This window comes from Juglans microcarpa x Juglans regia, chromosome 8S (genome assembly GCF_004785595.1).
Source record: "Juglans microcarpa x Juglans regia isolate MS1-56 chromosome 8S, Jm3101_v1.0, whole genome shotgun sequence".
In the NCBI taxonomy this organism is placed as follows: domain Eukaryota; kingdom Viridiplantae; phylum Streptophyta; class Magnoliopsida; order Fagales; family Juglandaceae; genus Juglans; species Juglans microcarpa x Juglans regia.
In genome coordinates, this window is record NC_054609.1 from 8,877,071 (window position 1) to 8,948,164 (window position 71,094).

The 71,094-nt window shown below is 39.5% G+C and overlaps 4 protein-coding genes and 1 long non-coding RNA gene across 8 annotated transcripts; 1 reads left to right on the forward strand and 4 right to left on the reverse strand.

Annotated features, from left to right (window-relative positions):
• Nucleotides 1-27,243: 27,243 nt before the first annotated feature.
• On the reverse strand, nt 27,244-30,866 carry LOC121244658 (glycerophosphodiester phosphodiesterase GDPDL3-like). Its single transcript, XM_041142822.1, has 9 exons — nt 30,686-30,866; nt 30,035-30,331; nt 29,776-29,891; nt 29,079-29,578; nt 28,965-29,005; nt 28,615-28,860; nt 28,184-28,326; nt 27,593-28,067; nt 27,244-27,503 (listed from the first exon to the last, which is right to left on the reverse strand). Exons 1-9 carry the CDS (start codon nt 30,822-30,824, stop codon nt 27,412-27,414), a joined length of 2,049 nt encoding a protein of 682 aa, XP_040998756.1. The 5' UTR covers nt 30,825-30,866; the 3' UTR covers nt 27,244-27,411.
• An 8,645-nt stretch (nt 30,867-39,511) lies between these two features.
• LOC121244623 (gibberellin-regulated protein 2-like) lies at nt 39,512-41,366 on the reverse strand. Its single transcript, XM_041142781.1, has 3 exons — nt 41,077-41,366; nt 40,443-40,491; nt 39,512-39,918 (listed from the first exon to the last, which is right to left on the reverse strand). The coding sequence occupies exons 1-3, from the start codon at nt 41,140-41,142 to the stop codon at nt 39,737-39,739; spliced, it is 297 nt and encodes a 98-aa protein (XP_040998715.1). The 5' UTR covers nt 41,143-41,366; the 3' UTR covers nt 39,512-39,736.
• An 885-nt stretch (nt 41,367-42,251) lies between these two features.
• LOC121244727 lies at nt 42,252-45,266 on the reverse strand. Of its 2 annotated transcripts, none has more exons than XM_041142925.1 (3): nt 45,076-45,266; nt 44,876-44,946; nt 42,252-42,992 (listed from the first exon to the last, which is right to left on the reverse strand). In XM_041142925.1, exons 2-3 carry the CDS (start codon nt 44,942-44,944, stop codon nt 42,447-42,449), a joined length of 615 nt encoding a protein of 204 aa, XP_040998859.1. In that variant the 5' UTR covers nt 44,945-44,946; nt 45,076-45,266; the 3' UTR covers nt 42,252-42,446. The 2 variants fall into 2 exon arrangements, with proteins under 2 accessions (XP_040998859.1, XP_040998858.1); XM_041142924.1 differs by having other exon boundaries at nt 42,252-43,028.
• Nucleotides 45,267-54,361: 9,095 nt separating this feature from the next.
• On the forward strand, nt 54,362-55,947 carry LOC121243947. Its single transcript, XR_005936348.1, has 3 exons — nt 54,362-54,496; nt 54,589-54,768; nt 54,954-55,947. It is a non-coding gene; the product is annotated as an uncharacterized LOC121243947 (long non-coding RNA).
• Nucleotides 55,948-57,001: 1,054 nt separating this feature from the next.
• LOC121244084 (histidinol-phosphate aminotransferase, chloroplastic) lies at nt 57,002-66,620 on the reverse strand. Of its 3 annotated transcripts, none has more exons than XM_041142126.1 (10): nt 66,381-66,620; nt 66,026-66,289; nt 63,432-63,515; nt 63,039-63,193; nt 62,770-62,867; nt 62,040-62,148; nt 59,941-60,098; nt 58,194-58,336; nt 57,925-58,065; nt 57,002-57,302 (listed from the first exon to the last, which is right to left on the reverse strand). In XM_041142126.1, the coding sequence occupies exons 2-10, from the start codon at nt 66,281-66,283 to the stop codon at nt 57,171-57,173; spliced, it is 1,278 nt and encodes a 425-aa protein (XP_040998060.1). In that variant the 5' UTR covers nt 66,284-66,289; nt 66,381-66,620; the 3' UTR covers nt 57,002-57,170. The 3 variants fall into 3 exon arrangements, with proteins under 3 accessions (XP_040998060.1, XP_040998061.1, XP_040998062.1); XM_041142127.1 differs by having other exon boundaries at nt 66,404-66,594; XM_041142128.1 differs by lacking the exons at nt 66,026-66,289; nt 66,381-66,620 and having other exon boundaries at nt 63,039-63,204.
• Nucleotides 66,621-71,094: the final 4,474 nt, after the last annotated feature.

Below are 71,094 nucleotides of genomic sequence, written 5' to 3' on the forward strand. Positions count from 1 at the left end.
CGGCACGAGACCATCTCATCCGATCCCGTTGTCGCCCAGCGACAACCCAAGGGACGTCACTCAGTATATTCTGCTCCCGAGTGACCAGAGGAGCTCCACCAAGATAATACACCATCTTGGCTTGGGGTCGTGATACACACGCACCCAAAATCCTTTAACACATGAAAACTCAGTTTTCATGAAACACATGAACATGAATGCAAGTACAAGAAAACCCAGTTTCCTTTACAAACATGATCATGCGTGCAATATGCCATGTACATGAACAACACCATACCATCAACCAACATTTCACAATACCAACCAAACACACAACTCCATCCACAATCAATCCGACCCTCGAACTCCTCGGACTCAGTCCGGCATATCCAACCAGATCACAATAATATGAGTTAGTGTAAAAATATATTTAAATCACGATAGTTCTTTGGAAAAATACTTACAGTGCTATATAGTAATTTCCGAAGGATCATGGACCTGCAAGAAGTGGTGGCTCAACAACGAAACAGTGTAAAATACACTGTGGCCGTGGGTCTCAAAAACTCACTTTTCAACGGAGAAAATTCAAGACCCGAAATTGATAGGGTAGGGCTTAGAGAGGTCGGTGAAGCTAGTGGTGGTGGTGGTTTGGGTGGCGGCGCAAAGGGTGGTTGAAGACTAAAAATACCCAAATTGGAAATGAGGTTGGTTGTGCTTCACCGGTGACGGATCAGAGCTGGGGTTGGGTCCATTGGGTAGCTAGGAGGTCGAGGATGAAGTGGTGAAGAAATGGTGGCCGGAGGTGGTGCGACGGCGGCGCTGGAGCTCAAGATGCGCCGCGGCTTGTAGGGGCTCGTGGGGGCAAACGGCGGCGAGATAGGGCCTGGGTTTGGTGGGGGATGATGGTCGGCGGGAGGGGAAGCTGGAGGGGTGGGCGGTGCCGACCACGGCGGCGCGGCGGCGGCTGGGCTGGGGTGAGAGGGGAGTGAGGCCGCGCAGGAAGAGAAACGAAAAGAGAAGAAAAATAAAAGAAAGAGAGGAAAGAGAAAATGGAGGGAAAGAAATGAAGTTCAGTCCTCACATCTTGGGTCACAAAAATGATCCAACGAAAATGATTTTAAAACAACAAATCCATTAAAATAAATTAAACGTAATGATACAATGAAAATAAAATAATTAAATCTCACAATCAATCAATTTAAAAAGAACAATTTAAATACATCACAATAATAAATATTAAGAAAACATAATAAATTAATTTTCACAATTTAAAGATCATAAAATAAACCATTTAAAATATCCGATAATTTTAAAAGAAGAGAATAAATTTTTGAATTAATAAAAATAATCCTTCAATAAAAATACACTAAAATACGGGATATTACATAGAGTCACGGACCCAAGGCATGTGCCAACCCGGGTCAGTGTCAGGGAATCTGACTTGCAACGGCACGTCCCACAAACTAAGGACGGCTTGCCCATGATCTGGCATCTTCTAGCATGGTAGGGAAGTGGCAGCTAGACAGACGTAGGACAACTGGCACGACACGATCTCCAGCGAGGTCGCAGACTGACACCCACTGAGGTAATAGAGAATGAGTGGTAGCAGGCCTGACGTCTAATACACCACGATTTCCTTCAACAGAAGAGCCCAAATCAGGTATAAATAACGGAGAACCCTCCTATGGGAGACTCTCGACTCAATCTGCATAACAATTCAACCTTGTTCTATATTTCTTTCTTCTTCACCAGAGAACTATCCACTGACTTAGGCATCGGAGTGACCTCGGAGGCCACGGGAGCCTCTCTTTCTTCTTAGTTGCAGGCACCAAGGAGCTTGGGCTTTGTGGAACTGTTCGGTCTGCGAAACCTGACATCAACAGTGGTGCCGTCTGTGGGATAGATTTTTCCATAAAAAGGTGTACTTCGTATGCCGGCAGTGACGCGATCCTAGGCTACGAGAAGGGAAGATCGCGAGGAAGAAACGATGGAAGCACGACTCGCAAGCATGGTGGAGACCATCAGGAAACTGACAAAGGAAGCCGAGACGCTCCGCCAGGAGAACATAGCCCTCAAGTTCGCAAATGAGGACCTGGTGGGACAGGCGGAGCCAAGTGGCAACGAGCAGGAGGGTTCACAAAAGGTTCTGGCAAACACTATGGTGGAAGAAGAAAGGCGCGAAATGTGCCTCAAAATCTGAGAGCTGGGGGACAAATGTGCAGAAATGGAGAAGAAGATAGACACCCCGTCAACTGTAGACCCTGCTAGTCAGCTCTGACCTCCCATACAGTGAAGGAATCTTGGCTCCGCCCTTTCCTCCCAAGTTCAAAGTTTCCCAGATGGTAGTGTACGACGGGTCTAAAGACCCGTTGGAGCACCTGGAAACATTCAAGGCCCACATAACCTTAAATGGCTTCCTGGGAGAGGTCGTCTGTCGGGCCTTCCCACTAACTTTGAAAGGAGCGGCCCGAAGCTGGTTTGGGGGGTTGTCATTAGGAATGATAGGAGCTCGCTCATCTCTTCATGACACAATTCCCAGCCAGCCATAAAAGGAGGCGCCCCGCGGCTTACCTCCTAACGGTCAAGCTGTAACGCTCCAAACCCGGGTGGCTTGGAGAATTACTACATGTCACTTATAAACATGTTTCCCAACACAACTAAAATAAATCTCCAAAAAAAAAACTTTATTAGTAAAACTCAATCTCATGTCTTCTAAATAAACACCTTGAAATCTCCACAAAGTCATTACTGCAACAAAAAATAAATAAACTAAGGAGTTCACAATCTCCCGGTAGTCATAACAAATCAAATTGATAATTTCATAAGTCTTACTAAACCCAAGATATAATTAAATCTAAGAGACATTAAATCTAAAGGACATCATAATTCATTCTTTTAACATTCTCTCCTCAGCTAAATCAAGCTCACCAATCTAATCCAGGTCCTCAGTTGGACTCTCCACATCATCTGAAAATATTATGAAGATAGGGGGGGTGAGTTATCAACAACTCAAGCCTAGTGTATCACCTTGGGGAGCTCCAGTCCTCTTTGTGAAGAAGAAGGATGGATCGATGAGAATGTGTATTGACTATAGTGAACTTAATCGGGTGACCATAAAGAATAAGTACCCGTTACACCATATAGAGGATTTGTTTGATCAGCTCCAGGGTGCTCAGGTATTTTCAAAGATTGATTTTCGATCGGGTTACCATCAATTTAAGATCGGGGCAGAAGACGTAGCTAAGACGGCTTTCAAGACCCGTTATGGCCATTATGAGTTTTTGGTTATACCTTTTGGCCTGACTAACGCCCCAGCAGTATTCATGGATTTGATGAATAGGGTGTTCCATGAATTTTTGGATAAGTTTGTAATTGTTTTTATTGATGATATACTGGTATACTCCAAAAGCAAGATTGAGCATGAGGAACATTTGAAGTTGGTACTTGAGACACTCAGAGATAAAAAGTTGTTTGCTAAATTGAAGAAGTGTAAATTTTGGCTTAATTCAATTGCATTTCTAAGGCATGTAGTTTTGAAAGATGGCATTTTAGTGGATGCAGGAAAAGTGGTGGCAGTGGTTAATTGGCCGACACCGAAGAATATTCATAAGGTTAGAAGTTTCTTCGGATTGGTGGGTTATTACCGTCGAATCATTAATGGTTTCTCCAAGATAGCAGTTCCTCTCATAGCACTCACCAAGAAAAATAATAAGGTTGAATGGACAACAAAGTGTAAAGAAAGCTTCCAGGAGTTGAAACAGAGATTAGTGACAGGTTCGGTGTTAACGGTCCCCACTGCTAGAGGTGGATTTGTAGTTTATAGCGATGCATCAAGGCTTGGATTTGGGTGCGTACTGATGCAACATGGGAAGGTTATAGCATATGCCTCACACCAACTGAAAGAGTACGAGCAGAATTATCCCACACATGATCTGAAACTTGCGGCAGTCATTTTTGCACTTAAGATTTGGAGACTCTATCTGTATGGGGAAAAGTGCGTAATTTATACGGATCACAAGAGTTTGAAATATTTCTTCACCCAAAAGGAATTAAATTTGAGGCAGAAGAGATGGCTTGAGTTAATCAAGGATGATGATTGCACCATCAATTATCACCCGGGAAAAGCTAATGTTGTAGCCGATGCCTTAAGTAGGAAGTCAATGGGACCAGTAGTTGCAGCCCGTACCACTCAGTTAATGTACCTAGAAAAAGCCGGTATTGAGGTTATCATTAATAATATAAGTACTTTCTTGGCCAGTTTAATAGTTCAAGCAGCCTCAATCGATAGAATCAAAGCTGCTCAGAAAGTGGATTTAGAGTTGGTGAATCTAGTGGAAGAAGTCGAGAATGGGGGCAAACCTGACTTTAGCGTTTCCGAGGATGGAGTTTTAAGGTTTAGAGGTAGATTGTGTGTGCCAGCTAATGAAAAACTGAAAAGAGTAATTCTTGAATAAGCACACCGTTCCTTATACATAGTTCACCCGGGGAGTACCAAAATGTATCGTGACTTGAGAGAATCTTTTTGGTGGGAGGGTATGAAAAGAGAAATTGCTAAATTTGTGAAACAATGCCTAACTTGCCAACAGGTGAAGGCGAAGCATCAAAGACCAGCAGGATTATTACAACCACTCCAGATTCTAAAGTGGAAGTGGGAGCATATCTCCATAGACTTTGTGACAGGTGTAACACCCCGTATTTTAGTGTATTTTTACTGAATGATTATTTTTATTTATTCAAAAATTTATTCTCTTGTTTTAAAATTGTTGGATTTTTAGTTGGTTTATTTTTATGATTTTTAATTTTGTGAAAATTAATTTGAGATGTTTTCTTGATATTTATCTATTGTTGTACATTTAAATTGTTCTTCTTTTTACATTAATTGATTGTGAGATTTAATTATTTTATTTTCATTGTATCATTACGTTTAATTTATTTTAATGGATTTGCTGTTTTAAAATCATTTTCGTTGGATCATTTTCTGTGACTCAAGATGTGAGAATTGGACCTCATTTCTTTCCCTTCATTTTTCTTTTTCCCTTTTTCTTTTCTTTCCTTTCTTTTTTTTTCTTTTTCTTTCCCCCAGCTCTCCCCCCCCCCCCCCCGCGCGCGCGCGCGCGCGCGACAGGCTTCCCTTCCCTTCACCGTGCGTCCGTGTTGCCTCACCCAACCCACCGCCGTCGCACCACCGTGAGCGACACCGCCTCTCCCATCAGCTTCCCCACTAGCCGGCAACCACCTCCCTCCAGTCTCAGCCCCTATCGCGCCGCCGTTAGCCTCCACGAGCCCTTCCAAGCCGATGGGCATCTTGAGCTCCAGCGCCGCCGTCGCGCCACCACCGGCCACCATCTCTTCACCACTTCATCATCGACCTCCTAGCAACCTAATGCACCCAACCCCAGCTCCGATCCGTCACTAGTGAAGCCTATCTATCTCCATCTCCGATTTCGACTTCTTTGGCCTAAAACCACCCTTTGCGCCGCCACCCACGGCAAACCACCACCATCATTGGCTTCACCGACCTCTTTAGGCCATACCCTATCAATTTCGGGTCTTAGTTTGTCTCCGTTGAAAAGTGAGTTTTTGAGACCCACGGCCACAGTGTATTTTATACTGTTACGTTGCTGAGTCACCACTTCTTGCACCTCCGAAATCCTTCGAAAATCATATTATAGCGCTGTAAGTATTTTTTCAAAGAACTATCGTGATTTAAATATATTTTTGCACTAACCCATATAATTGTGATTTGGTTGGACATGTCGGACTGAGTCCGAGGAGTTCGGGGGTCGGATTGATTGTGGACAGAGTTGTGTATTTGGTTGATACTGTGAAATGTTGGTTGTTGGTATGGTGTTGTTCATGTACATGGCATATTGCAAGCATGATCATGTTTGTAAAGGAAACTGGGTTTTCGTGTACATGCATTCATGTTCATGTGTTTTATGAAAACTGAGTTTTCATATGTTAAAGGATTTTGGGGTGCGTGTGTATCACGACCCCAAGCCGAGATGGGGTATTATCTCGGTGGTGCTCCTCTGGTCACTCGGGAGCGGAATATACTGAGTGACGTCCCCTGGATTGTCGTTGGGTGACAACGGGATCGGACAAGATGGTCTCGTGCCGACTCCGTGGCCCCTCTGCTGGTGGGGGCTAGAGGATACTTGGCCACGAACGCGCTGGGCGCGGAACTGGGCATCGTTCGTTGCGTAGTGGGTGCTTGGCCACGAATGCACTGGGTACGGAACTGAGCATCGCTATGAAGTCAGGACATGCGGATGATCCCTAGGGGAGATCATGGTGCATTGGTTAATGGAATAATGAGTTGTTTTCTGGGAAAATAGTGTGTGTTGATTAAAAAGTTTTTATGTGATTCATTTTCTGGGAAAATGAGATTTTATTGATTTGGGTCATTTTCTGGGAAAATGACGGAGTATTCTTTTTGGGCCAAAATGGGATTTTGGCGTGTGTTGAAAATATCTATTTTCAGGGAAAATAGTATTTTTGAGAATAATGCATATTTCATCATATACATGCATGTTGGTCGCATTAATGTATTTTCATCTCGTAGTTGTTTGGTTTATACTTACCTGCGGTACCATTTTGTGGTAACGCAGATTTCGATGCAGATGAGGCTGAGGGTGAGCCTGATGATTCGGCTCTGCCCGAGGAGTGATATGGGATCACTCGTTTTGGTTTGAGACTTGTAAAATATTTATTTTGGATGACTGTATAAATTTTTAAACATTTTACTGACTGTTTAAATTGTATTAACAATTCTGGTTCTTTGTTGTATTAATTATCCGTTGCGTTGTTTTTGTATACTGTTGCATGTACACACACACTTGGCACTAACGTTGGGATGTGTGACCCTGTTGTCATCATCCCGGAGTCTCGATTCCCGTGTCTCCTTACATGGGGGTCGTGGGCGCCACAACAGGCCTGCCAAGGACATTGAGTGGACAAGATGCTATATGGGTAATCGTTGATCGCTTGACGAAAACTGCTCATTTTGTGCCTATTAAAGTTTCTTATAAACTGGACAAACTAGCTGAATTGTATGTGCAGGAGATAGTGAGGTTGCATGGGAGACCCTCATTTCACTTCCAAGTTCTGGCGAAGCCTACAGGAGGAATGGGTACTAAGTTAAGTTCCAGTACTGCATTTCACCCTCAGACGGATGGAACAGTCAAAAAGAACTATTCAAATCTTGGAAGACATGTTGAGGGCATGTGTGATGGATTTTAAAGGAACTTGGATGCAATATTTACCATTAGTCGAGTTTGCTTATAATAATAGTTTCCAAGTTAGCATTGGAATGGTACCCTAAGAGGTTTTGTATGGCAGAAGGTGTAGATGTCCATTAGGGATGAAGTAGGTGAAACGAAATTTTTCAGACCAGAGATTATTCAGCAGACCACAGAGAAGATAGATATCATTCGGGCTAGAATGAAAGCAGCTCAAAGTCGACAAAAGAGTTATACAAACAAATGTCGCCACCAATTAGAGTTTGAGGTTGGAGATAAAGTATTTTTTAGAATAGCACCGATGAAAGGAGTTATGAGATTTGGAAAGAATGGCAAGTTGAGCCCAAGATATATTGGGCCATTTGAGATTCTTGACCGGATTGGACCAATTGCTTATAGAGTAGCACTTCCACCGGCACTTGCAAGACTGCATAATGTATTTCATATTTCCATGTTGAGGAAATATATTCCCGACCCGACACACATTATTGACTATGAACCACTTCAGATTCAGGAGGATATGAGTTATGCAAAAGAACCAGTTCAGATTTTGGAAAAGAAAGAACAAGTGTTACGGACTCGAACTATCCCTTTGGTTAAAGAGTTGTGGAAGAATCATGCTACTAATGAAGCTTCTTGGGAGTTGGAGGAAGAAATGTGAGATAAGTACCCACAACTTTTCGATGGGAGTTTTGACAATTTTTAACAAATTCTGAGGACGGCATTTTTGTAAGGGAGAGGATGTGAGACCCAGCCCGCAGCCAGGCCCAGGCCCAGTCCGAAGGAAAACACTTCCAGATTTCACGTCGCTCGGGTTCACACCATATTTCTTTTTTCATGCACGTCCATCCCTTCCTCCTCATTAGGTTTTATCTGCTTTCCACTTATAGTTTATGTATATGTTAAGCTTTTCTCAACCCTAGACTAAGTGTCACTCGTTCTCCTCTTCATAGAAAGCCAAACCAACATCCACTCTCCACTGTGAACCTCTGTCTGGACCTCACTATCGTGCCCAGCCAAACGGAGCTGCCACCTAATGCCCCGTAGCCTCTATTGCAAGCCCCGAAATACCCTGTTTTAGTTGTCTAAAACAGAGCATCGTCCAAGCCGCTGCAATCACCCTCCATCGAGAGCTCCACCATGATGTGACCCCACAGAAACTGCTAGCGAGAACTTCCCATCACCCAAATCCACCACACGCCGCCTCAGTCCCCCGGTAAGCTCACACCACCTCCAAATCTTTTTTTTTCTCCCTCTCGGTCTCTCCCTCATTCTCTCACCGTGCGTCCCTCTCTCACTCTCACCTCCAAGCGTAGGTAGCCCCACCGCCATTAGGGGTGTTCATCCGGGGTCCGACCCGGGAACCCTGGTATACCCGAACTGGAACCTGGGTTTCAAACCCGGGCCGGAACCAGGGTGGATCCGGGTTTTTGAAACCCAGAAATCCGAGTTCCAGGTTGTTCTCGGTTTTTTTTTCTTTTTTTTTCTTTTTTTTAACAAAAACCTATATCATTCAGTTTCTTTCAAGATGCATTTTTTTTATTATTCTAAGAGCCTATATTCTATTGTAAATTCTTCAAGAAAAAATGTTCATATTCTTTTATATATAAAACTAATTACCTTTATAACTAAATGCATCTAAAAAAAACATAATGCAATCACTACATATTTCATTATTTAGTATTAATACATTACATTATAAAACAAAAATTACAATATATAAAATTACATATCATAAGTGGATTACATAGAGTCACCAATACATAATATGTCTGCTTCATGCAATCAATGCATTCCTCCACAATTGAGTTTAATTTCTGATGAATTTCCTGTCTTAGAACTGCTACTGTTGGTCCAAGCTTATCAGTAAGATGTACTCAACAAAAAGGTGAAAACTGAAACTCTGTGGCATTAGTTGAATCTGGGACTACATGACCATTCCTTCATTAAAAAAAGTAATTAAAACATCTACCCAAAGGAACGGGAAGTGGGAAACCAAACACAGGTAAATAATTAAAACATGTTTAAAGAGACCAGAGAAAGAGGGAGACAGAGACCTGCAACATTTTGCCTACATTGCTAGCACCAAAAACCTTGTGAGCAATGGCAAACTTGTGAGGGTCATATGAAGGGACAATGCGGACTCCATTTGGGTCTTACACTTGTACAGTTATGTGTGTCCATTACACAACAAACAGCATACTTGGTAACCAGAAAATATGTCCATTACACAACAAATGGACATAATAGTAAAATAACAAAAAAACCCATGTTTACACCCATGTTTAACAACATATACTTTATACCCATATTTAACAAAATAACATAAAAAAAACCCAGATCTATCAAAGATTCTTCCATTCAAACATTTTCATCAAAACATACCCAAATCAATGAAGTAATAAAACGAGAAAACCCTAAAAAAAACTGTTACAGAGAAAGCAAGCCAAGACTAGTTCAACTTGTTGCTCCGACGGCGAGTTTTTTTCCCCCTTTTCATTTTCTGTACCACACTCCATTATAGGACGTTATTCATTTTCTACACAAATGTTACCCAAATCACAGAGAACAAACCTTGGGGTTGAGAGGATGATGGCGAGTCGGCGATGACGACGGGGTTTCTTTGATCGGTAGGGTTTCTTCAATCGGCATTGAGAGAAGACCTTCGAGCCCCGAAAGAAATAGGAAGAAGAAGATGGAATCACCGAAAGAGACCTTCGATTCACTCTCTTCAATGAGTGACGGAGCTTTGCTCAGCAGAGATGCTACAGTTTCAGCGTGAGCGATGAAAGAGAGAGCGAGGGGAATGGAGACGGATGTGAGATATAGAGAGAGAGAGAGAGAGAGAGAGAGAGAGAGAGAGAGAGAGATGGATTGGAGTCTGGGAGAGATGAAGGCTGAAGCGGCTAGGGTTTTGTCTCTTCAAATTTATATAAACCCGAGGTGGTACCAGGTGTTTATTATGGAACCCGAGTTTCATACCTGGGTCCGGACTGGATGAAACCGGTTAATAGAATGCGGGTTTCGGCCCGGATTTTATCCGGACCAAAACCCGGTTATCCGAGTTCTAGATCGGGCAGGAAAAAAATTCAGCCCGGATGAACAATCTTAGCCACCGTACACCTCCGTTGCACTCCAGTCTAGCCACCGTAGCTCCTTTAGCCAACCCGTCACGCCTTGCCTCTCCACGCATACTCTCGGTTTGGTCGTAACCTCTCACCGCTGCACTCCTTTCCTTTTTTTTTTTCTTCATGTTGTGAGTTAAAAAGTTGTATATATATATATATATATATATATGTTTATATATATAGGGAAGTCTGTAACCTAATAGAAATGAAATTATCACTATTATGCCCTTTGATCACGTTTTCAAGTGATGGAAAAATTTCAAAAGCCATTGCATAGTCGGTCAAATAAATAAATAAAATTACATTATTACCTACGAGTTAGAAGTTTCATTATTGTGTTTTAAACCTTTAATATGTATTTGTAAACTCTAAGTTTTCCGTGTTTACAGAAATGATTTTGGTAAGTTCAATTTTTTTTAAGTAAAGCTTCTTTTAAAAGTAAGTGATAACGTTGTAATTTTATCATGACCTAGTTTGTTGAATAGTCTTTATGTATAACTTAAAAAGAAGTTTGGTATAATTATGTTGTGCTGTATTAAATCTGATAGTTTGATTTTTCAGTAGTAAATAAGTTAGGGTTTAATACTTTAGTCAGAGTTTTAGTTGGAATTTTGGGAGGTATTAACATTTTAGGATTTCGTGAATTTAGGTTTCTGAGGAATTTAAAGTAAGTTATTTTAGCATATTAGGCTTAAATATTGGAATATGTGTTCGATTGGAAATTTATAACAGAAACTTTTCGTGTTGTGTTATAGGTGAAAATTAATATTTGTTCGGCATTTTTCAGGAAATTTTTGAAAGGTTACGAAGTCTAGGTAAGCAAGGTTCTTATGCTAGATTTGCATAAAAAGAAATGAACTGAGGTTGGTATGTAAAAATGTGCATTTTGTTTTAAAAAGAAAATGTGAAAAGCAACCTCAGTATATGTTTTGCATTCACTCATGAGATATGTATAAAAGAGAAAAGAAATGCTTTTGACATGAATAGTATAGACATGAGCAATATTTGACATGTTTCTGAAATATGCAAAAGGGCGAATATGATATCTGTGAATTTTTCTACATGTGATATGAAAATGATTTGATTTTATTTTTGATCAAATGAAAATGATATGAATATGTTCAGCACGTGGTTTGATATTATATGGATATGAAAAAAAAAACATTTGGCATACTTATCTGTTTCGATTCTAATTCTGGATATAGTTCTGATATGATGATACTGGTTCACGTGATATGATATGATATGATATGACTGCACCCATTTTGGAAACAAAATGATATTTTATGTGTTCTTTCCTGTGGGCACACTAGGGGCTCCGATATTGAAAAAATGGAAGTTTCACAATATGATACTGTCTGGTTTGGCCACCGGAAATAGTACAACCCTATCACGGGAGTTAAACATGGTATATGATATGTTATAATAAAATGAAGACGTGCAATTATGTTACGCAAAAGCGATTTTGAATATGAAAATGGTATTTGAATATGAAAATAGTATTTGAATATGAAAATATTGAAAAGTCACTCAGAATTTCTTTCTGATAATACGTTTTGAGATGTGTACATGAAAATGAAATGCTTTGCTCCTGCATACTAGATTTTCTAAAAATAGCTTATGTTTACATAATGGTATATGTTTTCTGCTTACTGAATTATGGATAACTCACCCCTTATCTTCATTATTTTTCAGATGACATTGATCACCCAGCTGGGGGTCAAGATTAGAAATTTGAGTTTGGCTAGATGTGGATAGAAGGTCAAGTACCTAAGAGTACCAGTGTTAGTAGAATGATTTAACTTGAGTATTTGAAGTATTTTATGATGTTTGAACCTATTGAGATCTAAATATGTACCGTTTTATTTCATTGAGATTATTGGAAAACTGTGGACCCCTCCCTGGGTTTATGTTATTTTGAAATGATGACTTATGGAGTTTGATTTTTGGTTATTTGGAAAATATGAGATTGTGTACCATTTATGATGTTTTTGGTGTTTCTTATGCTTGGAGAGACAGGTTTGAGAGTGACTGGTAGTAACCCTCCGACCCTTCCGGGTATGGGGCGTTACAAACGGACCGGTCCGGAGGTAGGAGTCTGAACTTCCAGCAAGAAGAAGTCCCAAGAAGATGAGAGGTCAAGGATGGGAGGCGATGAAGCCCCATCGTGAAGGATGGGCCGCTCAGAGAAATTAGCACTATCACAGGAGGGTATGCTCGATGTGGAGCCACATCGTCGGCCCGAAGGACACACGCCCGGAAGGCGTGTTACAAGGAAGTCTTCAGTGCAGAAAGGGATGTAAGTAGACCGCAACAACGTGTTGGAGCCATTGCAAAAACCTTTGACGAAAGAGATGAAGAAGGCATCCTCCTCCCGCATGATGATGCATTGGTGGTAACGATGCAAGTGGCGAACTTTAGGACCTAGAGGATTCTGATCGACAACGACAGTTCAATTGATATCCTATTTTGGGGCGCTTTTATCAAAATGGGCATTAACCCAAATCGTCTGCGCCAGGCCCCAATGCCCTTCAAGGGTTTCACGGGGGAAGTCATTCATCCAATGGGGGTCATTACTCTCTCAATCTTGGCGGGAAGGGCGCCCAAAACCACGACCACTATGACCGATTTCTTGGTTGTCAAGGCCCCATCTTCGTACAATGTCATACTAGACACCCCACCCTAAACAGCTTGAAGGCAATGAAGTCTACCTTTCACCTTAAGGTGAAGTTTCCCACCGACTCGGGAGTCAGCGAAATCCGCAACAAACAGGTCCTGACACGGGAATGCTATGACAAGGAAATGAGACATGAGGCAAGAGTGGTGGCGGCCATTGAAGTACTAGGAAGTCCGTGATGAACAGGCCCTCCGACGGGCTGTGCCCAACAAACCTCTAGAACTCATGATAGTGGACCAGCAGGAGCCCAGAAGGCAAGTCCGGATCGGCACTAGGCTGGACCCGGATATGAGAGCAGTGTTGATATCTCTCCTTATCGAACATCAAGATGTGTTCTCTTGGACCCAAGAAGACATGCCCAGGATTGACAACTCCATTATTGAGCATCGGCTCTGCGTCAACCCGACAGCACGGAAAGTCAAGCAGAAACGACGCAGCTTCAACACTAAAAAGTACGGGGCGATAGCCAAAGAAGTGGATCGACTCCTTGTTGCGGGGTTCATCCGAGAAGTCCAGTACCCGAAATGGCTCTCAATGTAGTTTTGATGAAGAAGCCTAGTGGCAAGTGGCAAATGTGCGTAGACTTGATCGACCTGAACAAGGCCTGCCCAAAAGATAGCTTCCCTCTTCCGTGCATTGACCTGATAGTGGATTCAACAGCGAGACATTCCCTCCTTAGGTTTATGGACGCTTATTCCAGCTACAACTACATAAGGATGAATCCGGATGAAGAAGAAAAAATGGCATTCATTACCAACCGAGGGCTCTACTACTACAAAGCAAAGCCCTTCGGACTAAAAAATACGAGGGCCACCTACCAACGGTTGGTCAACCGAATGTTTAAACAGTAGATTGGCCGCAACATGGAAGTGTACGTGGACAACCTATTAGTAAAGAGCAAAGAAACCCAGAAGCATTTAGCAGACCTACGAGAAGCGCTCTCCGTCCTCCGACAGTACCGGATGAAGCTTAACCCAATGAAATGTGTGTTCGGGGTGGAGACAGGTAAATTTTTGGGATACATGGTCTTGGAGAGAGGGATCGTAGTGAATCCCGAAAAGATAGAAGTAGTAATGACAATGCCTTCCCCGCGTAGTGTCCATGAGGTCCAAAAACTAGCCAGAAGGGTGGCAGCCCTAAACCGGTTCATCGCCCAATCCACCGACCGATGCATACCTTTCTTTAAGGTCCTGAGAAAGACACAAAGCTGGGATGAGGCATGTGAGAAGGCCTTCACCGATCTAAAGTCGTACCACAGCCACCCCCCGTTGCTGAGCTAGACAAGACCAAGAGAGACCTTGATAGTGTACTTGGTTGTGTCCCCACAAGCAATATCGGCGGCGCCGGTTAGTGAAATGGGAGAAGGATAGTGTCCCTTGTATTATATGAGCCGAGCCTTCCGGGGCGCAGAAGCAAGATACCCCTGAACGGAGATGCTGGTATTCACCCTTATTGTTGAGGCCCGGAGACTAAGGTCATACTTCCAAGCACACCCGATCAGAGTGCTTACCGACCACCCCTTCAAGCAGGTACTTCAAAAACCAGACACCTCAGGGTGGCTCGCCAAATGGGCAATCGAGCTCAGCGAGTTCGACATGGAGTACCAGCCCAGAACCGCGACCAAAGGGGGTAAGTATTGGTAGATTTTGTCGTCGAGTTCACCAACTTCCCAGAAGAGATATCAGTCACACCCCAAGGAAAATCCTGGCAGGTCTACTTTGATGGCTCGTCCTGCTGGGCTGGCAGGGGACCAGGGGTGCACATTGTCACCGAGCAAGTAGAGGAGCACGACTACGCAATCAGGATGGCCTTCAAAGTAATGAATAAAGAGGCTAAATATGAGGCGCTCCTAACAGGGATGACGATCGCGCGGTTACTTGAATCACAGGAGATAGAAGTAAGAGCAGATTCCCAGGTCTTGGTCAGCCAAGTTCTAGGAAATTTTGCTACAAAGGGGGGAAAGGTTGAAAAAATACCTCCAATTGGTCTGCAACGAGCAGGATCATTTTTGCTACTTTAACCTACAGCAGGTTCCGAGGACGGAGAATCAGAAGGCAGACCGTCTAGCTAGGGCCATGTCTGGGCAGGAGGAACTTCAACTTCTAGAACACATTGTGACTAGGACGGTCGAAGCCCCATCCATCGGAAAGCAAGTGTCTGTTACAACCCCAACCCCCAACCCCCAAATGGGCGACGGACATCCAGAGGTTCCTACAGGATGGGCAACTACCCAGCAACTCAGAGGAAGCGCGAAAGGTCAAGAACAGGGCAGCCCGATTCACACTACTTGAAGGGGAACTGTACAAAAGGGGTTTCTCCAAGCCGCTCCTTAGATGCATCTCACCAGACGAAACCTAGTATGTATTGGTCGAAATCCACGAAAGAATTTGTGGAAGCCATTCGGGTGGGAGGGCATTAGTTGCAAGAGTAACCCGACCTAAATAGTACTGGCCCCGTTCCCTCAGAGATGAAGAGGAATTCACCAGAAAATGCATAAAGTGTCAGGAACACGGACCTGTCTCCCATTGCCCGGCAGAGGAATTGACCTCAATAATGGCCCCGTAGCTTTTCGCCCAATGGGGGCTGGACCTGATTGGCCCCTTTCTAGTAGCAAGAGGGGGGTAGATTTGTCACGCTTGCGGTTGACTACTTCACCAAATGGCTATAGATGGAAGTGCTAGTAAGCATAACCTCCCAAACCATAACGAAGTTCCTGTCGAAGTTGGTAGTCTATCAATTTGGCATACCACACAGCTTTGTTTCAAACAACAGGAAACAGTTCGATTGCGCACACTACCGAGAATGGTGTACGGAACTCGGGATTAAGGTAAAGTACTCATCGCCGGGCCACCCCAAGGCCAACGGGCAGGCCGAGGCAACCAACAAGACTCTCCTCTCCACCCTCAAGAAAATGATCAGGGCGCACAAAGGAGCGTGGGCTGAAGAGCTCCCGAGCGTGCTATGGGCGTAACGAACTACCATTCGAACCCCCACCGGCAAAACACCATTCGCTCTCACTTATGGGATTGAAGTTTTAATTCCTGTGGAAGTCAGAATGTCCACCTTCCATATCCAACACTTTGACCCAGACACGAACAACGAGAGGATAGCTGAGAACCTGGATGCCCTAGAAGAGAGAAGAGAGGAAGTAGCCATCTGAACGGCGAATAACAAGCAAAAGGCAGAGCAATATTTCAACAAACGAGTCAGGTCACGGTCCTTTAGAGTGGGCGACATGGTGTTACAAGAAGCGGGAGTAACCACCCCGGAAGAAGGAAAGTTGGGGGCACAATAGGAAGGGTCTTATGTGGTCACTACAAGCAACAGACCAGGCTCCTACTGCGTTAAGGATAGCCAAGGGTGCGAACTACCTTAGTCCTGGAACGTTGAACACTTGAAAAAGTTCTATGTATAGAGATGAATGGGAGAGACTTTACCACGCTCCATGTATGGCAACAGCATGTATGAACAATTATGAATGAATGAGAACGTTGGGATGTTTCTTTTATAGATCTCCTATTGTACAAACAAAACTAAGTCGGGTCCCTTGACTCGCAAGGCGATTGGTCCCTTGACCCGTTGTGGGGTCCGTTCCTAGTACCAGGACTCGGAACCGACCCCTGGCCCAACTAAGTCGAGTCCCTACACTCAGAAGAAGACAGGTCCCATGACTCAATAAAAGTCGAGTCCCCACACTCGCAAGAAGACGAGTTCCTTGACTCAATAAATGTCAAGTCTGAACACTCGCAAGAAGACGACCTAGTTTTGACCCCTGCTCAAAAACTGCAAAGGTTGCCCTCAAGCCACAACACCACATGTGTGTAAAGGAATCCCTGGTGGTCAAGTCAGGGTATTCCTCACCTCGTGCTCCAAGTACCATGCGATAGACCACACAATACGAGATCAAAATCTGACAAGCGTTGGGTGAGGTTGAGTATGGGTAAGCCGAAGGTAGTCCAGGACGTCGCGAACGGGCCAGAAGAAAGAAAACCACAACCTAATTGTGAACATCAACAGGTATAAGGCAACCCTATTGGCGAAGCCATCCGAGTCTACTGCCCCAGAATGGGCCCTAAGAACCTCTAGAACCACGGAATCAAGAATGTTGTAAGGTCCCTTCACCGAACGGAGGTACGCAGAAAAGGTAGTCGAGGACCAATGGTACCCCTCAATGTACTGCAAACCCCCATGAACCTTGAGAAGAACAGAACCCTCAACTTCTCCAGAAGGTCCCTTAGAGCGGATAAAACGTGACCCCTATGTCTGGGACTGTAGCATTCTTAGAAGCCATCGACAAGTTGGAGGTACACGGAGGAAGGAACTAGAATAGTTGAGCGATGGAAGATGGAAATGGCAGAGTAACTAAAATATTGACCAATAAGCAGAAGGACTTGAGAAGGAAGCAAAAGAAAAGTAGGGAAGAATGGGGAATTAGGGCTTAAATAAGGAGGTCACGCTGGTTGGATTGCCCAAATCTTGGAAATGAAAAGTACCCCGAGATCCTTGTTGCACATAATGATGTCACACGAAATCCTAGACACAGGGAAGAGGAACCCACGCTTGTGACAGATGCAGACGGATCCAAAACAAGCAATGAATCTGGTCCGTTACTTGGTACCCACGCGCGGGAAGAGCAATCATCGCACGTGACAAATGTAGCATCTGTATCACACGGTTAGCATCCGTAAAGTATCATGAGAAATTCTTAATTCTCATTGCACGTGTGCGATGGGAATTTTCGGGATACCTGAGGGGGATATTCCCCCCTATACTGGGCCGGCGCGACTCCTCTAAAGCCCACTTAACCCATGGTTGGCCCGCCTATCTGTGCCAAGCAAAAAGAGAACCAAGCCCAGCCCGTGGGGTGCGCGTCAGAAGGGAAAGGGGTTTGTCACATCACTAACACAACCCAACCCATCCGGATGATAGAGGAGTGCACTGCCTTAAATGACCAGAGGCGGCAGCAAGCAACAAATCTCGGCAAGACACTCACCTTTTTCAGGGACTCGGGTAGTGGGTACAGCTTCCCACTCGCCACGAGGACAAGATGCGTAGGGGAGTGTACTAAATTTAATACGGCATCATGACATCCAAAGTAGCAAGTGGTCACCCAACTACAGGCCTAGCACCCAATACACGTGGACCTCCCATGGACAGAGTATGGGGCCACACCAACTAGGGAATAAAAGCCCACTCCCAGGTTAGAATTGAGAATCTTTTCTTCTTACTGGACAATTCCACTATCCTTTTGGGAGAAGCTGATTTAGGCAATGGAGAGGTTTCACACCACCCGAGCCCTCACCCTTACGTGTCTTGCAGGAACATTAGAGCAAGCCGAGAAAGTTTTACAAGAGTGAAACACGCCATTAATACCTCCTTTGATTATTATATAATGGTGATGGTTATAAGTGCAACGGTTTGTTAAGATCTTGAGAAAAGATTGGAGAAGAACTCTCAACTTAAAGTGTCGAGAATGATTTTGCATTATTTTATAATAACAGGTTTTAGGAAACAATATATTATAATATAAATTATAGATCCCTGTGATAATGCTAGACAATATACTATGTGGCTATATAGGGAAACATTGACTAAGTATTGCCAAATTTTTCTAGATCTAGTGCTGGTTGTATCTCCTTATAGCTTGAGGCCTTAGTTGCCTTAACAATAAGAAAAAGGAAGTGACTAGTATAAAGACATTGATTTGTCCAAAAATTAAACCCTGTCTGGCTTTAGAAAATATCATATCTCATCTCATCTCATCTCATCTGATCATTACAACTTTTCCAACTTTCAATACAAAATAAAATAAACAATTCAACTTTTTCAAATCTCAAAATAAAAATAATATTAAAAAATATATTTTGACAATACTTTATTCAACATTTTAACTTTAATATCAACTCATCTCATCTCATTTGTGAAAATTAATGAGCCAAGTTGGCCCTCCACAACTTGTGAGTGGTTTCCATATGTCGATCCTTCGCTCCCACCTATCTTACTGCTTTTCTTAAAATTCCAAATTAACGTGCTCATCTATCCAAGTCTGTAGACAGTGTCTTTCTTCAACCACAACAATTGATGCAGAACTAGTGCAACTCCATCTATGGTAGCCTTTCACAACTATAGTGGAAACCTTGGTAGATCTCTTTAAGCACTTCCAACAAAAACCACCTTTTTGGCTGATCTTCTTTTGGACCATATTGCAGTCTATTAGTCAAAACAATATGAGATTTGGTCTACTCCATTGGTCCCAAGTTCTCATCCCTATCTTTTCTTTTTACACTACTTTGATTGTTTAGCACTTATGTTCGAAATTTTTGGGGCAATCATAGAGCTTACCAAGCCAGCTCACCTATTGTATGTTGGGAGTATTGTAATTGAATTATTTGCTTACAATTTTTTTTTTAAATCTAATTAGTTGGCATTCCTGATTGATATATTTAGATTATGTGTAATCTTCTAAATATATTATTGTAATAAAAAATAGAGAAAGTTGTTGGTTGTAAAGAACCATATAGAACAAATTAGAAATCTCTAATTAGATAGAAGAACAATTTTTGCTTAAATGGTAAGACAAAAACAACCAATTGGCTCGTAGCCTTAGATAGAAAGTTGCCTCATATCAACCCAATTTTTTCCTCATACAAAAACTACGATAATAATAATATATTATCCAAGTTTTTCCTCATATCAACCCAATTTAATTCTTCAATGCTTCAAAATAATATTCCATCCACCTCTAATCTTTTCCCCTTTTTTGGTTACTTTATTCTTTTTCTCTTTCTTTCTCCTACCCTCTTTGCTCTTATTTGGCTTTTCTATTTTTCAACAAGATAAATATAAAATAATAATATAAAAGAGTAAGGTTGCGTTTGGATGTTAAACTAAATTGAGTTGAGTTTAGTTGAAATGAAAGTTAAAAATTGAATAAAATATTGTTAAAATATTATTTTTAATATTATTATTATTTTGATATTTGAAAAAGTTGAATTGTTTATTATATTTTGTGTTAGAATTTAAAAAATTTGTAATAATTAGATAAGATGAGTTAAGATAGGTTTAGGATCCAAATGTATCCGAAAATTAAGTAGACAATAAATCAAAAGTAATAAGAAATATCAATTAATTAAAATAGTCATTTCAGCACTGTCAAAACTCCATTAACTAAAACCATAATGAATTATCCTAATAGCAATTTATCATTTTTTGTTGGATTATTATCACATTTATTTTTAGTAAAGATGAGGTCACATTACAAACACTCCAATGCCAAGAAAAATAGGGAATCAAACCAATAAATTAGTTGTATCCACAAATTGGATGCATCAATTAACTTCTATTCATCCTAAGTTTTATTACTTTTAATCACACTGGTTGATCTTACCCATGTTATGTTGCTATCGATTCATTCAAGTTGTTGATATATGAAACTATTTAAAATGTGTCACATCAGCTTGCATAAGGTTTGAAGTTAATAGAGTTTATGACATGTCATTGCCCAAATATTTATATTTGTTAGTAATTAAATTTTTTTACTAGATCCGACCGATCGAGCACCCTATGATCGAGGCATGATACGACAAAGGTGCACCATTGATATATTTCCCTCATTTCCATATTGATTGAAATTTGAGCAACCAACTTCACATGTTCTAGAAAGGGAGATGCAAGTTGAAGCTAATAAAAGAAAGTGGCATGGTGCATGGGTGCCTAAACAACAGTTATACATGCTTTAGTGCAACTAACTTAAAGGAACATTTGGATAAAGAACTCTATATATGGAAAGTCTTATCCATATATATAAAAGGGACATTTGATCAATTGTTCAAGATTTTGTTGCATTCTAATTTTACAGCCATGGATTATTCTCTAACTTAAACATCAGAGCCATCCCCGTCAAACACCTTCGACACGCTCTTTCTTAGTTATAGTTTTATCTCTCTTGTAGAAATTATTATGATCGATAGCTAGATTTCATTGAAAAACTGTTTCAACAAAGTACTTCAACCATCAAATTGGGCTTCATTATAGTACATCACCTACAACATCCATCACACTTATTTGAATGCCAACCATGAAATTGTGCTTCATGTTTAAATCTTTATATGTCATGTGAAAATAATATTATTTTTTAAGGGGGATTTTCATTTTTCACTCCTCAACTGCTATAATTCTCAAATTGCACTCCAAACTATTAAAACAAACAATAAACACTCTACACTACCCCCATTTCTTTCAACTTGCAATGCCCTTCGTCTACTTGATCTCCTAAACATGTCGAAATTGATCTTGGCTTACTTGCTGCAAGTCATGTATACGAAATAGTGTGGAGAATTTGAATGGAAACTCAGACACTGATTTTTTTTCTTGTTTCACCTTTCCAACTTAGATGGATGTTGGCAAGGCAGTATCTCTTCGAACTAAACATCATCCTCTTACCAAAATGAGTAAGTTGTTGCTAATTTGTATACTCATCCACTTAGCTTTTTCATTCCTTATACTTTGAGCAATAGTTTTTTCCTCAATTTACACATAAAATCTAGTATCTTAATCTATCAATTTGGAGATTATATTGTGGATGACATGGATGGCTAGATGTCCTAGACAAGCATGCCACTGTGTAATGGAGGCTCTTTGGCCCAAGTAGGCAGTAGGATGTAAAGACATAGATGACAGGTTATGCAGAGACATAGAGGCCATTTTTACTCTTGGTGTTGATGCAGGTAGTTCCCAAGGATGGATCATTCACACAAAAAAAAAGAAGGACATCATAAGGACGCTATTGAAATCTATTTGTTGGTGTAGAGAGCAGTGACGAAGTTTGCTTCCCGTGCAGCAAGAAATCACATTTTAAAGTCAAAAATTTTGCTAATGACACCTTCAAGCAAAGGAAAAGTGCCACGAGCATTAAGACAGCCAAAATGGCTAGGTGAAGTTCAGAGCCCATGCCTCTAAGAATACATATGATGAATTGGTTTGCCAAGGATTTGGCTTTGTGCAAATAAGCGTCTAGTGAGGATGCGCCCTTTGTGAGTGACTGAAGCTCACCCTTCATCTATTGGACACAATATTCTCTATAGTTCTAAAGGGTGTGATCATTAAACGGTGTACCCCTTGGAATGACACCATCTTCATGGTTATGGTTCCCATAGGAGGTAATGATTAAGGAAGTGTCAAAAGACACAACCTTTTGATTTATTCAAAAGGTTGCATCACTTCTTACCAATGGTTGTGTCATTTACCAACTGGTGCATGATGGCCTATAAATATGGGTCATTGGTATGCAATTGCACTCACTCAGTTCTCTTTGTCCATCACCAACTTGTGGGATAAATACTCTCACGGAAATGTCACCATATTGCTAAATTTCGTTTCTCTTTGTTCTTCATAATTCTACGATCTCATATATGGCTACCATACAAACTTCCCAATACGGTCCAGGCATCATGAGAAGATTTGATATTGATGACCAAAGATAGAGGGGCATCAGACAATGAGTTATTAAGCCAATTGAGGTCAATTGATCAATATGCAACCTAGAAGCCATCATTGGGTTGGAATGCAATGGACCATCCTCACTGATGATCATTGCTGATGGACATAGGACTTCATTCTTCACATAGCGAATAAGGTCATGACCACGCAAAACATGGACCAATACTTGTACTTTCCACAACAAGTAATTACTAGAGACTAGTTTAATGGAGATATTAGGCATGTGGATGGTAGTAGTACAGAAATCAAGAGATGCAAACTCAACTACAAGAGGGACTGAAAATGTAGACAAAAAATCGATTGTTGATACCTTAGGGGCCTCTGATACCATGTAACGAAACTAGTCTACCCTTTACGTGGCATTGTATTTATTTAAATAAATTATACAAAGGTCTAAAACTACCATTCACATGAGCTAACCTACAACTACACATTTGCTATACATAGGAATCCTAATGTAGCACCCGGGCCCATTAAACCCAAGGCCGTTCTTTGGTTTCTCTTGTTTTTTTTTTCTTCTCTCTTGTTTTCACACAGTTGAGTAACCTCCCCTACCCCCACGACGTCGTTTGCTATGAGCTTCAACTTGTCGATTGCATTTTATCTTCTCAACCGTTTTTCAATTTCAGTTTCTAAACTTTCGAAGATTTCTCCACCCAATCTCCATTATCTCCACTTTTTTTTCGTTTCCTTCCAACCTCTCAAATTTATCTATCTTCTCCGCCCCAAGTTGCTAGGCAACTGGAAACTCCACCATCCAACCACGACGGGACAGCCTCCACGGCCGAGCACCTTCATGTCCTCATGTAGGAACCAATCGTTGCGCGCACTTCAACAGTTGGCAACAAGCAACAATTTTGAACCGCTGCCCTTCACGTCTAGGAAGCAATAGACAAGCCTCCTCAACGTGCACTCAAGTCTTCATTAGCCTTTCTGCCGCCTCAACCTTGCATCAAGAATCCCACAGCAACGAAGCTCCGTCGCGCCCAACCAACCATCACCAACCTTTGTGGGAAGCAGAAACCGAAACTGCTCTGTTTTAAGCCCATAGAACAGAGCAACGCCACTCCAAGCATGCTGCACATCTCCTCACGTACCACCATACATCACCGAGTAGCACCACTGTCACACGCACCCTGCACCACCCCGAAGCACCATACCCAACCTGGAGTCGTCGTGAGCCACCATCACCGCACCTTCACCCCTCTCAACTACTCCTTGTCGGCATGGTCTTCATGCTCTCTCCCTCTTTTTGAACTCCACCGCCTGCACGAAAGAGACTGCAGTGATTGTATCTTGCCAGCCCAGCCCCTACTCCTTCTCGTATTCCCTGCTCTCCCTCGGTGAGTGTTCTTTCCTTGTTATGTCGTGATCTCTCTCTTTCTCTCTCTATGTTCTCTCTCTCTCTCTCTCTCTCTCTCTCTCTCTCTCTCTTTGTGCCCTGTCGCTACACCCAGTTGTGCCACTTTTGACATCCACCCAGTGCCGCTCCAATCCGTTGTCGCGAGTTTCCCTCACGGTGAGCTTGGTTCCATTGCACGGTAGTGTTATGTTTTATTTCCCAGAAATCTGCCCATGCATTCTATGATGTTTCCTATAATATCCCTAGTATTAGGTGGGTTTTATTGGGGTCATTGTCTATATTTTATGCTTATTTTGTGAAGGCTGTGTTTTAATATAAGATCGTATAAAGAAAATGAATGAGGATTTAAATTATAATATGTTAATTTTAGACCCTTGTCGTATAGCATTTGGAAATTAGCATGTTGAAGAAATTGCTTTAAGTATAATCATATTACTTTCAATAGTAAATAAAAAGATTTTTTAATTCTATTAAATGAGTTTTCCACTTGTTACATTATTTGAGTTTGATATAAGTATATTATTAAGCTGTAAATTAGAAGTATTTAACCTGTTTTTAAACACTAAACCGATTATATGATACAAGTCCTTGATGCTTTTAAATTAGATATGACTCAAAATATTTTATGAATTACTATTGCTTAAGAAATTTATGAATTTCCTACTACATTATATGTTGGTAGTATTAAATTATCTTTTTAATAATAGTTTATAGATATATCAGTTTTAAATATGATTAAGTTAATTTTCGAAATGAATCTAAGTTGTTTTGCCATATTTTGATAAAATTATATTATGATAAGTCAAGATTAATTTTATTGATAAGGGTATTTATTAATTTTCTGATAACTGGATATTTATCAAAGCTATTTTCCGTAATATGATTTTAATTAGTAGATCGGGAGTTTTATTTGTCATTTTTGAAGTTCAGTAACCTTTAGTATTTCGTATAGGTGACAATTGGTATTTATTCGGCACGATTGTGGAAATATTCAGAAGATCTAAAAAAGTTCAGGTAAGCGGGGTTCCTATGCTAGACCTTACACGAATTATTGAGACTGAGGTTGACTTTCTGAAAACTTTGCATATTTTTGTGATGAAATGAGAACTTGGGAAAAACCAACCTCGGTCGCTTATTTGCACTACTCATGAATTCTGTATAAAAAAAAAAAAAATATTTTCTAACATGCATTGTGTAGACATGAGCTAAATTTTGTCATGTTGTCTCTGAAATCTGAAAAAGAGCAATATTCAGAATCTGAAAAATTGTGCATTGATTTAGAAAGATGCTCTGACTTTTATTTTCGGTATGTGAGAACGATCTGATTATGCTTTGGTACTTTGTTTTATTTTGATATGGTATCTGGAAACCTTTGGCATGGTGTACTGATTTTGTATCTGACTCTGTCTCTGCTCTGCTCTGCTCTGTTTGGGTTGGTATCAACTTCTCTGTCTCTGAGTGCACCCACTTTGAAAACAAAGTGGTTTTATTGTGGTCTTTCCTGTGTGCACACTCGGGACTCTGAGAAGAATAAAAGAAAGATTCACCTCTGTCTCTGCCTGGTTTGGCCACCGGGGTTAGCACAACCCTACCACGGGGGTGAAACATGGTCTCTGCTCTGTGTGATGCTCTGTTTTGATGTGATGATGATACTCAGTTTATGTTATGCCAAAGTATTACGGGTTTTACTTATCTTAAAACCATCGCTCTATTATATTTGGAAAATATGTTTTTGTTCTGCAAGATAACTCTGTAAAAATATTTTATTATGCATATTGTACTTTGTAAATGCTCATGTTTGCACGCTAGCATATGTCTCCTGCTTACTGAGCTGTTGATAACTCACCCCCCTTTCTTCATAATATTTTCAGATGATGTCGATAGTCCAACTGAGGATCGGGTTTAGTTTGGTGAGCATGATAAAGCAAAGGAGGGGATGTTAAGAGAAGAAATTTTGATGTCCTTCAGATTTAATGTCTCTTAGATTTAATTTTATCTTGGGTTAGTAAGACTCGTTAAGTTATCAGTTTGGTTTGTTATGAGTACCGGGAGATTGTGGACTCCTTAGTTTATTTTTGTTGCGGTAATGACTATGTGGAGTTTTCAAGGTCTTTATTCGTTATTTAGAAGACATGAGATTGAGTTTTGCTAATAAAGTTTTGGAGATTTATTTTAGTTGTGTTGGGAAACATATTTATAAGTGACAGGTAGTAATTCTCCAAGCCACCCGAGTTTGGAGCGTTACACCTAATATGCTATACAGAGAAGGTATAGATACCCAATACGCAGAGATTACATAGGGAGAGAGTCATGACAGTAATGTTGGGATGCATATCTTATTACAATGAACATAGGTAGGACTAGGCATTTCAATGGTGTAGGTGCGTGGAAGATAAAGAGAGAAGGAACAAGTTGCGCTTGCATAAGGAGATAGTTATATCGTGTTAATTTGATAATGATGAGATGAGGGAAAGGAGTTGTGGTTATGATTTGGTAGTGCAGACAAGGAAATCAATGGGGGAAGAGTTGTCGGAGGCCATAGGATAGGAGACGATGGTCTATTGGGGCTCTTGATACAAGAAAGAGACTTGGCAAACTGTATGTTTTGGAATAGATTTCCTCAAGTAGTATTATTTTGAGGAGCTCCATGTATATTTATATTGATTATACATCAGCGTTTATTACAATGATTCTATTGTTAACTATATCCAAGTATACAAGAGATTAGTTTAGTTTAAATTGCTTTCTTGTTTTAGCTTATATGCACTATCTTCGATTTTGTACTTCTTATCCTTATTTCATTCCATTTTTCTTTGAGTTTATCTTCATCTTGATTTTGAGTTGAGTATGCATGATCCTTATGTTGGAAGGATTTTTGGAGCTGTTGTTGTTGCAGAAATCAATTGGATCACTCGTAGGATTCCAAGTCAAATTAAGAATCAACCAACGTTTTGTCAGTGTCTAAATCTGATCGGTAATTAATAAATTCTATGGTGAATTTAAAGGAAATGGTTCAGCACCCTGATTAATTTTTCTTTTAAAAGTTCTTCAAAAGATTTCCCTTCGTGATCAAAATTTTGTGTTTTTGTTTTGTATATGTGATTTTCCATATATATTTATCTGATTTGTCAATTAATTTTCCGTTGCACTCGTTTTTCACATAAAAATTTCATAATTAATCCCACAAATTTTGTGGATATTGTCACTTTATTAATTCTCATAATTGCCTCATCAATTACTATAGTGAGTGTACAAGTAAAAAATTAAAAAATAAATAAATAAAGAAAATAAAAATAAAAATAAAACTCTAGTTCATAATTGATAATACCATTCAATTGGTATTATAGAAGTGATAATTGGGGCAAACAGCACACTCTTATATATGTACATATATTATATATATATATAGTACTAATTAGCTAGCTAGCTGGCCGGTGTCGTTGCATGATCGAGAAGATTACCTGGTCACCGATCACCAATTGCATGCTACGTACCCTTTATTATAACACACTTCATCACCTTAATTCAGGGATGACCACCGAATTCATACAAACTTCCAGGCTTAACAGGCTCCATGTATGAAGGTGTCTTTTTCCCCACACCTAAGCACAGATTTCCTGCATTTCATTGAACCACCAATGGATCAAATAGATATATATCATCACATGAATGAATATAGGTTGAATATGAGTAAAAATCCACTTACTCTTGTATCTGGCAGCTGTATTAGGGAAATCGGTGATGATACCATCAACTTTTGCCACCTGGACAAATGTGTTGATCTCCACAGTTGCATCTGAGAGGAAGTCCCATGATTGAGTCACAAACTCATTGCTGAATGTCTCTACATAAACAGAGAGCTTCTCTGCTTGAAGCTTGGGCACAATGTCGGTAGTATTAGTGATAAATGCTTCAAGTTCAGGGAAGATGAAGTCCTTGCTGACAACCACAGAATCGGCAAATGTCTTTATGTTCTTAATGGTTGAGTCAGCGTCGGGGCCATCAACAATATTCCCATCAGCCTTGTATACAAGCTCGTATTTATTGCTTTTGCCCTTGAACTTCATTAGAACTGAGCTATTACTGGACTGGATCATAACTTTTAAGGATGTCTGTGTATCAAAACCAGCTTTGATCAAGGCTTCGTTGACTGCATCGGCTACACTCACTCCCTGTGCATTCTGAAAGGAACATATGATCAACAGAATCAAACGGGGATGATCAAGAAATATATTCAAATCATGTGTTTCAGCATCAAAAAGACAGTAATTAAGCAGCAGAGCATGCAAATACTCACCTCTATGTTGATCAGGACACCAGTAAGAGATTTCGCGTTCTTTGACAAGGCCAAGAAATCGGACAATGTTACAAACTTTCCAGCATTTTGGGACTTCGGGTTCCGGAACATTTTATACTTGGCGGAGGGGTTTGCTATTGCCGCTGCCGGAATTTATGCAAAATATATACAAGCACATATATAAGTAGATAATAACGGAAATCCTCATTTAATGAAGAGAATTAATTAAAACCGAAGTACTAAAGTTCAATCACGCTAGTTATGATCTCTCAGTCTCGACAGACGCTTTTAAACAAATTAAAGGGGATGAATTTTTCCAAAGCATGAAAGCTTTCAGTAAATGTTTGCTGTCGGGTTGGGAAGCTGGAGGGGTTGTGGTTTAAAGGGTATCACTGCAGAGAGTATGTAAAGAAGAACCCAATTCGACTTACGTTTCAAGGTTTGAATCTGATTCCATGCCAGGTTAAAGGAAAATATTCCAGCCACAGCCTTTGGATCAACTATTGCGCTTTCTGTCAAATTTTCTGAGCTCAGGCAAAATGGTGTCCCATCCTTGGCCAGTTGAACTGGGCAGTCAATTACTTCTGCGCCATCTGCAATAGCTTTCTCATATGCCAAGTCTGTGCAACCTGGGTAATCTCCACTTGCTCCATATTTAGAGATAATCAATGGTTTCGCTGCATAATGATCAGCAAGGTGAAGGAGTGTCAATAATTATATATCGAGAATAGTGTTGTATATTAAGCATTTGCGACTGTGGTATATATATATATATATATACCTTGTGATGAAGCTTGTCTGCCGAGATGAGCAAAGCAACCTGCAGTAGGTGAAGAGAAAAATTCAGGATTGTAAAGAGTAAATATCTATCTTGTAGAAGAAAAAAAACTTTCCTATAGCTTCCGATGGAGTAATTGGGAAATCGCTCAGCACTCCATCAACAGAGAAGTCAGCATTGTTAACGAAAGACAAGTACTCAGATATGGGATCATGACTGTAATTGTAGCTAAGGGGAACGTCATTTACAAAATCCGAGGCGAAAACTTCAAGCCCTGCTTTATGAGCATCCGCGACAACAGAGGTACGAGGTTGTAGATAAAGAGTTGCATCTACAGGCCATATGTAGTCCTTGGGAACAAGGATTCCGGAGGCAAATGTCTTGGCAAAAGTAAGATTCTTCAACAGAGAGCCATATGTCTGGCTCGTTGAAGGCTCAATCTCATCTCGTCCTAGAAACCGGAAGACCAGTTTCGTCGTTGTAGGTTGAAATCCAGACGCAATACGTGTTAGGAAAGCCACCTCTGGTGATGAAATGTAATCAACTTTCACTCTTCTCGAAACAGAAAGCACAAATCTTGTCATACTCAAATTGTGTTGCGTGAAGAATGCATCGTACTGCAAATCAAGTGTTCGGTGTTGGAGCAAAAGGGTTAGTTGATGATCAGAATGCATGGCATCTGATCGAGAAGCGAAGCCAGATCCAACATTATCAGAGGAAAATTAAAACAACAAACGATCGAGGAGACCAATTCCATGTTAAGGCACACAGACACAGAGCAATTAAAGTTCATAATAATCTTTCGTTTAATTACCTGAACGTTCAACCATAAGCCTGGTGGTTTTATTGTTTTAGCCAAATGATCAACGGTGATAATTGCGAAGCCATGGCTATCAAACCGGTTAGTTCGAGAATAGACTCCTTGATTTACTGATAATTAGAAACAGAGAAATTCGCATCAGCTGGCGATGGAAAATCTCATATCAAATAAGCAGAAACCTTGACTGATAGCAACCATAAACAGATCGAGTACGTAAAGAAGATAAGGTTTGCGAGCGAAAAGTAAGACATACGGGAGACATTATTTGCTAGCTCTTCGAAGGTGAAATCCAGAGAAAACCATCCTCGGGTAGGGACCTTATTAACTTGGTAAACCGTACTTCTGCTTTTGTAAATAGTAGCAATGTCAGTAGCATTCTCCAACTTGACACTCGGCGCACAAATCCCAGCTCCATCCTTTGTTAATTGCACGTCACACCATAAGTGGACATTAGGTAGACTAACTGCCCGCGCCAGATCATAGGCAACTGAACTAGAATCTGGAAACAGCCCTGAAAACCCTCCTCGTGCAATCACTAGAGGCGGTTTACCTAGTACAAAATATTAATTCCGGTCATATATATATATATATATATATATATATATATATATATATCAGTTTATAATTTGCATGCGATATATGTAAAACTCCAGTAGAAACAACATGAATGAATTACAACATTGTTGTGTAGGAATATATATTTGTGACGTCGTACTACGTGTAATGTTTCACAATGATATCGAAGGTACGTACGTAAATCCGGCGTACGTAAGAACAATATTCTCATTGCGTTTTTCATTTTTCAAGATCGAAAGAAGAAAACTTTTTCGTTTTGTTTCAACGTTATATATTTCTCGGCAGTACAGGTACTAGCTAGCTAGAGGCTTGGAGGCAAAACACAAACCGGAAAGCGTAGGCCAGCGAGCGCTAGGTTCCTGAGCAGATACCAGAGTTAATACCGCGGAGCAGTACTGAAGCAGAAGAAGAAAGAACGCCCGACCGCGTGGGTTCCACGTTGCCGGAAAAGCTTGCTGGCAAACCATTAAAGCTGAGAACGTACGTCGTAACTTCCGACGATAAGGTTTTGTCTCGGGAGATATAATTTGTGAGATGAGACACACACATATATATATATATATAGAGAGAGAGAGAGAGAGAGAGAGAGAGAGAGGAGAGGTAGTGCGCTCGATGTGCGTGCGAACGAGAGATCATGAGGGGATCGCTTACCGCGCAATTCCTGCATGCATGTTTGACGTCGTCAAGACTTTTCCAAGATGGCATGCATGCAAATGATCTAGCTCTAAATATTCTAAATTTAGCTGATCGGTTGGCATGGGAAAAGGTGTTTTAATCGGATTGGTGAACAGGGATAAAAGTTCGGATAATTAGAAGCAATAATTAGTATATATTTGGACAGCGATAACCTAGTCAAGTACATGATCAGAGTACGAGGAAATAGCTTGCCTCGCAATATTAAGACTCTGTTGTTTGAATGTCGAAATGAATTATGAATAATAATATTCTGTAGATTCTATTAAGATTTGTTTGAATGTAAAATATAAGTTGAGATGAATTTTTCTTTTTTATAAAAAATTAAAAAAATAATAAATCTGATCAATAATTTATTTGAGATGGATTGAGATAATTACTGAATGATATGGTATGTGATACCACCCTATATGATAGCGATAAGGATAGGTGGTATATGGAATCTTATATTACTTAAGAATGAGAAGTTTTTGCTCTTTATAAAGTTTTAATAGAACTCTAATTATATCATTAACTAATTTTTTTAAAATATAAATCATGTGATTTCAACCTTCTATTGATACGTTACACGGTAAGCCAAATCATGAATTAAATTAATTTATCCCGGCAGGAATGATGGTAGTAAACGGCCGAATCAAGCCCTGACCCCACATTTTTTCCACCAACAATCTTGCTAATTTTTTTGAACACCGAGTTTCACCATGTAAGTTCTTTTTATTAAAAAAAAATTAATTTAGTTAATATTATTAACATTAATGTTGCCATTGATTGATCTCCAAAATGAGTCAAAACGACATTAGAATCCAAAGTTAGTCAAAACGACATCAGAATTGGAGTACGCACTAGCTACATGGGCCAATGATAAAAGAGGACTGGTACGTAGTCATGAATTAATCCCCGTTGAACGGCCCATGGTCATGACTTTAGTTAGAGTATCGGAATCACGCATATGATGTAAATTTGGAAAAAAAAAATTTGGTGTGCATGTCCACTCCTCTCCTCCATGATTGCAAACCCAGCTGAAGAACCCTAACCTTACCCAGGTTCAAACGTGGATTTGAAAGCCGAGAACAACATTGATGGTAAAGGTCTTGGTGAATTCCAAATTGAAAACCTAGGTTCAGTTGATTCTACTTCTTTGACCCTGAAAGGCGTTAATGATGATGATATGGCAGCAGTGAGGTAGTAAATGGCAACGCTGGAACTAATGTTAGCAATGTCATCCATTCAAATCAACTAGAACCCAATTCTCCTCCCAAGGAGTCTTTGGATATGGAACCCGAGGTTCAAAAGAAATAGGAGGACATCGAATAAACTGATGGTAGTGATTTAAATCCTTTGAATCGGTTAGTTCCCAATGCATCTCGTGAGAGGTCTGTGGAGACGGAGGCCAAAGATGATGAGAAAGGGCATGAATTGAATGTTGGGATGAGTAGCATGGAGTTGTCTCCGAATAAAGAGATTAAGGAGCAAGTATCAAAATCCAAGTTGAATGAAGGACATGAAGTTCGTATGAAGGGCTCAGAGCAGTCATTTCTCTCAACGCTGGATGAGGGTGACGATTCAGGAACATAGGAGGAGCAAATGTCATAGATGACGGCGGTAGAGAACTTCTACAAAGAGAGAAGCTTGGAATTCAAGCCCCCAAAGTTCTTCCAAAAGGAAAGCCCGTCAGTTTTTCTTTTTTCTTTTGCTTTTTTTTCTTTCTTTTTTTTTTTTTTTTTTTTTTTTTTTGAAAAAGTCTTCGGATCAGCCACTGTTTGCTGCATCCAAATTGCAAACCTTACATGTCGTTTCCCTCTCTCAGGCGAGGTGCTACGTTTTGAATTTTCATTCTCTCCTCTCCCTGTTTCTTTCATTCCTCTTTCCCTAACCCCCCGGGTCGCCCTTTCTTCCTCTCCTCCCTCCCCGTTTGTTTCTTCCTCTTCTCCATTCCCGTTTCGTTCGTTCTTCTCCACCCATCTCCCGTGTCGCCCCCTCCCATCTTTCCCCCACATCGGCATCCTCTCCCCCACCCCCCTCGTCGCCCATCATCCACCCCCACCCCTCTCTCGCCCAAACAATGTCCTAGTTGCCCTGCACCCTCTCTGCCTAGCACCCCCGTTGGTTGCCGTCGATCCATCCTCTAATTGCGAAGTAGGTGTTATTTCTGCTGAAGAGATCGACGGTCACGTTGTCGCCCATACAACTGTGTTTTGCCTTCTGTAAGTGTTTTTGCATCCAAGGCAAATTTTTTAGTGAATTTGTTCACTCACTTAGAAACATTTTTTTCCATTTTTAAACCGTATTATACTTCTTGAACAAAAGAATTCCGACTTTCACAATGAGAAAACATTCCAAGTCTTCTATGTAGCTACTCTTGGCAATCAAGGTTTAGAATTTTGATGCCTCTATTCAGTATGAATCTTACTTCCAGTGCTGCATTTTTCTGTTTCTTTGTTCAATATGCTTTTGTGTTCTTTGATTTTGTTTTACCCTGCACTTGTGGCATGTACACTATGGTTTAAAATTTGAAAGATGGAAGAACTATTGGTTCAACAATTAAATAGGGTATTACGATACTGATACTGACACTAATTTTAGTGGAGATTTTTTTGGGTGGGGTTTAGGAACTAGGAAAAGGATAAGGCTGGGTGGGGATTTTTTTGGGGAAGTTTAATGTTGAGGTTTTAGGCTTTGAAATTTCATGCATTAAATTCATCAACAACAAAGGGACCTATGGTTGGATTTATTAGTATCGGTCAATTGAAATAATTATAAAATAGTTGTAAGTAGAGTCATTATAACAACTAGAAATGAACATTTGCTGACACAAGCACAAGTGAATGGAAAGTATGAGATTAAAAAACTGGATGAGTTCAAGTCTCTTCAACTTTTTAGTTGGCATGCCTTCGGAATGGCCCATGCATCCAATAAAAGATTATCTGGACCTTTCAGTTAATGCAACCATGAATTATGCTGGAGGACTTCCATTAGCTCTTGAAGTTCTGGGTTGTTTTCTATTTGGAAGAAGTGTCATTAAATGGAAAAGTGAATTGAAAATATTACAAAGCATGCCTCACGAGAAGATTCAGAAAATACTTAAAAGAAGCTTGGATTCCCTAGATCATAATAGAAAGATCATATTCCTTGATATTGCATGTTTCTTTGTCGGTTTAGACAAAGAATATGTCATTACAATACTACTTGATGGTTGTGGCTTCTCCTCCATAAGCAGTATCAACATTCTTGTTCAAAGTGCCCTCCTGAGAATTGACAATCAACATAAGTTGAGAATGCATGATTTGACTCGAGATATGGGAAGAGAAGTTGTTCGTGAAGAATCGCACCAATATCCAGGAAAGCGTAGTAGATTGTGGTTTGACAAGGAAGTCTTGAGTGTATTGCACAAACATATGGTGAGAGACGTTATTTGCATTTACATAAAATAACATGTGCATATGCACAAGTGTTCGTCATTTTTCCTAACATAACTTAGGTATGTACAAGATTATTGTCTTTTTACCAATTGTTTATTATTATTTCAATAGCATATATATCAACATTACTCATAATTTTATGATGTTAAATCCAAAACTTCTCTAAATGAAGTAATATGTGACACTTTTGAATCTTAAAAAGGCATGTAATTATGCTTAAGCAATCTACAACACATAATTTTTGAAATAGGAGGTTTAGTCATGTGCCATGTCATCATTTCCCCTCGTAAATTTTACCAGTTAAGCATTTATACTTGAAACAATTTGAAGTCTAAAAGTTTTGCAACCATTTTTGCTTGTAAATTTGATTTTATTTATTCAAAACATACCTTTTATTTCCTTAAAAAATCTTTCAGTTCTCTATTCACTAAAAAAAGATCCTTAGGGAGCTTTGCTCATTTCTACTGATAGTAGTGCTTTTTATTTTAAGCAAGTTAACTTCATTAAACTAGGAAGATGATACATGAGCAGGGGATGGAGTTCCCAACAAATGCCCCAAAGCAATATAAAACAGTGCAAAGTGGTGAATGGGTTTATTTGGGACCAATTTCTTGGTCCCTACCCCTGTCCTACGATAGGGCGACGTCTTATAGAAAGGCAGAACTAAGATGTTCACAAAAAAGCGAACAACGGAACCACCGCTGGTGAAGGCGAAACCTCCGCTGGAAGCGGTGAAGGTGGCAGGTGCACTGTCACATGTAGTCTAGACATGATTTTTGGATAGGTCCATGATCCCTCTTACAAGATCACTAGTTAGGAAAAGTGGTAACATAGGATAGCAGCCGAAATCTAGGCCGAGTCGGCGGCGACTTACAGCTATGGAAAGAAGCAATCGAATAGTTACGAGTTTCACAACTAGGGAGAAGATTTCGGTATAGTCTGTCCCATGCTGTTGATGGAATCCCTTGGCAACAAGGGGTGACTTACGTCTTTCAAGGGTACTATCAGCACGTCTTTTTGCTTTCAAAACCCATCTCAGACCCAAAACATTGAAGAAGGAAGAATGAGGGATGAGATCCCAGGTGGAGTTTTGTAGAAGGGTCTGAAACTCGAGTTGCATGGCATGATGCATTCGGGATACTTAGCTGCATCTGTGTAGGATGTGGGTTCCTCAGGAATCTCGGGTAAGGATGAACTAGTGAGGGAGGCAGAGTGTTTGGGAAAAGGCTAGGTGAGAGGACCATCAGTACGCACTCTAGGGCAACAAACATTGGCTTTCAATCTTTTGACCATTGGATGGGTATTCACTAAAGGAGGAATCATGGATGATGAATGAGTGGAAAGGATTGCACAAAGGCATGGTTAGGGTTTGAGAGGTCTGGGAATGAAGAAGGTGATCGGCTAGAGACTGGACTCGACGCAAGGATGGGTTTCAAAGAGTTAAGTAAGGGAGTTGGGTTGGATGAGGTGAGTGGGCTAGAATGTAAGTGTGGAGATGGAGCGATGGATCTAAGGCCTAGTAGTCATATAGGCCAGTGTAGATGTCAAGTGATGTTGGGCTTGAAGGACTTGGTGGATAAACAGAATGAAGTAAAGGAGAAATGATGGGTGCGTAATGTGTGGTACGGGCTAAGGGTACGGATTGATTATTAATGGTGGGCTCAAATGCAAAGGGAAAAATATCTTCATGAAATTGGACATTGCAAGAAATGTAAGTACAAATCGATGGTTAATGCAAACAACAATAGCCCTTATGATCAGAACTATATCTCATAAAAACACACAATTTGGAGCGGAAGCCCATTTTATATTTATTAAAATGATGTAAACTGGGCAGCAAGCAACTCGAAAAGTCTAAAGAAAATTATAATTAGGAGAACAATGAAAAAGCATTTGAAAGGGGGATTTATTTTTTAAAATTGAGTTAGGCATTCAATTAATAAGAAAAATTGCGGTTTGAAATGCAGCAGGCCAATATTTAAAAGGCATCGATGCATGTGCAAACAAGGAAATACCCGTCTTAACAATGTATCGATGACGTTGCTCAATACTACCATTTTGTGTATGGGAATATGGACATGTGATGTGATGACCAATGCCATAAGATTAAAGTACTTTGTGAAGGGGGCGAAATTCACCGCCCCCATCCATTTGCACAAATATCACATTAGTTGAAAAACAATTGCTAATGTAACATAAAAAAAGCAACAAAAATAGAGGTGACATTAGATTTAGCTTGAAGAGGAAAAATCAAATATATTTAGTAAAGTCATAACAATTGACAAGTAAAATCGACAACCAGCAGATGACAATACTGGAGCCGGTCCCCAAACATCTATGAGCAATAATTCAAAAGGTTTCTTAGAGCGAGAGGGAGAAGGTGGGTGAGGTAAGGGATGAGTTTTGGCTTGTGGACATGCAGAACAGAGTGATGTTAGGTTACTTGAATTTGTGAGAAGTTTAAAATGACTAATAATGAAAGAGGTGACTCTGGGGGGAGGGATGACCAAGACACATATGCCAATTGAAAGCCAATGCTTGTTCACCAATAAGAGCATGAGGTTTCGATGAGAAGGAGGTAGAGGCCGAAACTGTGGTGGGGAGAACATACAAGCCGTTCCTAACAGTGCCTTGAAGAAGAACCTTCCAAGTTTGTAAATCCTTCACAACAAAACAAGAGGTATAAAGCTCAAAATTAACTGAATTATCAAGACAAAATTAACGAACAGATAAGAAATTTTTGTAATAGAAGAACATGCAAGAGTTTAGAAAAAATAAAATTGCCAAAAGGAGTATGTAGATGTGCAAAACCAGTGTGTTGTGTGGGAATTGTAGAGCCATCTTCGACACTGACTGATCCGTATGTAGATATGGAGTCAAGTTGAGATTATGAAAATCATTAGTGAAATGGTTTGTTTCCGCAGTATCAGGGAACCAAGAATGGGACTGGGTTGATGGTATATGAGGTGTGGTTGTAGTGAGATTGGCTGAGAGACTCGAGGGAGAGGTTTGGTACGTCTGATTGAAACAGTGGGAGCAACTCAAAGCAGTGTGGCCAATTTTATAATACACTTGGCAAGTGGGTCAATGATCATTTCTGTTGGTTAAGGGATTGGGACTGTTACGACCACCATGGCCTCGACCTCTAAAGCTCGGGGAAAAAGTAGAACCAGAGGGTGATTATGTGTGGGTAAGATGTGCAGACATGGGATTTCCAGAGAGAAATTGCATGGGTTTGGGACATAAGATAAGACACGAAATTTTAATCCGATCTCATTTCATCTCATCTCATCTTATTTTCAAACATAATTCAAATATAAAATTTTCAAACCAATCGTTATAACTCATAACAATTTTTTCAAACTTTCAAATAAAAAATAAAAAATAATTTAAACTTTATAATATTTTTTATTCGATTTTTTTCTCATTTTTTAAAATTTAAAAAATAATCAATTTAAACTATCTTATTACTATTTAAAAATTATTTTAATATTATTTACAAAATTTTTATTTCATTTCACTCTCCAAACTTTCGAAATTGATGAAGGATGAGGGTATCAGCTTAAGTATTGAGGGAAGTTACCAATGAGTCGTACTCAATGCCTCGTGCTAACAGATACACTGAAAATTCGATTTGGGACAAAGGTTGGCTTGCAGCAGTCAAGGAGGCAACAAGGGATTTGGCCTTATGAAAGTAGTAATTGACTCGGGACCCTTCTTAAGTGTAGAGAGTTGCAGCTTGGTTTGCATAATACGCGCAAAGGACTGAGCCGCGAAGAGGTTCTGCAACGTGGTCCATATTTCATGAGCAGAGAGTTACACTCAAGAACCTGTGCAAAAACATTTTCAGACAATGAAGCATTAAGTGCCAAAATGATCAATTGATCAAGTTGAGACCATTTTAGGTACTCGGGGTTGGGGCTGTCATCAACCATGGAAGGGGGCACAACAGATGAGCCGTCCACATGATGAAACAGACGATTTCCCTTGAGAAAAGGCACAATCTGAGCCTTCCACCACAAGAGATAATTATCAATTGTAAGCTTTATAGTCATAAAATGACTAGCCGAATTGAGAAGGGAAGTGTTGACTGTGGAGGTGGAAGTTGGGATGGAAGTTTCGAAGAGATGGAAGAATCCATCTGGGTTGGATCTGTAAAATGCGACGGAGGTCACTGAGCTCTCGATACCATGATAAAGTAGGAAGAGACAGTGTAGACAAGGTATTTGCTGAAATGCCTCAAAGGGCTTTCTTACTATTCTGAAAAATTATTCTCTTACATCTCTATCATGCTGTTTACATCATTTATACTACTCAATAGATAACAACCTATTCTCTATCATTGTGACACGTGTACGACAGATTCTTATTCTGTTTTGACAAGGATATTCTCACATTTTATTCTAGAGTTTTCTTGGCCGGCCCATGCCGTGTGATCCTGCTTTGGCTTTGGTGCAATCTGTTGCATTCTTGCCTGATGTTGCAGTTGCCTTATCGGTGGAGGCCATAGGATAGGAGAAGATGGTCCATTGCGGCTCTTGATCTAATAATTGATCCCACAACTTTTGTGGATATCACTATATTATTTCTCATTATTGCCTCATCAATTAATGTACTGCGTGTTAAGGCTTCGTTTATTTTCAAAAAACATCTCATCTCATCTCATCTCATTTAATCATTACAATTTTCCCAACTTCCAATACAAAATAAAATAAACAATTCAACTTTTTTAAATCTCAAAATAAAAATAATATTAAAAAATATATTCTAACAATATTTTATTTAACTTTTTAACTTTAATTTCAACTCATCTCATCTCATTTTAACTCATCTGCGAAAACAAACGAGATAAAGAAAAACTTCAATAAATTTCTAAAATTTTCATATAGTTTTAAGAATATTTTTAAATTTTGGTGGCTGCAACTACACTGATTGGAGTATACATGGCTCTGCACTGATCACACGTATATAATTGATAATACCATTGAATTTTCTTATTAAAATCAAGTGATTATAACATGACATAGTGAGCATTTCAGAAATTGACAAACAAATATAGGATATGACCAAGAACTTGACAAACTTGCGTCTGCCTTGGACCTCTCCACACATATTTTAGAACATACTTGTATCAAACTCCTGTTTAACATCCTTCTTGTGTCTCCTCCAGGGTGGTATTATTCGGCCTTCTGCTATATATCCATGGCATATATATATACACTTCGATCCTTTTGAGTAGAGCAATAACGTTAATTTTGTATGTTATTTTAAGGACACTTGCGACGACCACCATGAGTTGTCATATGCCAATAGCAAGGGCACACCTCGTAGTTGCCAGAGGTCCCTGGAGGCACGCAGTTGCACCTGCTGCAACATGTATTGCATGCCCTTATGCACATCTTATGCCGAGATGTCTTGCTACACCTGTAATTACACTTGCCCTTGCAATCTGCATATATACCAATATCATTATCAATCATTATATATAATATGGTAAGTTTGTGTATCTTCTCTGTAATAATGTCAGAAGAGGCTCCCTCGCCAGCCACGCACATCGGTGGTGACCGTCTGATCGAGGGTTTTTTCTTCTTATTTATAATTTTTATTAAATATCTAGAAGGTCATTTTAGTAAATTCACTTGAAAAAACTCGTGCCACCAAATAAGAAATTCATATAAATGAGAAGTGATACAGTTACAAAGAGATTTCATAAACTGACATGACTTTATATGATACGTTAAATTTACTTTATAATAAAAGTAATTTTACAATCTAACGTACCACATGATCAAGACACGTCAGTTTATGTGTATACTTTTATAAAATCTCTTTCGGACTAAAGTATTTCTATATATATATATATATATATATATATCCATTTGGCATAGGGTTTAAACTCAACCTCGGGTCTATAGGTCAATTTCTCAATTATTAATTAATATCAACCAATTATGTCTAGAATGATACTCTTACCTATCATTTTGGCGCCAAGCGTGGAATGACGGGCACTACATATCTCCAGCTGCAAGTTTGCCACAAATTAGCAAGACTAATAAAACAAAATAACAACGACAATTGACAATGTTGTAGTAATAATTAATATATAGTGGTTAACGTGGGGAAATTGCATGGCTCATGCATGGTATATGGGTTATTCTTGCACTTGATCGTCCAATATAGGACCATATTCATGTTATCGTGGAATAGGAACGAGAGATGTAATTCTTTATTCTAAATTATGTCATCTTCAATCATACTGATTGATGTGATTCATTTTAAATGACTACGTATTTCAGTTACTGGTTAATATCGCTTAAAATCTGTTATATCAACAAGTGTAATGCATGCGGGTAATAAAATATAGAGTAACGTTATACACAACACTCTTATCTTATTTTGATCATATTAAATAGTATATGATACATTCATGCCATTAGATGATAAAAAAACATACAATAAATAATTATTTAATAATAATAAATGTGTCACATCTTATTTAGTGGGATGAAAGTAAGATGGTAGTATGATGTATAGAATTTTCCTATAATATAAGATGAAAAATAGAATTAGGCAATAGAAACACACAGAAAACGTGATGTTGCATTACCTCATGTGTTATTAGGATAAAGCAAATTATGGTCAACATGAGAGTTGTCTTATAAGTGCAGGCCATTTCGAGCCTCTCTTACAAAACACAAGAAATGCCAAATTCGTGGAGAGAGAGAGAGAGAGAGAGAGAGAGGTCCGTGGGTTCGAAAGCTTCAATTCAAGTGTCTTTATAAAGGGCAAGTTGTTCTGTTAGATCGCGATCTTATCGTGCACTAACTTTCTAAGATAAAGCAATTTCTGGTCTGTACGCACACGAAAACAACGAATGATGATTGACAATTGGTTTATAACTAATCCTCGTTGTACTTAAACCATAATTATGAGTTATCCTAAATAGTAGTTTATCGTTTTTCTCTTTTGGATTATTATCACATGATTATATTTATTTTTAGTAAAGATATGGTCATATTAGTATTATCAAAATTAAGGCACTAAAGACAATCATGCACTCTGAGACAAAGTCAAACACACCAATGCCAAGAAAAAAATAGAGAATCAAACCAATAAATTAGTTGTATACACCTACTAAATATACCAATAAACTCTTCTGTTCATCGTAAATTTTATCATTTTTTATCACATTAGATGATTTGACAAATGTTATATTGCTATCTATCCATTTATTGATAGAGCAGTGCTACATCCAGCGAGGATGATCGGTACCGAGAATAACAAAAAAAATATTTTTATTTTTATTTTTTCATTCATTTTTTTTATATTCTTAATTAAATATTTTTAAAAAAAATCAGAACATCACTAAAAAATACTTCCTTAATTACTAAATAAAAATAAATAAATAAATAAAAATTATCAAGACCCAAATGTCGGCAACTCTAGCATTTTTCTTATTGATATATGGAACTACTTAAAACGGGGCACATCAGCATGTATGACATTTGAAGATAATAAAATCTATAATGAAGAGTGGCATTGCCCAAATAAAAGCTCTGACATATGAATATGTCATCTTCTCCCTCATGCTCTCTCCACTTGATCTATCTCTGAGAATATTGCTAACTTGATCATCGGAATGTCATCCCTTGATCCTGAAGTACCGGCCTATTCCGATAGCCTTATTCTTGTATTGCAGGAGGTTATCCACAACAACCAGGCCATTCACTGCTTGAGGACTTGATCTATCTCAGGCATCATCAGAACTCGTACAAACGTGGGGAAAGAAAAGTATTAGATCCAATGAACTAATACAGGATTTACTCATTAATAAAATTTCGAACTTACAAATTAATCAGCTGTAATATGAGTTTCAGTATATTGATATGCTCCAATTTGTACAAAGAGTAAAAGCATATATATGACGTGGTACCTCAGGAAAAAAAAAAAAAAAAAACTACATAAATTAGTAGACAGCTAAAACCGAACCCAGCATCGAGTGCACTGTGCCATACAATCTCCCTTGCAATCCACATTATAACCCAATACTTTCGGGTTTCGGAGAAGAAGGTTACGAAGAGACTTCCCTTTAATACCCCATTCCTTTTCCAAGACCTGCACATTGGTTTTTAACTCATGTTCAAGATTACATCCAAGAACTTCAGGAAATTTTTTCAGCAACTTGCCGAGATCATCATCCGAAAGGCTTAAAGCCCTAAGATAGTCCAATATCTCATTTACAGTTTCGGATTTTGGTACTTCTTTTTTACGGTCTTCACCCCAGTAAGGGGAATGAAGCTGGCCAAATGCTTTTCCAAGTATCTTGTCTTCCTCCTCAATACTGAAATTGAATGCAGATAGGGCTTGCCTGCTAGCTTCCCACATCTTCCTATCTTCATCACTCAAGGCTAAACTTTCAATTTGGGCAGTTGAACGTATTACCCACTTCCTAAGAGAAGAATTGGTGGACCAAGCTCCCCTGAGCACATCTGGTGGAAGACCACTGGAGAAGTTCATATTTAACTGCATGATATTTGGCTTAGTAGGTGCAAGATCAGGCTGCAATGAGAAATTGAAAATAAATTTTCATATCTGATAGGAAAGAAATATGGTAAAATAAAAAGAGATGAACTTAATTTCCTCAGATCCTAACCTAGATATTTGCAAGCAGACAACCTAGGATGTAAACTGTTGCACATGAACCTTTAGAATGATTATCCAATATATTAGAACTTGATGAACATATAATGTGTTTTTGGAGTTTATTCAATCAAAAAACAAGCAGGATTCATATATTATAATGTCATCTGAATCTTTTAGGCATTAGTTTCCCCCATCTAACCTTACTGAATGATAGGATATCATTAAGGCCCAACTTTACAATTATAGCTTCATTACAATTACTATTATAAGCATGAAAAGCTTACTGAATGCAGTTACGCTCCTTACTGCATGAAAAACTTAGTGAGTTCACCTAAAATGTCCCAACAGGAGTGTGCTGGAGCACCCATTAACCATTCATGAGATGCTAAAATCAATATCAATTCCCTTTTCTTTCTGGGAGGAAGAGGTGTTGCAAATGCAAGGGCCACTACGTCCTGCGAGCTCAATAAGAGGGGCAATACCTTAAAAAAACCATCTATGGTAAAGGGATTCAATCCCACATAACTTACATGACACCATCAGACTTGAATACCACAACCCTATTAGCGTCTCCCACCACAGAAGCAACAAATATCCTATACTACCCACCAGGGCAATCCCTTAAAACAAACATCTATGGTAAAGGGATTCAATCCCACATCACTCGCATGACACCATGAGAGTTGAATAACAACTATTAGCGTCTCCCATCAGACTCGAATAACACAACCCTATTAGCGTCTCCCACTGTGGAAGCTGTTAGATAGAGAGAAAAATATTGTAGAAGAATTCCTTCATGTGATTTATCTTGTACAGGAATGAGTGTATTTATACATGATGAGCAAGAGAATAAAATAATTGTGTTTGTTACAAATAACCGTAGAGACTAGTAACTGATTTCTCTACTGTTCTTTTCTAGATTTTTCTCGTTGTTGCATGGTGTCCTGCTGTTGTATAAGGCAATGACTCTGTAACCGATTTCCCTCATCTGCTGCAGTGTAGGGAGTGCTCGCCTGCTGTTTGTGAAAATGCACCATAGGGTCTTCTAGTTTGATAGAAGCAACAAATATCCTAAACTACCCACCACCATTCCTAGAAGCATTCCCTCCCTCCCTCGCTCTAAGGGTTTGTAACAGGCACCGATAAAAAAAAAAGGCTTGGTAACAGGCTAAGTCCACGAACATTGCAACAGGCTGAATCCAGAGTTTTCTACTTCTCTATCATAGGGTGTGTTCTTGTTCTTCTCTTCATTCAATTATACACCGATTCTTTTGATTGTTTCACAGAGTTGTAAATCAGCCCACCATGAAACTGCAATCTTATAACTTGTACTTGGGGACAAATTATTCAGAATCGACAGATTCCAATCCGAGCACAACCAGCAAATGAGTTATTATAGAAAAGCTACAAGTGATTCAACACCTATACAAAGTTATAAATATTTGGAAGCAGGCAAGTGTGTGGCCAAATCTTTATTTGTCATTCGTATCCTGAGAACCAAAATCTGCATTTACAAAATTCAAATCCGACTCTCCACTATGTTGAACCATATTACAATACTGAGGCATTGCAACTTCAAGCAGATAGATGATTTCGAAGAGCGGCATAAAGCTGTGGAGCAAGTACGGCAATAATCCAAAATTTTCTAAAATTAATTGTATTTTGAATTTAGAGCAGGTTCTCCGATAGTCGAATTCATTTTCAATTTCACCTACTCATTCTCCCCTATAAAAATAAGTATACATTGGCAGATTGGCACTCACGGTATAGGAGTAATAGGATGTTGCAGAACCGAAGGTCAAAAGAGGAGAAGCCATTGATTTCCCCAGCATCCCTGTCATGTCTTATATAGAAAGAAACACCGAGCGTTTAGCCATTCATCTTAGAATTACGCCGACATCAAAAGTATGAAGGCAAGGAAAACTGATTTTGCTTTCAAATCGAGCGTAAAGTTTATGAATACCTGAATTCAATGGCCTCCGTGCAGCACCCGACTCTTGCTATTACCTACTACGCGCGCGCACACTTGCACATAAGCGAAGAGCTCGGCGCGTGCCCTTCGACTGCAACTGCAGGGAGTCCCAACGGGAAGAGTATATGTGTACCACAGGAACGGGGATCAGAGATTCAGAGCTCTGGCCTCAGATTGTGATTGACTGCACTCAAATGGCCACTTGGCCAAAGGGTCCTGTTTGGATGTACTGACTCCTATACCCCAAGCATCCATATATTACTATCCTGGACCGGTTTAGGATAGTGATATCATGACATTGGACCATTTGACTGATTTGAAGATGATTTAAAAAAAAAAAAAAAAAAAAGATTCATCGTGATTGGGCTTTTTTCTGTTTCTTTCAAATTATCTTAATTTGATTATAAATGAGTCATATTCAAGTGAATACTAAATGTCATGACTATTTATTTATTTTTATTCAAACACAAGCTCAAGTTCAAGCTTGTTGTGTAGTTATATTTTATTTCTCAAGTGAGTTTGAAGTAATTTAAACTTGATAACATAGCTTACTTATATGATATCTTATAAAGTTATCTATAAATTTAGACAAATAGACTCTTACAAATTTAGATAATTGTACTTAAAAAATGTATAAAAAACTTAATTTTCTACGTGTGAAATATTGATATGCTAAAAAATATGAAATTTTAAATTTTAAAAGAAAACTAAAACAATGAGTATTATTCGTAAAATTATAAATACATATAGCATTACTCATAATGATTCAAACAACTCGGACAGTATTAGGAACACCATTTATCATTTTTAATATTAAGCTATTATAATTATAAGTTAACATTAATATTGTAGTTGATTGAGTTCTTTGGCACCCATCACAAAAGCATATATCCCTATGCATCACCAATTTGAGAAATTCTTCATAAACTGATATTCCTTCACTATCCTATTAGGTTATCCTATTAAATGATTAGGGTGGATTTGGCTATCGTGGTACTACAATGATGCTGCAATCAACAAACTGGAATGGTGGTTGGAAGTAGTCTTAAAAAATGAGTTATTCTACTCAACAGTTCTACACCACACATTTGATAAGTAGAATAACTCTTTTATTTTTCTCCCCTTAGCAAGCATGTAATGTAGGGTTGCTGAAAAATTTTTCTACAAAGAATTACGTATAAGTTTTAGGAAATTAGAATTTATATTTTTTAAAATAAAAAAATATAATCCAATGTGGTTAAGCTCCTTTTAGAATCAGTAGAATTACTTGTCTAGTGGCTTGTAATTAGACAATGACCCAAAGTTTAATAATACTACAACCTAACCGCAACAGCTTAAATAAAGAATAAAAAAAAAAAAAAAGAAGTTACAATGTATGGGATAAATTATTGACACATCAAATATATCAATGAGGCTTTGGTTTATGCATAAATGGAAAGTAATTTAGGCATATAATAAATGGTTTTAGAAGGGTATTGATGTTGTTTTTCTTACCCTGCGCAATGAGGACTCTGCACTACTTTGTCCCTGCAAGGTTTAATGAGAGGGGACTCAGTGGGTATGAGGTACCTCCGATGCCTAAGTCAGAATTCTTGTTCACGGTGGGAGTGTACTTGAAATCAAAGGGGAGAGAGAGAGAGATCAAGATTCCTCTACCTACGTTCTTGGCGCTTATTTATAGTAGGCCGGGGTGGCCCCCGTGGCTACCAGTGGATCGTGTCGAGTTGTACCGTGCGCCGTTCTGGTCACAGAATCCTTTTTGACGTGCCTGCCATCACCCTGTCGTGTTGCGCACAATCTGTCTCTTCTCGTTCATGCATGCCCATATTGGCAGGTGAGGGATGGTGCTCCCATTACCATAGCCACCAGGGGTAGTGGTGCTCATTTAATGTGGCGTGTCGGTCCTTGCGTGACAACTCCTCTATGCATTTAATGCGGCATGCCCACTGTCTGACTATGCTAGTTACAAGCCATGCTCGAGGTGTGACCCTCATTCTTGCTAGGTGGCCCCCCTCCTTATCCCCTCCCCAGTACCCTACGAATTCCTGCATGAGACAAGAATTCAAAAGTGCCTCACCATGGTTAATCATGGGTCATTACACAATGCAATAGTGTACCTTTCACCTTACTACCGTCAAGCATTCCTGCCACTACCTGACTATAGTTGGTCCGTGTTGGGGTGTGGCAGGGAATAGCTTTAGGGTCTGTGTTTGGGGCGTGCGTAACGATTTATCTCCTTACATCATTACCTACAGCACGAACTTCAGAATTTTCTGCTGATGTTTCCCTTCACATCGTTTGTCAATCCTTGGCATTGGGAACTTCAACCAATGTTGCACCCTGTTTATATCCCATCCCTTGCTCTCGTTTTCTTCTTACTGCTCCCTCTTCAAGTCTTATCCTCTTTTGTGCCTTTTTCTGTTGTTCCCTTCATTCCCTTGTGTGTTTTCACTAAGTTTTGGTCTTTTTCTCCTTTTTCCTTTCTCTAATGGCTTCCATGGATATTACCAGTCCTCCTGCTGACGGAATCTGTACTTTAAAGGCCGAGGTCGGGAGTCATTAGTCTCTACCACCGACCTTTCACGATTAAGGAGGGCCTACAACATACCAAAGTTGATGGTGCTGGAGATCCCCGGACGTCGCGCTACCGCAATTGGACTCTGATGGGATGGCGTCCCAGGTTGCGCTATTCCCTCTGATGTTCGTGAACAAGTTACGCCTCCCTTTCTGTCACCCTATTTGAGATGTCCTAGACTTTCTGGGGCTTGCTCTAGCACAGCTTCACTCGAATGCTTGGTGACTCCTGGTTGCCAACTGTGTGATTTTCTGCATGGTGCTAGGTTCGGGGCTAAAGGAGTACCCTAACCTAATGGCCAGAGAGTTCCTATATGTGTACAGGGTGCTCCAACTTTACAGTAGTTTATGCAGCTTCCAGGCACACTCCGAGAGGCGCATCGCCCGTCTGGAAAAGCGCTACTCCCACATCAAAGATTGGTCCCAATGCTTTTTCTTCATGTATGGTTTGAGATTGGGACATTGGGGAGTACTCCAAAGGGGAGGCAATCCATCAAGAGTTCCCCATTCGGGTCATATGGTCGCACTTCCCTAACAACAAGAGCTTGTCCATTGTGATGTCCTGGTGGGAAGAGGCCAGGTTGGCGACCGTGATATCTTGGTCTGTGGCTCATCCTGACGAAGCCCATACCAATTGTTCGTACGTCTTGGGGTGAAACTTCTTGGGGGATTCTCCCTCGTCTCGGTGCCAAAAATGGCATTCCAGCCTTCTCACCATCGGTGGTAGGGAGAGATAGCCTTGCGTCACTCGCAAGGCAACTGGCGGAGCATTGAGAGGCAAGATTAAGGCTTACCATCCCTAAACTTCCCCCCCGGGGGGGGGGGGGGGGGGAGAGAGAGAGAGAGAGAAAGGAGAAGCTTCCAAGTCTAGTTCGAGGCTCTTAAGCAGCCCTCAAGGCCGCCGAGCGAGAGACTGGCACCTAGCGCTTCCTCAGTCGCGGCGCAGGGGGTTCAACCGACCTTCCTCACCGAAAGGCCCCAGCTCGAGAGTGCAATGTCTGCACACTGCTGCAATGGCGGCTCCACCAGCTTCGTGTCAACCATTGTAATGGATGAGGACGATGCTTCCCTTCAGATGGCCTTCTTCAATGTCTTCCTCAAACCTGCACCCCGCGGAGACTAGGAGCCGTTCTCAGATTTTGGGGAGATGCCTTCCCTGGCTTCATTCGTGCCTCAACCCATGGCTCCTGATGTCTCTATCTCTCCCACCAGCGCCAGGTCTTCTGGCCAAGAGGGAACCGACTCGAGTCTTCCTCTAGTTATGGACCTCAATGACAATCGCGTCTCCATCCCATCACCATCCCTCAGCCAGTCTAGTGAGCAGGAGATTGCCTCTTACTTAGCCTAGGACGAGACCGTGCTACAGGCTTCCCTAGCAGAGGAGGCGTACATGCCCATCGGAACTGGGGCGATCCTGGCATAAGCCTCGCCCTATAAGGAGGCTGCCATTTCGGAGGTTGGGGTGTCTGTGGCGATCGAGGAACTCCCAGCGTCGGGTCCCGAGGTGGGTGCCCTTGGGGGATCGATGGCTGAACAAGCGGGATCTAGCCTTTAGAGCGAGCAAGCTGCGACGAGTGACGTTGCAGGCACAGACCTTTCCTGAGCTTTCGTTCCAAATTCATCAGGGCCTTCTTGGCAACTGAGGGGAACCCGAATATCCTCTAACACCGATGAGGGTAGTCCTGAGACCACTGGCCCCGAATTTGAGAGGGCTCAGGCCAAGGAAATTGAGCGCGAAACCCAGAAGCTAAGGCCGCTTTTCGTGCAAGTACTCACCTAACTTTGTTGGGTTTGTTTCAAATCGCCCCTTAGTCTTTTCTTCACTTAATCTTGCTCATGTTGCAGGGTGCGGACCAACTAGCTGCTTTAATTATGGAGGAATGAGGAGATCTCGAGGAGGAGAATCGAGCCCTTCAGTCTTTGGGGCTACAGGCCCGACTAGATATTCGCAAGGCGAACCAGGAGGCCGAGGAAGTGAATCACGAGCGCAACGTTCTAGCGGAAGACTTGGATGCGCTGAAGACCTTCCATAAGCTTCTACAACACGAATGCAAAAGCTTCTGGAGGACATGGCCTTCATGGAAGGTGAGTTGGCCAAGGCGAGGGACGCACTAGCCCAGTCTCACCTAGAGTTAAGTAGAGGTGGGCAGTAGGGGCCCGCCCCTGCTACTCCGCACCGCCCATGTAGGGACGAGGGGCTGCACCCCTCCCTTTTTAATATAAAAAATTATAATTTTTAATAGTTATATAAATAATTTTTATAAATATATTGTATATAGATATATACAATTTGTTAAAAGTTAATGGATGGTCTTGACCTCTTAGGCATTAAGTCTCACATTGCTTAAATATGATTATTGTATTACTTTGACCTCCTATATAATAGTTGGCCTAGGAGGCCAAGGCAATCCAAAATACAACTCTAATGAGTTTATATTTTTTTTAATGTATAAATTTCAATTTATAATTTAAATTATATTATAATTTGGGTCTAAAAAAATTTTAGACCTTATGTGCCATTAGGTTGGGCAGGGGGGAGGCGAGGTGGGGTGCAGTTTCAACCCCAACCCCCGGTACCGGGGTGGGGGGCGAGGTTGAAACCCTCCCTCCCCCTCCCCCCCCCCCCCCCAAAACTGGCACCATGCGGGTAGCACCCCTAGAGTTGAGTTGCCTAGAGGGCGAGCACAACTGTTACCAGAGGGGATTGGGTAAAAGGGAAGGCAAGCTGGATCATATGCAAAAAGGGCTTGTGGAGCTTCAAGCCGAGAAGGCACGACTAATCAGGTGGCACAATAAGGGAGGGGGGCAACACAGGTGTTTGCAAGCCAAGTTCTTCGAGCTAATTAGGTTTGTCCGGTGCAAGAAGGATACCATTCAAAAGTGTGAAGCCCATGTTCAATCCCTAGAATCAGTTACTTATGGCGACCAACACAATCTTGGACCGAGACGTCCGTATCTCGACCTTGGAGTCTAACTGGGGTGCGAGTCGTAACTGTTGGGAAGTTATCAATGAGCAAATGAACAAGGCCAAAAAGGATGTATAAGGCCCAACACTCATTTGACACACCTCTTTCAAGGAATGTTTTATTATTTGGTTGTCTCAAGAGTTCAGCTCTGCTAGGGTTTTTTCTCTTTGCGGTTCCGCTGCATGGATGCAGCCGAGGTGGCCGTGGGTGCCCCAGCTCGTCCTCGTTTGTACGCTGACTTGGTGGCACAAACACCTCAACCCATCCCTGAAGTGGAGGTGCCTCTACATCCCTTGAAGGTCTTTGAAGGAGTTCCTTATGTCTCCTTTACGAAGGAGGAGATTGAGCGCTCTGTTCAACCTTTCAAGTTTTCTCTGGTATTGAGGTTTTTGCGCAGACATCCATCACTGGATAATATTAGAGCCTTTTGTATGCAGCGTTAGGGGTTGGCTGTTCAACCGGTGATCTCGACGATGGCTAGTCCTAGATCAATCTTTGTAAGGTTGTCGAATAGAGAGGATTTTATCTAAAGTTTTTCACGTGAGGCTTATGAAATTGATGGTGTTCCGTATCGAGTTTTCCATTGGTCTCCAGACTACATTGAAGATCAAGAACCGACCTTGGTTCCGGTTTGGATATTTTTACCTAGCATTCCTCCGAATTACTATCATGAATCTTTCTTGAGGAATATTACGTTACCACTGGGGCAGTTTATTCTAAGGGATAATTGTACTCGTTGTGCTATGAAGACGGATGGCGCAAGGGTCTGCATTAAGATGGATATTTCTAAACCGCCTATGGAAAAGTTCTAGATTGGTGTTCCTAACCAGCCTTCGAGCTGGTTACAAGCTGTGGAGTTTGAAACACTTCCATGATTCTGTTCTCACTGCTACATGTAAGGGCACAATTTGAAAACATGTACTCGGGACGAAAAGAAAATTCTAGGAAGGAATGGCAAAATGCGAACGGTTTGGGGTAGGAAGGTTAAAAAAATGAATGGTGAGGCGGGCAGTAGTAAAGAGGTGGGCCTTAATGCTGAACAACCGAGCCAAGAGCCTTTGCAGGAGAATACCATTTGTCTGGACAAAATTGATAATAAAGAATTGAAGGAATCAGTTGAGAAAGAGAAACAGTTGGTGGTCTTTTGTGGTGAAGGACCTGAAGCAGAGGTGCAATTGGAGAATCTCGGAGGTTTCCTACTGGTGGAAGGTAATGATGGGAAGATAGGTCTGGAGGATGATGGGGCAAGTTCTCCTCATACAGAGGAGAACGTTCTTTTGCAATCTGAGGGTGGGAGGGATGAGGATGAATTAGAGGTGATGCGGGCCTTAGGAGGTGGGGTCTGCAATGTTACGATGTCAGGGGCGAATGTGGAGGTGGAGGATATTAGCTTGGGGAAAATAGGGGAGATAATGAGGGATGTTGTGGTAGAGGATGGTGGTTTGGAGATTGACTTGCGAGTTCAGTCAGATTCTGAATTGAATATGGGACTTGAAAATTTGGGTAAAGGGAAAGTATGTAATTCGAATTTTGAAAATATAAGTCTGAGTTCTATTAAAATGAAAGTGCGGAGATCAACAAGTACGATAAGTAAGCCCCTGAAAATTAATTTGTGATGCAGCCTGCTTTATTTTGGAATTTGAGGGGTGTTAATACGTCCCAAAAGCGATTGAGTTCTTTAGTAAGAAAGCACTTGCCAGGTATTGTTGCCGTTATGGAGCCATTTTTATTGTCGACTTGTATACTTGTTTTGCAGAGTAGATTAAATATGGTTGGTAGTGTTTCAAATGAAGAGGTGGGTGGAAAGTTATGGGTTATGTGGGCGGCAGGGATTCAGGTATCTGTGTTAGATACATCAAAGCAACATATTATTGTTCTCATGTCTGAAGGAGATAAGAGTGTGTGTTTTTCATTGGTCTATGCAAAGTTCGTCCATTGAGAGGAGGGAATTGTGGCAGTGTCTTGTAGCGGGTGCAGCTGATGCGGTGCCTTGGATAAATGTTGGTGACTTCAATATTATTCGTTACGATTCCGAGAGGAGGGGAGGACATCCTAGACCGAATGTTGCTATGGAAAAGTTGAGTTTATTGATTTTGCAGGGCTAACAGAATTGAGGTAAGAAGGTAATCAGTTCTTTGGTGTAATGGTCATGAAGGTCTAGCTCGTAGATGGTCTTAACTGGATCGGTCTTTGGTCAATGCTGCTTTTCTGGAATTATTTCCGAATGCAAACATGCAATATCTCTCTCGTAGTACCTCGGATCATGCACCGATTCTGATTCGCTTGGAAGAGGTTCGTAGCTCCTATGGATTGCCAGCGTTTAAATTTCACCAAATGTGAGTGACGCACGAGTCTTTCTTAAGCTGTATGGCTACAGCATGGGAGGATGATATTGCGGATTATGGAATGGTGCGACTAGCCAGGAAATTAAAACGATTGAAGTCTGTTCTCTAGGTTTGGAACTGTGAAGTGTTTGGTAATATTAAAAATCAAATTGGTCATCTGGAGGAGAGGTTGGCCAAGTTAGAGGTTAAGTTGCAGGGAGAGTTTAATGATGAGGATGAACAAGATTATATGGTTACCAAGGCCGAATTAGATGAATGGTCTCATCAAGAAGAGGTTCGTCTTCGCCAACAAGTGAGACAGAGTTGGCTTTCACAAGGGGAAGCTTCAGCTCAGTTTTTTCGGACACTCAACAGTAATGAAATAAGGTGGTGCGTGAAATGAAGCTTCAAGATGGTAACTGGCTTAAGAGCCCGGAAGAAGTGCATGAGGGGGCGGTTGATTATTTTAAGAAGTTTCTGGAGTATAATTAGGGGGAGGAGGAGCCTGATTTATCTGAGTTAATTCATCCGCTTATCACAAAGGAGGAGAATAATATGTTGGGGCAGCTCCCTTCAATCCAAAATGTAAAAGAGGCATTGTTCGACATCCCAATGGATAGTAGTCCGGGTCCTAATGGCTTCGAATCTTGTTTCTATCAAGCTTGTTAGAATATTGTTAGTATTGATAGCTCTCATGGATTGCGACAAGGAGATCCTTTACCCTCTTTACTCTGTGGTGGTAGGCTTTGAGTAGATGCTGTCAGCTGCTATGAAAATGGGGCTTTGTATCATGCTTTTCTATGGAGGCTAGAAATAATGATGATTTTATCTGATCCCATCTCTCATTTGTTGTTGATACGCTAATTGTTTTTAGGCTATCCAGGAGCATATCCATCATCTGTGTGGTTTATTCCTTTCAAGTTTTCTCTAGGCTAAGAACTAATCTAGGCATGTCTAAATTAGTACTGATTGGTATGGTAGACAACTTGAGTGGCTTGGCTTACATTCTTGGGCATTGGTGTCATATCTACCTATGAAGTATTTGGACCCGCCATTGGGGGCTCCCTTTAAGGCAAAATCCATTTAGGATGGAGTCTTGGAAAGATGGAAAGCCATTTAGTTGGGTGGAAGTAGTTATATTTATCCAAAGGCGAGATGTTTACTTTGATCAAAAGTACCTTCTCTAATCTCCCAACTTGTCTCTTTTTCACCTCCCTTATGATGTAGCTTAGCATCTTGAGAAGCTTAATTGCTGCCGAGTTCAAGTTCTACCCAATCAAGTAGTTTGCCCCCCAGTTTCATTAGGTGGTTTGGGTATTAAAAGGTAGATTTTATTCAATAAAAAGCTTGCTAGGAAAATGGTCGCGGCATTATGCCACAAAGAGGGATGCTTTGTTGTGGATGCAAAATATGGTGGGAAGAGGTTTTACAGAACAAGAAACTGAACAAGTATAACCATAATATCATCGATGAACAATTTCACATTCTACCAGGCTGATGGATTGAAAAGATTTAATGCCTCGGATCCAAACAAGCTTCTCCCTAGCAGTATGCTTTTATTCTATAATTTCAAAACTTGCAGCTCTACGCACTTCTATCTACAATTTACAGCATAATTTGCTTGTGATGTGTATATACAGATGTACCCGAAGGCTCTTTTATCATCAGAGAGCACACTCCTATGTCAAATTTGTTCTCATGACTTCGGTTCAATGAAATTGATTGGTTCACTCCTCGTGATCAACTAAGTTTTTGCATATACATATCAAAAGATGAGAAGGGTGAATCCTGGCAAACAGTTTCGCCTTAATATGTTCAAGGTTAGTAACTCTATGGAATGTCATCACCTCAAAGTGAATGGCATAATGGTTACTGAAATAATTGAAGTTAAACTGGTTGTTTGGGATGGGATTACCTTCTCTGCGCAGTACATATAAAAGAAATGAGAAGCTAAATGAGTATGGGATCTGGATCTAACAATTCTTTTCGGTTCCTTCCCTTTCAGGACTGTGAGAGGAGAGCCATAGCTAAGCTATTTCGTCATAGGTCAGAAGAAAAGCAGAATATTCACCAAAGTGCAACTGAGTGAAATGTGTCTTTGACCTTTCCAGTAGGAAGTTGGCTTCTCCATTTTGTGCTTGGTCACACCCTTCTTGAATTCCTTGTGAAGGTATGCCTTATAATGTTCTACATGGTGCAGGCATGTATTTTTGTGGAAATATACATGAAATTCACAGTTCCAGTGTGAGGGAAGGCTATAGTGGATGCAGAATTTTATTGGAAGTCATCAACTATCGTGAGGTCAGTATTCTTCAATCTGCAGAATCAGACAGTCCGAATCTATTCTAGCATTGACATGTGTATGCATTTTTTTCCCATTCATTGCTTTGTTAGGATGCAAGCAAAGCACCTGGGGTGCCTCTGCATCCACTGCAACAAGTGCTCTATGTATGTTCCCTTCCCACTCACTTATCAAGTTTTTAGTTGCCTGCTAACTAACTTTAATTGGTCATTTAGGCTCGTATGATATGTGGCCAATTGGATTGGTGATTTTGCAATTCTGATTTTGTTAAGCCAGACAATGATTTGTTGTACCCTTCTTCTGGGTGAAAAGCGAAGTTTGGTTTGGTTGCTCTATTTTTAAGAGGATGAAGGTTGAGCCTATAGAGACAAGTTTTTTTTTTTTTTTTTTTTTTTAACACCTTGTATTAATCTTCCTCAGCTGGACTTAGGCAAAATAGTAGAGAAGTATACAAATATACAAGTATCAGTAGAATAGCAAAAATGCATTCTTCTTTATTAATAAGTTTGCTCACGGTAATTGTGGTCTCTTGGGAGAAACCAATGACTGCATCAAAGATGTACTTGCTAGTAACAATACATTTGAGAATTCTTTTTTCCCTAGTTGTAATGTATTTTCATTATTTTTGGCAATTCACTCGACGTATTAAGGATTGCATAATCTTTGTCTTGTCTTGTATAAGTTTTCGAGGCACAATGCCTTGCTATAGATTTGTTTTATTCTTTTTGTTGTTTAAATTACTAATTTAGGTCCTGTTTGGAACTTAGACTAAACTGGGATAAACTCAGTTCAATATAATTTTAAATTAAGTCTAACATTCAAATATCCAACTCTCAAATCACTAAATTGATCTCAACTCAAAACCTCTTTACACGTAAAACTCATAATCTTTTTCAACTTAACACATCTTTACACGTGAGACTTACAACATTTTTCAACTTTCTATAAATATATCTAAACTCATTTTAACATCCAAACACATCTAAACTCATCTTAGGTAGATCTCACAAACTCACTCCATCATCTCAACTCATTACTATTTTCATAAAGAATTCAACTCAGCTCAACATTCAAACTAGACCTTAGTGACTTGAACTTGGAAGTAGTATAGTTTTCAGTTTATTTAATTCGCAAAGTTAGTTTTTAATGGTATGTTAATGAACAGAGGATTGGAATCCAGGAGAACCTAGGAAGATCTCTAAAATCTTGATTCTAAAAAGCTATGTTACTGCAAGGCTCATAGCTCAGTACTTTTCCTTATCAAGATGATTTCATAAATGAAGAAAAAGAGAACACAATAGAGGGGGTGAAGCCTCCACAAACACCATAAAAACAACACATAACATAGAAATAAAAACAACAAATCGGAAAATGGCATTAAATATTGATATGATCTCAGAGATGAGCGTATCCATTGGTTGGATTGTTTTTTTATACATATCTTCCGGCAGGAACCACAATAGAAAGATAATCAAGTATACTTTGTTATATATTCTTTTAAAAGTTTTGTATGTTATTTTTCTTGAATATGGCAGATGACATGATGATTTCTTGGCTCGCATAACTGCCCTTAGTAACTGAGAATAATGGTTTATGGAACAACCTTTATTTTTCAAACCCAAACCTTCAGGAGTAAAAAGCAACTTTTTAAAAATCAATGAACATGTACTAATTTTCCTAGCTAAAGGGTACTTTCTTGTTAAAACAAAGATGTCACTTTTTACCCAAAAAAAAAAAAAAAAGATATCAAATTTCGATATAAATATCATTTACTTTCCAAAAAAATGTAAATTATCACGGTTTAAAGGGGGAAAAAGAAGCTTTATTAGTGTTAAGTACAAGTCGAAACTTGACTACTTGGTCGGGTTTTGCTCCCTAAAATGAATGCAGGGAGTGCCCCCTGCAGAATTTGTTACAGGACTAGGAGAGGAGTCTCAGGCACTTCATCAAGGCATCTGTGTGTTCAGGCTTCCCAACAGATACACGAACATAACCCTTTAGTTCTTTTTTGTTGTAGTGACGGATCATTACACCCATTTTTGCAAGGTCCTCCTGTGATAAGATTATCAGAATATTTCCTTTTTCCTTGTCACTACAATATGTTCCAAAGCAAACCAAACAGCAATAGACTGTATAAATTCGTCGAAAGAAAAAGAAAAAGAAAAACCATGTTCACGGACCACCCAACAATAGAACCGCAAGCCGGTCCTCTGAATCACAACTAAAAATGACATGATACGAGGCCTAGTGAGACCAAATCTGGTTACAATAGTTAAACACTGGTAAGAGTGATTCTTACATCTAGGCACACAAGGGCGTCAAAACTTATCTAAAAATTGTGCACAGCTAAAAATACAGAATATTATTGTCTCCATCTTAGTCCCATCGTCCTAGGTGGCTCATATGAATCATAATTTTGAGTAGAAAGTTCATCCTAAATTCTTTTGCAACCTAATTAGCAACATGAAGCGCCGCAAAATTGCCCTATCACAAAAAAGTTAAAAAGGAGAGCAGTTTTCTCGACAACCAAACCAGACAATTCAATCTAAAATTTAATAGAAGACCAAGAGCAACATATGAAGACAAATAAGTCACATACATGCATGCGTATCTGATCATGCCAGCCAAAACCTTTTAACATGGTCAAGTATGATTAGGCGAGAAAAGTACACACCTTTATCTTCTTAGCATCCACTCCAGATGCAACCTCACAAAGAATGAAATTAGAATAGCTTGGATACGGATTGAGAAATGGCACTTCCTTAAGAAAATTATAAAGCCTCTCCCTTTCTAGTACCAAAGCATCCTTCACTTTCTGGTAGAGATTGCTAATTCATATTAAAGCATTGAATGATAATGGTACTAATTTCTACTTCATAACACATAATAACTGATAATATATATTATATGGACACACAATACCAACAAGACAAGAGAATTAACCTCAAGATATGTGGGATTCTGCAAAGCTGCGCAAGCAGAAACTTCAGCAGCAACTGAAACATTGTAAGGTTGCTTTGCCCTCCACAGATACTCAATAATACTCAAAGGAAATGCTCCGTATCCCACTCGAAGTCCAGCTAAACCTGAACCAGTTTTTCATTACCAATTTAAGGTTTAGAGCATTTTGCATAAGGAAAAAAGGAAAAACATTCTAAAAGGGAACATAAAATTAATACCAGAAATTAACCATGGGATATAAACATCTGTGGATAAAAAAAATATACGCATGTAGAAAAGCATACATAAATCTAGACAGTTAAATTCATTATCATGCGTAAAAAATGTTACAGATAAAACCCACTCATAACTACACTACACTCCAAGGTACCCCCATTAATGGACGAAAAGATAGGTCAGTTGAGAACATCTAGCCATCTGGGGATATGTAGCAAGGTGATAAGATTCAAAATGTACATTCTAGCAGAATATTCTATTTTATAAGAAACTCTACCATTTATCTCGAAGCCATTAGCTCACCATATAATGAATTTGGAGAACTCCCCAAAAACCCTTCAAATGATTCTTTCAAAACCCGTCCCTGAAGGTCCCATTGACCTTGTTGGAGCACCAATCCCCTTATGGACTACTGTATTTCATTTCTATAACCCCCTTGTATACTTCCTGTGAGGTGGCGAAGTCTTTGTGGAATGAGGTTATTGGTCGGACAGGTTTATATTGGGTGATGCCTAAGGAAGTTGTGGATCTTCTTGCTTGTTGGCGTGGTTTTGAGGCAAGGAAATGTGTTGCTGCCAGATGGAGAATGACTCCTTCATGTTTAATGTGGTCTTTATGGCTGGAAAGGAATTGGAGATGTTTTGAAGACAGAGCGTTCTTTTGAAGATCTTCGAAATTTTTTCTTTTCTACTTTGAGTTTGTGGGCTAAGATCTTTGCAAGGAATGATGATAATGTATTGAATCTGTACTCAATCTGCTTCTGTTTCTGTTTCTGTACTAGAGTGTAGTAGGTATTTCCTTTGTATACATCTTGTGTACTTGGGTTGTGCCTATTCTTGGTAATAAAATTCTTCTTAACTATAAAAAATAAATAAATTATATCACCTTCCTCCAAAGCCTCTCTGTCATTGATATAGTTTCAAAACCATTTTCCCAATAAAGCATGATCAAAAGGAATCCTTATAAACAAAATAAAAAAAGAATCATTCACCAAATGCCCAAACCAACTTCTGAAACTGGGGAGCAAGCCTTGGACCAGTTCACTAAATGAAATTTTTACTCCACCACACCAACCCATAGAAAATCCCTTTGTAATCATGATTAGCTTTCTTTCCATCTATGGAACTACGCATACTCACAGGAATCTTGTGTGCAGCAATAAAGCTTCCTTTCTTCAACATTTGCTCTGGGTTATAAAATGCCCTGACATAGTTATTTGAAAAGATTCTTTTCAAAAAATCGCTGGCTACTGGAACACAAGTTTACCTTAATAATACTTGAAATGAGATCCATCTCATGTTGACCAATGTAATAAAATTTTAAGGACTTGTAGTATCAGTTTTGTAGCTAAATAATTTGAGTTCTTACCCTAATTCTCTCTCTCTCTAAAATAAGTTTCTCCTCTAATTATATTCTAACTTCCTCTCTTATTAGCAATTAACAACCACATAATATGAGATGCAAGTTCCCAAGTAATTAACTCCAATGAAAAGTCAGTACAATTTACGCATACCAGCTCTTTTGCTAAATGTCCGAAGTACAATTAAATTCTCATGCTTCTTCACCCATTTCATCCTTGATTCCATTCCTGAAAACTCGATGTATGCTTCATCTAGCACCACCAATATGGGAAGCTCAAGGATTTTCATGAGAACTTCATCATCAATGATACTGCATACAGAAGGTAGTGTGGAATTCAACGAGAATAGAAAATAATGCTTAAGTTCAAACATTTTACAAATAGTGTGCAACTCATCAGATCAATTTTTTTTATAAGTAAAATAAAATTTTATTGAAAACAAGAGAACAGGCATTGCCCAAGTTTTTATAATAAATGATTCACAGATTCAACACTTTTCTCAATCATATAGCACCACTCCATAACAATTAATCCACGCTTTCTCAAGTTGTCCATGGTCAAGAACTTCCCAAGAGATGCTGTCCAACCAAAAAAAACAACATTTGAAGGCACCTTACTCCTACAAATGCACTTCCAAGGAAAAGGAGTCTGGCCCTGACAAGCCAGAGCTTCGTTCAAGGATCGAACAGTAAACTTCTTGTTCCTGATGTGTGTCCATAACATCCTGTCCACCTCAACACTACCAAAGCTCAAAGCATATAGCAAGCTGAAAAAGTTGGAAATAGCTCCAATTTCCCAATCCTAGGCTGCTCTAATAAAATGAACATTCCATTGCGAGGAGCCGTTAAAGCTGTCCAAAAGATCCAACGCCAAGGCCTCCTAGAAGAGCAATTCGGAATAGGGAAAAGGGAACAAGGTGTTGAGGGTGGAATGACCACAACAAACATCATGCCAAAATATAACCCCAGATCCCTCAACAACAGAAAATTAACATGACCAGCAAAAACATCCCACTTATTCCTAATATTTTTCCACAAACCCACTCCACCCCCCAGTTCATCAGAACACCAACCCCTCCAAAATGACCAAACTTGTTTTTTTATAGGTAATCAAAAAGTTTTATTCATAGAAATAGGCTAAGCCCAAGTACACAGGGGAGTATACATGAGAATCATATAGAGTTTACAATCGAAAGGAGAAAATCATATTACAAACAATGGCCCCACCCATAAGAACAATGATTTAAAAAAGAAAACTTTAAGCTCATCCATTGTTCTCTCACGATCTTCGAAGCTTCTATCATTTCTCTCCTGCCAAATACACCAGCACATACATATAAGAACCATTCTCCAAATGGCTACCACTTGTGAGTTACCTTGAAGGCCTCTCAAACTTGCAAGGAAGTCCACTAGTCTAAGAGGCATGACCCATGACAATCCAATTCTCATGAAAGAATCATCCCACATGGTCCTAGCCACCTCACAATGTAAAAGCAAATAATCTACTGATTCACCATTCTTCTTACACATACAACACCAGTCCAATACCATTACCCGGCATTTCCTTAAATTATCTATGGTGAGGATCTTGTCCAATGATGTTGTCCATAAGAAAAAAGCTGCTTTTGAAGGAGTTTTCGTCTACCATATACTCTTCCACAGGAACATGGTCATTCCACGGCTCGTTAAAACTTGGTAAAATCTAACAGTGAATGACCACACTAGTCTAATGATAGTGTCCAAATCCTTTAAACTCAAATGGAAACCTCAATTAACCTCTTTCTCCAGCCATCCATTAGGTGTTCTACAATCAGGCCCTTTCTACAACTCATCCAAGAGGTAAATAATAAAAGACACCTTAAATTCAATTCAAGCACCTACACAATGCCAGCATCTTTGGTTAATATCCCTTGAGAGAGCTGAAGAATGATTTATCCTACCTTAAATAGACATGCTTACAAAATGTACTATATTAACTGATAAGTTTATAGCTCTTCTAACCAATACACCTTCCCACGCTATAAACAGCTCTTAAATGGATCAAAGTCTAAGCTCGATTAGAAGATAGATACTAATACTTTAACATAAAATATATATATATATATATGTGCCTTCTAGAAGTGATCCTTCTCTTGAATGTGCTAGACTATTCACTATTGGACAGTACAGTAATGACATGTCAGAGACCTCAAGTCTATCATGTAAATTAATTATGCCAACAAGACACACAGAATAGAAACAACTGACATCTACCTCCCATCTGGATTATTTGGAGATGTTAAAAATATGCATTTGGGCTTCTCCCTCTTAATAACATCCGTTATTTGTTCTACATTCAAGCTAAAGTCTGCCTTCCTTGGAACTGCAGAATAACAAAATTGTAGAAGGTTATGTACATATAAAGTGACCTACAAATGAAAAGCGAAGAAGGTCCAGGAATGACAGAAATTGGGCAGGTCTGGGTAACCACGATTTTGAAAAGATTTGAGAATTCATGAAAAAAAAAATTGAGATGTGTTTTTTATTTTGTATTGTGAATTTGGATAGAAAAAATGAGTCATAGCTAGGATAATTTTTTTGAGATACATTTTGTATCATGACAGTGGGTAGGTAGATTTAAAAAGTTTATCGGATAGAATTTGTGTAGTGTTTTTTTTTTTTTTTTTTTTTTTTTTTTTTGAGTTTTTGCGAAAGTTCTCTTGGCTTTTGTGTTATTTTGTTTTTTAGAAACCTAGGCAAAAGAACAGATGACTTTTTTATTGAGAAATAAAATAAAAAAATTCAGATTTAAAAGATGTTTGGATTGGAGTTGAAAAAAATTTGTAAAGATTTTGAATTTTTTTTTAAAAACAAGTGAAACAAAGCATGCCCTTAGGAATCCAATATTGGTGATAAACCCAAGAAGATACATTAATGAAAGAAAGAATTAGAAACTGCAATCACTGTGGAAGAAAGTAAAAGAAACTAGAATGCTTATATGTACCTTTTATTACATGTGCACCATTAACTTCAGCATCGAATTCATACATTGTAAAGGTCGGAGGGCAGTCCACAATCTTGTCACCCGGATCAAGCACACATCTGCAGCATATGTCAAACAGAAACAAAATCCATAAAAGATTAGGAACTGTTTACTGCTGAAGTTAGGGAGATTGATGCTAAAGAGCACATGTATATTTGCAAGCATATGATTTTTTTATCAGTATCAAAATACTAGCAAACATATATAAAAATTAAGATTCCATTCCTAACCGCATAATCAAATCAATGAGTTCATCTGCACCGCATCCAGCAAGAATATAATCAGATTCAAGTCCTGAATCTTTGGCAAGGGCAGCACGCAAGCGACGGCTTTCAGGATCTGGATAGACATATGGGAACTTCATCGAGCCTAAGGCTTCAAAAACCTATAAACAATCTGAATTTCTAGTTAGGATAGTAAGGGATACTAACGGTAAGAATGGTGCCTACAATAAACACCAACTCTTCTTCAACCTCAAATCTTTTAAACACTCTAAATATTTCTGTAAATCAAAGTTGTTTGTCCAAGAGGAAAAACAGGGAGGTTTAAAATCTTTAACAAAACCAAAAAATATTGGGTTTTAGTAATACTACAAAGAAAGTATAATGGCATCCATGACTTGCCTCTGGGGGAGGACCATAAGGGTTTTCATTTGCATCTAATTTGATGATATCCTCAGGCTTCCTTCCAAGACGGGATGACAATACCTGCACCAAAGAACTCCATTAATTTCGTCAAAAAAAAAAAAGAACTCCATTAATTTACTAGAGGCCTTGTGGCAAACCGTCATTGCTTTGAAGCATGGGAAATCATGGGGAGGATGGTGTTCTAATGAGGTGAGTGGGCCTCATGGAGTGGGGTTATGGAAACATATAAGAAGAGGGTGGGACACATATGCAGAACATACTCGCTTCAATGTTGGAAACAGATTGAAGGTAAAATTTTGGCATGATGGATGGTGCGGTGATCGGGCAATCAAGGAAGTTTTTCCACAACTTTATGGCTTAGCAAGAAGGAAAGAAGCATCTATTGCGGATTTATTTATCATCTCCAATGGCTTCCCCCAATGGAATATTACTTTCCTTAGAGAGGCACAAGACTGGAAAATTGATGACTTTTCGGCATTCTTTGACCTTATGTACTCCACTTGTTTGTCAGGGGGAGGTGAAGACAAGTTCTATTGGTGCCCCTCTAAGAAGGGAACATTCATGGCCTGCTCTTTCTACCAAACCATGACCATGCACAACACAGATCCGTTCCCATGGAAGAGCATATGAAGGACAAAGGCACCTCTAAAGGCAGCATTTTTTGTATGGACAGCTTCTTTGGGGAAGATTCTTACTATGGACAAGTTGAGGAAATGTCATATTATAGTTATGGACTGGTGCTATATGTGCAAGAAGAGCGGAGGGTCCGTTGACCACCTACTACTACATTGTGAGATTGCCATGACCTTGTGGAATGAAGTCTTTGCTCGATTGGGGTTAGTTTGGGTGATGTTGAAACGGGTATGTGACCTTCTAGCTTCCTGGAGAGGTATTTGGGGCAATTCCCAAATTGCGTCCATATGGAAGATGATACCTATATGTCTATGGCGGTGCATTTAGAGGGAGAGGAATGCAAGAAGTTTTAAAGAACAAGAGCGATCCATGGATGAGCTTAGAAATTTGTTTTTCAATACTTTACTCCATTGGTTGATTGTAATTGATTTCCATGGCATGACATTTCATGAATTCCTTGTATCTTTAAATTAATACGCCTAGGCGTTGCTCTTGTATATGTCTCATACACTTGGGCTTATGCCTACTCTTTTGATCAATAAAAATTTGTTTACTGATCAAAAAACAATTTACTGGATATCAAATAACTAATTAACATGGATTTCCACTCAAGAGTTGTAACTAGGTTCCATTAACCACAAAACTAAAAGTGATGAACATCACGTTCAATTTAAAAAATCATTCGCAGAACTCATCAACCCGATAAAAAATGAAATAAGCACCATGAGTTTTATTTCATTTTTTCCTTCAGTTATTGACAGGTAAACAAATAGATAACTAAACTGAGTGACCATGTCAAAAGTGATAAAGGTGCGCTGCCATAGTCAACTATAGGCAGTTGCCGAAACAGGTTACAAGAATACTTTATGACGTTGGAGCATCCAGTCAACGCTTATGATGGTCAATAATCACCAACGGTTCTTTACTACACAAGGCCAATACATTTCAAAATTGAGAAAGTTCTACCCAAGCGGGTGCTATCTGAGGACATTTAGGTATCGTTTGGATTCAAAAATGAGTTAAGATGAGTTGAGATGAGTTGTGAATAGTAGTGAGATGGGTTGTGAATAGTAGTAAGATTTGTGAGTTAAAATTGCTGAATAGTAGTGAATAGTAGTGAGATGAGTTGAGATGAATTGAAATGGGTTGTGAATACAAACCACTCCTTAGCCAATCTGGGTTTGCGAATTATCATAGATTATTCGTTCGTATAATGGAAAGATTTAGGGGACAAAGGATCCAATGGGTGGCTTAGGAAAGCATCTTAGTTAGCATAGCATTCATTTCTGCCGTGTGGACACATTGAAGGTGGCCCTTAATTGGTAGAGCTGCATAAATGATTCATTTGGCTTCAAGGTCAGTCGCTAACATCCCTTTATTAGTTAGTTATTTGATCCAATAAGATGCACAATTAAGGCATGAAATGGTACAAAACCGAAGTCCTCTAACATTCATCCTCCCTATCTACAGACACTGGGGTATATATATACATACAAACAAGATCATCAAAGGAGGCACGATTTTATAACAAGATTTTTGGGAAATAACACAATTTACCCATTATGGAATTCAATAATTAACATGATTTTACACATAAGAAGCAAGTGATGGAGCTTTCAGCAAATAGATAATGAACTATCAGCCTAGCGCATTCAAACTAAACATCATATGATCATAGAGTAAAATTAAATCCACAGAAAAACCAACGGTAGTAAATTTACTTGAAAGGAACACGAATCGAAGCGATACTTGAACTTGATCTAATCTGAAGTTGCTGGAAAATTAAATCACAAAAAAATAGGTCGCAAGCTACTAGCACAGGATCCAAAATAGTCAGTCTTTGACACAAGCAGCAGCAAAATGGAAAAAACAGACAAAATAAAAAACACAAATGTGTTATGCACCACAAAAGGGAAGAAAGGGTCCACTTAAACTACCTCAAAAGGCAAAATGGGCTGATAGGGCGATAATTTCCTCAAATGGGTTCGAATGAAGGAATCGCCCGTAAAGCGTTGTTGACCCTCATTGACATGTTCCACCGAAGGAACAGTGGAGGCCATAGCAAGGACCCGCCTCCGGTTTCCTTCGATCGAATAACTCTGTCTGTGCGATTGAGGCGCCACAAGCTGTTGACAGCTGGTGCTTGACTTAATCAAGCAGGCAAAGGAGGCGTTGTAGATATCAATGACGCCCATGAATCTCTGCATATTTGAAACCCATACAAATCAGAAAAGAGGAAAAAAAAAAACGAAAATAAAAAAGAATGGGCTTTAGGAATAGAGACTGAAATACAGAGAAATGGTTTGTTTTGACACCAGAGAGAACGTAAGAGAGCAGAGTCGATGACTAGAGGAAGAGGTACGATGGCATACAGTTGGAGAAAGAACGATGAACTAATATGAAAAATTGGAGGGAGAAAAAGAAAAAGAAAAGGAAAAACCTCCTAAACCCTAACGACAGAAGTCACAAAATGTCAATACAACAAAACCAGACACTAAAGTCTACAGTCTTATTTCTTTTTCCAAATAAATTTTGGAGAAAAAGATAAATGCTTAAAATTTAAAACTAACAAATAATTTAAAAACAATTCTTCTATATACAGTTGTGATAGGCAATCGGTACGCAATCGTTGACACTACGTCAGCTTTAAAAAAACAAAAAATAACAATAGAATTAGAAGAGTAAAAAGATCCCGCCAGAAACCAAAATCATAAAGAACGAAAAACTCATTGAAACAGAGCTTCGCATCATCTGGGTCTTCATCTTCTCGCTCATATGGCGTCTGGGTTTTCTTTCTCAATCTACATTTCGTCAACTGTTGCTTCTTGTCAATGGATATTCGCTTTGGTCTGCCCCATACCTCTGTTTAGGAAAAAAAAAACCGATGCAAATAATCCCATTTCTTTTATTAGGATTTTCTTTTTTGTGTGTTCTTGAGACAAAACCCATAACTTTTCTGTGTAGTTTTGTAGGATTAGTTATTGGATATTATTTTCGTTCTTGTTTCTTCCCGTTTTCTCACCATTTTATTTACTTTCCTTTCTCTAGGTCTCTATTATTGTTTTTACATCATTTGAGCCAAAACGTACTAGTCTGCTTGGGCTTTTCCCATAGAAATAGAGATTTCTATAAGCTTGTTTTGTGCATATGTATGTGATCCTAAAGAGGAGGGAGAAACAACCATTGTCGGCGTGTCCAACCTCAATAAGACAAGGTCTTTTGATACATAATTTTGCACCGAGCCCTTAGGAATCAACTTTGTGGTCATAATTTTGCACTGAGAGAACACACAGAGTCTAAGCGACGTGGGATCTTTGTCTTCGAGGGAGAGAAACACGGAGAGGGAGGGAAATGGTGAAATGGAAATGGAAGGAGGAGAGGCATTTGGGGAAATGCCTAGAAGTTATGAAACGGTGCATTTTTTATTTTGTCCACGTCAAAGCCGTTTGCCCCGTGACTGAACCAAGCGACTACAGCAAGAGTTTTTCATTTAAAAATGGTAATGAATAGAGATGAAATCCTAGCCGAAAAAGCTCCCTCTCTCCTCTCCAAAGATTCCGCACCCAGCAAAAACCCAACCCGAAGCTCCTCCCTCTCTCCTTCCTCCTATATGTTAGACTAAAAACTGTGTAGCCCTTTATTTTTCAGTTTTTTATTTGTTTTTCCGTCCAAAGTATGGCGAATTGTTGATTTGCTATTTTTTGAAACCCAGCATCCACCACACGCCCCTCTGCAGGATTCCCAGGCTGCCAATCCTTCAGACGATCGAAGGTTTCATCGAACAGAGCTGCACATGAGTCACACGCACGAGTCATAGCAGCGCATGAGATCCACGCACCATCGCACCAAGAGGCTGCTACTACCACCACACACGACCTTTTTGGGACCAGGGATCTCAATTTCTTCAGACTCAACTGGTCACCACACTCCTAATGTGGCACGTGTCCCTCACGCACCACCACAGTCTCTTTGTTTCTTGGATTTTGCTTTCATTCAAGTTGAAAATTTGGACAGTTGTAATCTATCATTTTCACATCTATCTTTATGTTTATTGTTATTTCCTTTTGTTTAGGTAATAATAAAAAAGAAATAGAATCTTGAACATTTTATCCATAGAGTGAAAGTTTTCTCCTCCTCTAGAGGTGGCGTTTGAAATCTTTGCTTTAGGCAGAGTGTGATCTCTCAAACGGTTTGTCTGTTGAGAGTTATAGAAGTTAAAATCATACCAGTCACAAAAGAATTTGTGTACTGGTATAGCCCCAACAATAAATAGTTTGCTTGTAATTTGAGATTTTTTCTATATATATCAGATCCCAACTATAACTTCGCTTTTATGAATGAATAAAGTCTATTTCCTAAAAAAAAAAAAAAAAAAAAAAAAAGGATAATGAATAATTAGTCTAGTATACTAATTAAGGTTAACAATTATGACATAACTCATAACCTAACATATACACGATACAAAATAAGAAACTTTGAATTTAATATAAACGAGCTCAGATCAAAATGAGCTCAAGTAATTAGTAACCATGAAAATGATTGTTTATATGGACTAATGCTAGATATATGCTTAGGGTATACAAATCTTACAGTCACTTTGAAAAAATTGGAATCTACCGTGAAAAAGTAAATTTTTTTATATGGGTCTCATTTTTTTTTAAATGATTTACACGCTACTTGCACACTCTATACCCGTAAAAACCATTTTTAAGTAGTGGTTGGTTTGGATTCAGAGAGGATATGAGATGGTTTTAGATGAAATATGAAAGTTATAAAAAATATTATTAGAATATTATTATTGTTTTGAGATTTGAAAAAGTTGAATTTAGATTTGAAAAAAGTTGTATTATTTATTATATTTTGTATAGGAATTTAAAAAAATTATAATGATGAGATGAGATGAAATGAAACACTTTCTGAATCCAAACGGGAATCTAATATTACTCTTTTTGCATTGTATAAAACATTCATTAGCGATCTCGCAACAAGAATGTGTGCGTTGATTTTGACCACGTCAAGATGGTCATTAATGATCTTCAGTCTACTTCATTTGCATTCTTAAATGAAAAGTTTTAATCATCATTCTTATACCACACACTACATATAATTTTTTATCTTCTTTTTTTTTTTAGTAAGTATGTGGTGATGAGATGATGAGTAGAAGAACTACTCAGTTCATTTTATAGGAATAAAATTAAAAATAAAATAATAATAATAAAAATGTAATATATGGAATAATGAGTAACAAAACTCTTCTCTTAAATAAGGCTAACCAGGAGCCACTATTGGGCAAGAGAGGGCACTAACGAGTTCTTAAAAAGTGATCGAGGAGTTAGACATCTCAAAGATTGTTGTACATCAAGCTCCCAAGAACCTATAAAAAAATAAAATAAAATAAAATAAAAACCCGAGTAAATAAATAAAAAGCATTGGATATGATTTTTTTAATGCAAAATAGATTTCATTTATTCATGAAAGCGAAGTTGTAGCTGTGACCTGATATAAACAAGGAAAATCTCATATTACAAGCCAACTACTCACGGTTGGGGCTCCACCAATACACAAATTATTTTGTGACTGGTATAGTCTTAACTTGTGGTGCCCCCAATCCCCCTTATATAAATACACAGGGATCGAGACGCCAGGATGGTGACAACACGGTCACACATCCCAACGAAGTGCCAGTGTGTGTACATGCAACAGTGTTCAAATAAAATAACGCAGCGGATAGTCAACTAAGTACCAGAATTTATTTACAATCAAACATCAGTAAAGATTTATATAGCAGTTATACAGTCATCCATAAAATAATTTACAATAGTTTTAGATATACAAACGAGTGATCCCAGATCACTCCTCAGGCGGAGCCGTCTCCTCAGGCTCGCCCTCCTCCTCCTCATCAGTATCAAAATCTGCGTTACCACAAAATAGTCTCGCAGGTAAGTATAACCCAAACAACAACGTAATATAAAATGCATTAAATGCAACTAACATGCATGCACATGAAAACATGCATTTTTTTCCACAAAACATCATTTTCCCCGAAAATGATAAATTTCCAACACACACCAAAATCCCATTTTGGTCCAAATTATCCGTAAAACATTTTCCCAGAAAATGATTTACCCAAAAATCAACTCGCACTATTTTCCCAGAAAATAGTGCATTAATTCCAAATGCACCATGCATTATTTCCATATGCACCATGGTCTCCCCTATGGACCATCCGCACGTCCTGGCTTCGCAGCGGTGCTCAGTTCCGCGCCCAGCGCGTACATGGCCAAGCACCCACACTACGCAACGAGCGATGCCCAGTTCCGCGCCCAGCGCGTACTTGGCCAGACATCCTCTAGTCCCCGCCAGCAGAAGGACCACGGAGTCGGCACGAGACCATCTCGTCCGATCCCATTGTCGCCCGGCGACAATCCAGGGGACCTTACTCAGTATATTCCGCTCCCGAGTAACCAGAGGAGCTCCACCGAGTTAATACCCCATCTCGGCTTGGGGTCGTGATACACACGCACCAAAAATATTATCACATAAAATCATAGCTTTTCAAATCACATGAACATGAATGCAATACACGAAAACCCAGTTTTCTTTTACAAACATGATCATGCATGAAATAATGAAATGCACATGTACCAACACAATATCTAACATCCATCAATGAACAATACCAACAAATCCAACCAACCCATCAACGACCAATATCCAATTCAACCAAATCAACCAAACAACTCCAATCACAAATCCATCCGACCCCCGAACTCCTCGGACTCAGTCCGGCATGCCAAAAACACAGTGAAATGGGTTAGTGTAAAAATACATTTAAATTACGAAAGTTCTTTGGAGAAATACTTACAGTGCAATATAATAATTTTCCGAGGATCACGAAGTTGAAAAAGGCGACGTTTGAGCAACACCACAGTGTAAAATACACTGTGGCCGTGGGTCACAAATACCAACTTTTCAACGAGGACAAACGAAGACCCAAGATTGATAG

Bases quoted from the DNA above. Each gene is read 5' to 3' on its own strand.
- LOC121244727 (XM_041142924.1), bottom strand. From the start codon at position 44,944: ATGCTGGGGAAATCAATGGCTTCTCCTCTTTTGACCTTCGGTTCTGCA. The intron at 43,029-44,875 runs GTGAGTGCCAAT...TTCTCATTGCAG, and splicing joins CATCCTATTACTCCTATACC to CCTGATCTTGCACCTACTAA.
- LOC121244084 (XM_041142126.1), bottom strand. From the start codon at position 66,283: ATGGGCGTCATTGATATCTACAACGCCTCCTTTGCCTGCTTGATTAAG. The intron at 63,194-63,431 runs GCAAGTCATGGA...GATTGTTTATAG, and splicing joins CTTATGGTCCTCCCCCAGAG to GTTTTTGAAGCCTTAGGCTC. The intron at 58,337-59,940 runs GTATGCGTAAAT...AAACTGGTTCAG, and splicing joins GACATTTAGCAAAAGAGCTG to GTTTAGCTGGACTTCGAGTG.
- LOC121244658 (XM_041142822.1), bottom strand. From the start codon at position 30,824: ATGGTTTGCCAGCAAGCTTTTCCGGCAACGTGGAACCCACGCGGTCGG. The intron at 30,332-30,685 runs GTTTGTGTTTTG...ATTTTGTACTAG, and splicing joins TCGCTGGCCTACGCTTTCCG to GTAAACCGCCTCTAGTGATT. The intron at 28,327-28,614 runs GTAAGTCGAATT...AAATTCCGGCAG, and splicing joins TCAGATTCAAACCTTGAAAC to CGGCAATAGCAAACCCCTCC.
- LOC121244623 (XM_041142781.1), bottom strand. From the start codon at position 41,142: ATGGCCTGCACTTATAAGACAACTCTCATGTTGACCATAATTTGCTTT. The intron at 40,492-41,076 runs GTAATGCAACAT...GCAAACTTGCAG, and splicing joins TTATCCTAATAACACATGAG to CTGGAGATATGTAGTGCCCG. The intron at 39,919-40,442 runs GTAAGAGTATCA...GTATATATGCAG, and splicing joins GCTTGGCGCCAAAATGATAG to ATTGCAAGGGCAAGTGTAAT.